The sequence below is a fragment of the Trachemys scripta genome, chromosome 2, assembly GCF_013100865.1.
Source record: "Trachemys scripta elegans isolate TJP31775 chromosome 2, CAS_Tse_1.0, whole genome shotgun sequence".
Classification (NCBI taxonomy): domain Eukaryota; kingdom Metazoa; phylum Chordata; order Testudines; family Emydidae; genus Trachemys; species Trachemys scripta.
In genome coordinates this window covers 228,703,998-228,764,348 of record NC_048299.1, presented here as the reverse complement: position 1 = coordinate 228,764,348, position 60,351 = coordinate 228,703,998, and the positions used below count along the sequence as shown (strand labels likewise).

The following is a 60,351-nucleotide window of genomic DNA, read 5'->3' as shown; positions in this document are numbered from 1 at the left end:
AGGTGATTTTTTTGTTCCGCCCCCCCCCCCCCCCCCCCCCCCCCCCCGCTAGTGTAGCCCAGGCCTCAGTGAAGGTGGTCAATAAACTGCTCTGCTTTTCCAAGGTGATCAATCGTGGCTGTTTTGGATTAAAAGTCTTCAGTGCAAGTGAAAGTCAGAGTGTAATGAGAACTCTGTTTAACGAGCACTAGATGCCATTTGATCCTCCTCCTCCAATGTGTAAAGACAGAGCTGATCAAACTCAATTGACCATCCTTGTCTCTTCTCAGTTACCACTGGAGATGAAATCACTGCTGAGCAGATCTAGGGGACTGAGCTTTAGACCTGGTGTGGGTATAGGGTTCCAGTGAAAGACAACACAGCGGAGGCAGCAGCAGCGAGGTTCCCCAGTATCTGGTGAAATCACTAAGAGCTGAAATCACTAAGGACTGTTCTAGGTGGTGAAACCTCAGAACACAGCATTGGGACTAAAGGCACCATGGTGAGAGATGCAGCCTCAGCATCAAATGCATCCTCCCATGCAGCACACCCTAGAGCTGTGATTCCTAATAGCTGGGCTAGGAGATGTGGTGCTGTTGGACCAGACTGGACCAAGGACACAGCAGAGGGGGCAGTAGCAGAAAGCGGCAGAGGAAGTGGCAGCATAGCATCAGCAGTGGTAATGGCATCACTTGCCCATCCCCCCCAAGGCCTGCAGGTGAACCTATCTGAATACACTGCTGGACTCTGGGACTTTGCTGACTTTGGACAACAAATCGTGAGTGGGATGTATCAGAGGGAAAGGGAAAGTGGTATGCTGAAGGGACATTAACCCACTGGGTTCTCACACTGCAAGATGGGAAACTGAGGTAAGGGACAACTGCCCAAGATGCTGTGCAGTGAATGTTTTACCTATTGTTTGTATATTTCTGAGGCACTGTTGATGTATTTTTCGAAATTAATGCTGTGTTCCCTCTCCCATTAATAAAAGTTTGTTTTATGCACACTCAGTGTTTGGGAGTGGGGATGTATTATCTATTAGAGGTGCCCAGAGATGATGTTTAGTTTTTCTGGACTTCTAGGTTGGGGCTCAAGACAATTTTGTTTTGTAATTTTAAGTGCAACCTCTAGATGTTGAACCCGGGCTTTGTTGCTGTGACGACCACCTGGCAGCACAGTTACACATGTGTAAGCTAACACATGTTCATAACATTTTTATCTAAGTGAAGATAAGGCCATAGAGAGGAAACCAGAAGCTGGCTCTATTTTTAAATTAATTGTCTTATTGTAGATGTTGAAAATGACAGTTTTGCAATAAAACAAATTCAGGGTAGTCCCAAATCCAAACAAAATGACTCATATACATTTCAAGTACAGATTATAAATGGGCATTTTTGCAGCCTAATATTTCCATGATTATTTTAAGCTAATAGGGTTTTTAATGTGGACTAAATAGTAAAGTACAGAGTTGCAGGTAGTTTTCTTATATTAATCATTTTCATGAACATAGACATCTATTTGGTCAGCATTAGGACAGTGGATTTGCAACAACCCACACCTATGTTAGAGCAAGTCAAAACTCAGACTTTCCATTCTGCAGGAAGTTCCCACATTTCAAAATTTGTTTTTCTTCCATATTGGAATGGAAAAGTTTCAAACCAAAATGAAATTAAAATATAAATCACTTTCAAGTAAATCAAAATATTTCAATAAAGTGGAAATATTTCATTCTGGTTTTGACTTTTACCAAATTATAATTTGTAATATATCATATAATATAAAACATTTCAAAATAAAAGTTGTTTTGAAACAAAAATAATCAGTGTTCCATTTTGATAAGGTAAAAATGGACCTCATCAAGAGGCTTTGTTTCAAGTTTTTTTTCTAAATGAAATATCATTGAAATCAACATGATGCTGTAGAAAGTTTCAAATGTGATGAAACAGCAGTTTCTGATGGAAAAAACAGTTTGACAGATTTTTTTTTTACCAGCAATATTTGTGACAACATCAGAAGAATATAAGGTTTAGCAATGACTGCTTTTGTTCTATGCATTGTATAGTCTTTAATGCTTATTGTGCTTGATAACAAGTCCATCTTGGCTTCATAGATAGTCTTACACAAATCGTTGTTATAAAGTTTTGGCAACAATACTTCAAGCTGAGTCTTATAGTTCTCCCTCTTGTGTCTCTTTACTCCTCCATCATTATGTAACCCCTGGGTTTTATTTTATGGAGAATAACATTCTACCCACAGCAGAGTCATCGTTGGTTCAGCACGATCTGTTCTTTTATATTATATTATATTATATTATATTATATTATATTATATTATATTTATTATAAAACAATTGGAAAAAGCACACATTAGTATAATATGATTGCACAACTAAAATGATATAACTTAAGCCATGCAAGAATTAAGGTTTCAGCAGCAGCAGCAGCTGAGCCACATTGTGCAATCTGAATGTTTCATGGTATCTTTCCAACATAAATATCACACAATTAAGCAAGAAGGCAAGAATAAAATAAATATACAACATGTGCTGACTGGCTTAGTTAACATTGCTGTGGAAATCTTGATTCTTATATTCTTTCTGTGCTTGTGACTGCATCCACAATAGTGCATTATTTCACTAGGAGGGTGGTGAAACACTGGAATGCGTTACCTAGGGAGGTGGTGGAGTCTCCTTCCTTAGAGGTTTTTAAGGCCCGGCTTGACAAAGCCCTGGCTGGGATGATTTAGCTGGGAATTGGTCCTGCTTTGAGCAGGGGGTTGGACTAGATGACCTCTTGAGGTCCCTTCCAACTCTGATATTCTATGATTCTATGATTCTATGCACAGCGATATCTATTTTTTTTTAAATGAAAGAAAAAGTGTGTGTGTGTGAGGTGGTGAACTGGTTATGCCCAGTAATGTTATATGGTTTCAGAAAATGAGGTTTTCATATTCACATTTGATTAAAATGTATGGGGTATAAGAAACATGATTATGTATGGAAAAAAGTTTTTAGGTAATTTTTAGTTATAGTTTTCTTTAAGGGGCCAGATTCTCAGCTTGTATAAACTGACATGCTCCTTCTATGCCCTTTGGCATCAGCTGAGGAATTGGGCCTAAGGCTTTTCCAGTAGGACTCAAATTACTGAGCGACCATCGGTTTACAGGAGGAGGATATACCAAATCAGTTCCAACAACATTTTTAAAACTTCACAACATTTCTAATATAACTTTTCTGTAAAATGTGTGGCATATAAAGAAGATATGATGCTATGTATACTACAAAGACTTCACTGGTGCTCGTTTTGAATGCATAACTAAGCACTTGTGAATAATGCTGCCAATAAAGCTTTTATACCACACCACCCTCTATTCTTTCTGATATGTATAACTTGGAATGCTGCCTACTGGCTGAATTTATACTAGTGTGGTCTATAGGAAGCAACCTTGAATTGAGCTTTTCTCTCTGACTAGAATAAGTTTCTCTCATTTCTCTCCCTCTCCTCTATAGAGACCATCCTAGTCTGAGTCCTGCCAATATTTGGAAATTCAATGACTGGAAAAAGTCTAGCCAGCAGCTGCCAGCCAAAGTAATTGGTAATTGAAAGCAAGAGTAGATAAATCTCCCCAAAGGAGAACCAAATATAAGATATGCAATAAATGATATACAAAAACAAAAATGGCAAGTATAACCGAATCTGATTCCTATTTTCTCAAGTTTGGTTACAAAGGGACTGCCACTGAAGTCCATGACAAAGCACCCAACTTTGAGAGAGGGCTGAGATCCTGATCCTTGTGGTCTGATTGATTTCATGAGCTGCTGAGTGATCTTGATTTCCATTCACTTCATATCTCAGGACTGAGCCCTTAATGTGCAGAATGCATCACAAATCCAGTAATAGGATAGCAGACACTATCCACTAATTGGCCTTGTAATTACACATTACAAGGATTAAAAGGGATTGTGATAAAAATAGGCTAAGTAAATAAATTAATCACTTTTGACTTGCCATCAGATAATTTCATTTTAAGGTCTCTAATAACATAATTCTAGTTAAATCTTATAGGACACATCTCTATCCTCATTATTCTTGTTCTGCCTTTGATGCAATTCACCTTTCTCTTTCCCCTCCAATTTCTCTTCTCTTGGCTTCCATGACAACCCAGAAAGTCTCTTCCAGTCCTATAGCTTTGTGATCTCCTTGTTCTCCTGCTGCTTTGTTGACTATATCCCTTCAGTGTCTCTCTCCTTTCATGCCGACTCACTCTTCCCTGGGCCCCATCTGTCGGTGTTCCACATGATTAACTTTTTGTGAGGGAAAGCAAACAGAAACTCTATTTCCTCCCATGTTTTCATCTGCCTTTTCTATGATGATGATTCTTAAACCTATTTCTCTGTTTCCAACTATTCTACCACTCCCCCCTTGTCTAGTCTTATTTCTCTTTTTGTTTCTCTTAGTTCATCTGTGCAGCAAACAAAACCCAAACAAAACATCTACAGCAGCTAGTCTCTGAGCTCAGACTCCAAGCAGGAATGTCTACACTGCTATTTTTAGCCCTGTAGCACAAACCTGAGTCAGCTGACCTGAGCTCAGAGACTCAGAGTGCTGTGGATTTTTTTGCCAGAGTAGATGCACCCTCTCACATCACCTTTTACACCTAAATGGAGTTTCTTATTGTGCCTTACTCAGTCTCTCCTACCTCCCTGCTTCATCACTACTGACAATTCAACTGTCCTTGTTTCCAGACTAGCCCATGCTCCATTCATCTCACTACTTTGGCAACTGTAGTATTCTACTTTCTTTTTCCCTGGTCTTCCTGCCTCTCACCTCTTTCCCTTCAATCTATACACTGTGCCACTGCTAAAGGCATTTTCCTCAACTCCCCTCCAACCACAAAGACCTCTTCCTCAGACATCCATTGATGTTCTGTGCCGTGTAACTGCAAATTCAAACTCCTTGTCCTTATTCCCAAGGCCCTACATAAACTTTCTTGACCTACATCTCTGCTCTCCTTTCCCCCTCATTTCCCCATTCCATTCTTTTGCTCTGGCCTGACATTTGCATCTTAAAGCTTCCTTTTGGTCATAACTTCTTTGGCCCTTATGTGATGTGCAGAAGTGGGGAGGGCACAAGAAACCTTTTCCTTCAGTTATACACATTATCAAAAGTTTCAGAGTAGCAGCCGTGTTAGTCTGTAGCCGCAAAAAAGAACAGAAGTACTTGTGGCACCTTAGAGACTAACAAATTTATTAGAGCATAAGCTTTCATGGACTACAGCCCACTTCTTTGGATGCATATGGAGTGAAACATATATTGAGGAGATATATATATACACATACAGAGAGCATGAACAGGTGGGAGTTGTCTTACCAACTCTGAGAGGCCAATTAAGTAAGAGAGAAACAAAAAACTTTTGAAGTGATAATCAAGAAAGCCCAGTACAGACAGTTTGATAAGAAGTGTGAGAATACTTACAAGGGGAGATAGATTCAATGTTTGTAATGGCTCAGCCATTCCCAGTCCTTATTCAATCCTGAGTTGATTGTATCTAGTTTACATATCAATTCCAGCTCTGCAGTCTCTCGTTGGAGTCTGTTTTTGAAGTTTTTCTGTTGTAAAATAGCCACCCGCAGGTCTGTCATTGAATGGCCAGACAGGTTAAAGTGTTCTCCCACTGGTTTTTGAGTATTATGATTCCTGATGTCAGATTTGTGTCCATTAATTCTTTTGCATAGAGACTGTCCGGTTTGGCCAATGTACATGGCAGAGGGGCATTGCTGGCACATGATGGCATATATCACATTGGTAGATGTGCAGGTGAATGAGCCCCTGATGGTATGGCTGATGTGATTAGGTCCTATGATGATGTCACTTGTGTCGGCTTTGTGAGCAAAGTGGGCTGGGAGCTGAAGAGTGGCTTCAATCCCCTGCACCAGCAGCAGCAGGAGAGGAGGGAACACTGTGTCTGCCTGCTCAGTGGCACCAGCCAGAGCAGCAGCTGTACCACACTGCCGAGCTCTGGCTTCCCGCCTCCGACTTGGGCAAGGGGCGGGGAGAGAAGGAGGTGGAGGGTGGGAGTGGAGTGCCCCGGGACTGCCCTGCGCTTGCCCTGTAGTTTCGGGGGGACAACACCTCCATGTCCTCCAACTCTGTCCATGAGCTCAGGGCTTCTGCCCTGTGGGGTGCACCGGGGCTTGGGACTCTGGAATTCAGCCCCACTGCTCCTGGCTTCAACCCAGCAGGGGGCATTGGGGATCAGGGCTTCAATCTGGCAGGGGGGATAGGGACTGGGGCTTCAACCCCATGGCTCGTGGGAGGTGCTGGGATATGCATGCCATCTATTGCCCCCCTGCAGTTAGGGAATCCCATTGCCACTAATCCATCCACTATTTCCCACACATTGCCCACAGTCACAGTCTGTAGCAGGAGGCGATTAATGGCCCTGCACACTTGTATCACTGCAACCCCCACGGTAGACTTCCCAACTCCAAACTGATTTGCGATTGATCAGTAATAGTCTGGAGTTGCCAGCGATCACAACTGAGTTCTCCACTGTGAGGGCAACTCTTATTTTGGTGTCTTTGCAGTGCAGGACAGGGACAAGTTCCACACACAGTTCCAGGAAGGTGGCTTTGTGCTTTTGAAAGTTCTGCTGTCACTGCTCGTCATCCCATACCTGCATCACGATGTGATCTCACCACTCAGTACTTGTTTCCTGAGCCCAGTAACTGTCCATCATGTGCAGCTGCTCTGTGAATGCCAATATCAATCTTGAATTGTTTCTTTATATGACACACAGCAGGATGTCCTTATCAGATTCGCAGCTCATGAAATAATGCCAGATCAGTTGCATTGTGTTCATAACACTTAGCACAAGACTGGAGAGGAGTACAGGATCCATGCTTTCAGAAAGAGATGGCGGGCTCACAGAAATTGTTGAAAAGCATCACAAAATATTGTTGGAAGCCCATGGAATTATGGGATGGAGAAAACTGCATCATGGGACGGTGAGCCCCAGAACTCCAAGCAGGAGAAGTTGGTGAGTTGCACAGTTGGATAGTTACCCGTGGTGCACTGCTCTCTCTGCCAATGTAAGAGCACCAACTGTGGATGCACTCTGCCCACACAAGGAACATTGTGTGGATATGCACAAGTGATTCAATTTGAGTGGTTTATGACCATTGATGGAACTTCAGCTGACTTAACTCTGTAGTGTAGACATAGCCTTAGACTGACCAGATGCTAGAAGTTACAGTATGTTTCCCCTCCATTTGGGGAACTATTTCTCTTGGATCAGGGGGTAGCCGTGTTAGTCTGTATCTACAAAAACAACAAGGAGTCTGGTGGCACCTTAAAGACTAACAGATTTATTTGGGCATAAGCTTTCGTGAGTAAAAACCTCACTTCTTCGGATGCATAGAGTGAAAGTTACAGATGCAGGCATTATATACTGACACATGGAGAGCAGGGAGTTACTTCACAAGTGGAGAACCAGTGTTGACAGGGCCAATTCAATCAGGGTGGATGTAGTCCACTCCCAATAATAGATGAGGAGGTGTCAATTCCAGGAGAGGAAAAGCTGCTTCTGTAGTGAGCCAGCCACTCCCAGTCCCTATTCAAGCCCAGATTAATGGTGTTGAATTTGCAAATGAATTTTAGTTCTGCTGTTTCTCTTTGAAGTCTGTTTCTGAAGTTTTTTTGTTCAATGATAGTGACTTTTAAATCTGTAATAGAATGACCAGGGAGACTGAAGTGTTCACTTACTGGCTTATGTATGTTACCATTCCTGATGTCCGATTTGTGTCCATTTATTCTTTTGCGGAGGGACTGTCCCGTTTGGCCAATGTACATGGCAGAGGGGCATTGCTGGCACATGATGGCATATATGACATTAGAGGATGTGCAGGTGAGCCCCTGATGGTGTGGCTGATGTGGTTGGGTCCTCTGATGCTGTTGCCAGAGTAGATATGAGAACAGAGTAGGCAACGAGGTTTGCTACAGGGATAGGTTCCTGGGTTGGTGTTTCTGTGGTGTGGTGTGTAATTGCTGGTGAGTATTTGCTTCAGGTTGGGGGGTTGTCTGTAAGCAAGGACTGGCCTGCCTCCCAAGGTCTGTGAGAGTGAGGGATCATTTTCCAGGATAGGTTGTAGATCGTGGATAATGCGCTGGAGAGGTTTTAGCTGGGGGCTGTATGTGATGGCCAGTGGTGTTCTGTTATTGTCCTTGTTGGGCCTGTCCTGCAGTAGGTGATTTCTGGGTACCCGTCTTGCTCTGTCAATCTGTTTCCTCACTTCCCCAGGTGGGTATTGTAGTTTTACGAATGCTTGATAAAGATCTTGTAGGTGTTTGTCTCTGTCTGAGGGATTGGAGCAAATTCGGTTGTATCTTAGGGCTTGGCTGTAGACAATGGATCGTGTGATGTGTCTTGGATGGAAGCTGGAGGCATGTAGGTACGTATAGCGGTCAGTAGGTTTCCGGTATGGGGTGGTGTTTATGTGACCATCAATTATTTGTACTGTAGTGTCCAGGAAGTGGATCTCTTGTGTGGACTGGTCCAGGCTGAGGTTGATGGTGGGGTGGAAATTGTTGAAGTCCAGGAGGACTTTTCATGGGACTATTGCCTTTGTGAATCTAGGTGCTAGGACTAGGAGTGTCTACCTTTAAAATGAGCGCTACATTACAGTTCCTTTATTGCATGAACTCTGAGTAAGTTGTATGAGCCAAAGAACCAATTTTCAAGAATCCAGTTAAAATATATATTTTCCACTGGCACTATACTCATAGTTTTGATTTTTTCCAATCACTTGTTTCTACTTCTTTTTTCTATTACCTGTTTATACACAGTATGGAGGATTGCATATGGTTTTCAAGTGTCTTTTTAAAAGGCGAAATCTTGGCTATGTTTAAGTCAATGACAAAACTGTCATTGACTCCAAAGGGGCCAGGATGTCACCCCACCTATTTATATATAATCAGGTATCAATATGGTAGGCCAGAGAGTATTTGATTTCCATTTCAGATATAGCCAGTCTAACTCTGATGAAGTCATTTAACTTTATGGAAATATATGGTCCTGTAAAGTTATACTGTGTAATTATTTTTGGTTGTGTCTGCCTGAGTAGTTAACTATTATTAATAATATAGAGCAAAAAAAAAGAGTATAAATTACATGGTCTAACAGTCAATAATAGGTATTTGACCAGTGAGGAGGGACATGATAAAGTAGTGGCTGAACAAGATCACCTTTTAAATGAGTTGATGTCCCTTCAGGACCAATTAAATATCTGTCACCGGGAGGGAGAAGCAATATTGAGCTTGACCTCCCATTGGCCCTTTCATCTGCTTATTTGGGAGGGACAACTGAACCTTTGAAAGTGTATCCCTACCTTGTTAAAACTGAAGAATGTGGTGCAGTAGCAACTGGGGAATGAATTCTAGTCACCATCACTTCCACTGTGCCTATTAAATTTGATGATATGCAAATGTTTATAAAGGAATTGAGTCCCCTTCCCATGCATAATTGGGATAAATTTACTAAATGGATGATTACAGGCTCAGATTTGGGGGAGGTTGCCCAATTAAGAAATGAAGATTGGGGTATTATGCTCCCTTATGCTACTGGACCTTTATAGTCAAGTATGATTGGATTTACTGGATCCACTAATGAGGCGGCTGGTAGATTAGCACATTTATTATATGAGAAAACATCTGTGAATTTAGAATGACTATGTTATGGCCTTTTAAAGAGGAATCTCCCAGTGATTTTTCTGAGTGGGTATATCAATGAGGAACTTTAAGAAATATTCAGACTAATATGTGGGAAAGCATTTCTGGTTATGGTCCTTGAAGCATCCCCAGAGGATTTTAAGGATTACATTCAGCAATATACCCCTACTCTCAATAAACTAACTGACAGGCTCAATAGGGCTCAGCACTGGTGAAAAGTGATACTATCATTGTTGTGGAGGCTAAATTATTCAAAGTGGAAACAGGAAAAACATGCAACTAATTGGAGGGGTAAGGGGTGTGGCTACAGGAGTAAGGGAACATATAAAGGGCAAGAAGAAAGGCATTTAAGAGGTCAAGGAAGTATGAATTGAAGGGAAAATTCTATTGTTTGGGGAAATTATGGGAATATACTCCGGGATTATAAAAAAAATGAAAAATTAGAGAACAAAAATTGCCTGATGGATTATCCTGGATAAATCCCTGAAAAGAGAAGTAGGAAAAAGAGTTTTTAGAATGCCTGGGTGATAGAATGAAAAAGGAGAGTTGTAAGATGGCTCAACTGTTACTCATTCCAAGAAGAAATATTATGCTCGGGGGGTGGGAAAGAGGGGATGGGGTGTCAAGGGCCCTAACCCAGCATGTCTGTACTGTGTAAATTAGGAACAGACCCTTGGGAATGACCCACTGTCTCAATGACAATAGTGGGGGCCTGTAAAGAAATGTTAGCAGACAGTGGGGTGCAATTACAATGACAGGATGTATTAAAGAAGGGAACAAAAGGGGAAATATTCAAGGGGTCACTGGACACCCAGTTTCTGTAATTGCATCTAATGTCACAATCTTTGGTCATACAATCAAAGAAGAAGGGGAGATGGTGGTAAACAGTCCAGAAGAAATTTGGGGACTTAACATGCTAAGGAGCATGGTCTCATTGTAGACTTAACTAATGGTCTCCTATGGCCAATTCAGGCAGGAGATGGGGGATATATTGCCATGGGAGCTGTGACAGGAACTGTTAAAAGTTTAGTTTAGCTAAAGTCCTCCCTTAGCCGATTTTATGGGTTAAAGAGATGGCCCTAATATTCCTGGCTGTGTAAGCTAGGGACAAATTGGACAGTGGAACCATCGATACTGACATTTTACTGGATGGTGTGTGTGTGTGTGGGGGGGATTCCTCCTCTACAACCACAGTATCTAGTACCCAGGGAGGCAATTGCACCTCTAACGGACACCCTGAACACTTTGGAAGCCGGTTAGAAACTTCAGAGGGGTAGCTGTGTTAGTCTGGATCTGTAAAAAGCGACAAAGAGTCCTGTGGCACCCTATAGACTAAGAGACGTATTTGAGCATAAGCTTTCTTGGGTGAATACCCACTTCATCAGACGCATGTCGCATGGTGCCACAGGACTCTTTGTTGCTTTTTACAGTTAGAAACTGTAATTCTCCAGCATGGCCTGTTACGAAACCAAATGGTCATTTTCAATTGACCATTGATTATTGTAAAGTAAATGATTTAGCTAAGCCTATGGCCCTAGAGGTAGCAGCTTATGCAAAGATGATTTCTAAAATCTCTCTAGAAATGAAATGGTTTTTCATACTAGATGTTAGCAACAAATTTTGGAGCTTGCTGCTTGCCAGGGAATGCCAATATAGAATTGCTTTCACATGGGTGGGCGTCCAGTGGGTATGGACAGTCCTGCCCCAATGATATAAGGACAGCTCTGCTGTTTTCCATACACATCTGAGAATGGTGTTAGAGAAATATAGAAAGCCCAATTCGTCCACATCTTTCCTGAAATGTGGCGCCCAGAACTGGACACAATACTCCAGTTGAGACCTAATCAGCATAGAGTAGAGCGGAAGAATTACATCTCGTGTCTTGCTTATAACACTCCTGCTAATACATCCCAGAATTATGTTTGCTTTTTTGTAATAGTGTTACACTTTCACTTATATTTTTCTTGTGATCCACTATTGACTCCCAGATCCCTTTCCGCAGTACTCCTTCCTAGCAGTCATTTCCATTTTGTATGTGTGCAACTGATTGCTCCTTCCTAAGTCGAGTACTTTGCATTTCTCCTTATTGAATTTCATCCTATTTACTTCAGTTTGTCCAGATAATTTTGAATTTTAATCCTATCCAGCAAAGCACTTGCAACCTATCGCAGCTTGGTATCATCTGCAAACTTTATAAGTGTACTCTCTATACCATTATCTAAATCATTGATGAAAATATTGAACAGAACTGGACCCAGAACTGATCCCTGCAGGATCCCAGTTTAATGGTGAACCACTGATAACTACTCTCTGGGAATGGTTTCAGAGTGGTAGCCGTGTTAGTCTGTATCAACAAAAACAATGAGGAGTCCTTGTGGCACCTTAGAGACTAACAAATTTATCTGGGCATAAGTTTTCATGGGCTAAAACGCACTTCATCAGATGCATGGAATGGAAAATACAGAGGCAGGTATAAATGCACAGCACATGAAAACATGGGAGTTGCCTTACCAAGTGGGAGGTCAGTGCTAATGAGACAATTCAATTAAGGTGGAAGTGGGCTATTCTCAACAGTTGACAAGAAGGGAGGAAAATCACTTTGTAGTGCTAATGAATTCAGTGTAATCAAGGCACCCTGTCATGATGTGCAGTCTATATGGTTTTGTAAAAACATGATAATAAGTGAATATAATGTAACTGGAATATGCTTCATGCAAAAGGTCTCTTGTAAGGTATCATTACTAAGTTTATAATCTACTGAGTGTGAACATCCTATTTGTATAAATGTACCACTCTTGTATCTAAAACTAGAAATATAAAATATAACTCTGAGGGCCTATTGTAATTATGCAAAGTGTGGGCCATTAATGGTGGTTTGGAATCTTGATAACTCCCATTAACCAGGACTTTTGTCTGCAGATGGCTGTGTTTTACCTGTGAGTCTTCCTGTATATGTGTTTGCTGGCAAGTGGGTAATGAAGTCTTGCAGTGACATGTGATCATGTCACCTGAACTGGATTCCATCTTTAACCTGGTGCTTTTCCAGTGGGGGGAGGGGTGTGTGTGTGTGTGTGGAAACCCAGAGGGACAAAGGGTTCCCGCCTTATGCAAAAGATATATAAAGGGGTGGAACAGAACAAAGGAGAGAGAGAAGAGCCATCATGAAGAATCCCCTAGCTACCACCTAAGCTGGAACAAGAGCTGTACCAGGGGAAAGAATTGTGCCCAGGCCTGGAAGGTGTCCAGTCTGAGGAAAAAACTTACTGAAACATCTTTGAGGGTGAGATTATCTGTATTCAGTTTGATTAGACATAGATTTGTGCATTTTATTTTATTTTGCTTGGTGATTTACTTTGTTCTGTCTGTTACTACTTGGAACCACTTAAATCCTACTTTCTGTATTTAATAAAATCACTTTTTTATTTAGTAATTAACTCAGAGTATGTATTAATACCTGGGGGAGCAAACAACTGTGCATATCTCTCTATTAGTGTTATGGAGGGCGAACAATTTACGAGTTTACTCTGCATAAGCTTTATACAGGGTAAAACAGATTCATTTGGGTTTAGACCCCATTGCGAGTTGGGCATCTGAGTGCTAAAGACAAGCACACTTCTGTGAGCTGTTTTCAGGTAAACCTGCAGCTTTGTGGCAAGTAATTCAGACCCTGGGTGTTTGTTGGAGCAGACGGCAGTGCCAGCCTCAGCAAGACAGGGTGCTGGAGTCCTGAGCTGGCAGGGAAAACAGGAGCAGGGGTGGTCTTTGCACATTGGGTGGCAGCTACCAAGGGGGTTTCTGTGATCCAACTCGTCACAGGCCCATTGCAAACAGTTGACAAGAAGGTGTGAATATCAGCAGAGAGAAATTAGTTTTTGTAGTGACCCATCCATTCTCAGTCTTTATTCAGGCCTAATTTGATGGTGTCCAGTTTGCAAATTAATTCCAGTTCTGCAGTTTCTCTGTTTTTGACGTTTTTTTGTTGAAGAATTCCCTGTTTTAAGTCTGTTATTGAGTGTCCAGGGAGATTGTCCTACTGGTTTTTGAATGTTATAATTATAGATGTCAGATTTGTGTCCATTTATTCTTTTGCAAAGAGACTGTCCGGTTTGGCCAGTGTACATGGCAGGGGACATTGCTGGCACATGATGGCATAGATCACATTAGTAGATGTGCAGGTGAACAAGCCCCTGATGGTGTGGCTGACTGTTACTTATCACCTTATTATCTTCTAGGTGTCTGGAAATTGATTGCTTAATTATTTGTTCCATTATCTTTCCAGTTACTGAAGTTAAGATGACTGGTCTGTAATTCCCCTGGTTGTCCTTATTTCACTTTTTATAGATTGGCACTGTATTTGGGGAATGGGACACTCACCAATCTACATGTATTAATCAGCCAGGGGATTGTGAATTGGTTTCAGCATTAGGTATCGAGAAACACTTCAGTTATTTGGGAGAAGGTAAAATATACTTCCATGTTAGAGAACCTCTAATTTTGGAACTGAAACTCAAAATATTACTGTTGTGGGCACTGTGGTGGCAGGTACTTGTTGCATCAACCAAAGTATCCAAGAAATTCAAGTAGGAGACCAAAAATAAATGGTATCCATCATTGTATTAAAGGATCAGGAAATTTCAGGAACATCTTGAAGGGGATTTTCTAACCAAATCCTATCTCAGTTGAAAAACCAGACATATATTACACAACTTAATGCAAAATTAGAACATCAAGTAGGGAATATTAAGGTAAAAATGAATATTTTTGATGGAAAAATTGCAAAACAAGTTGAAATTATCAAAAATGTTATCCAGCATAGTTGGTGAGACTTGGTTTTGCAATGTTCACCTACCACAAATAGAGTTTTGAATGTAATGCTACATCTTATAGTTGTATTATGTATTATACAAATTGTTTGTGTATTAATTATGTTATTAATGTGTTGTTGGACCAAAATAATGTATTTTAGACTGTGAAGTATTCAAGAGAAGATGAAAATCAAAATGAACTTGTTAAATTAGTTAAGCACATTGTAAACAGGACCTGAAATGAAGAATAACCCTAAGGAATATCCTCCCTTGAGGGCTGGCGAACCAAGGACAGGTAAGATCCCTAAAGGACAGGGGCAACATAAGACAGGCCCATTGGGAAAGGAAAGAAAAGGAGTGGAATGTAGGCTGCGCTAATAGTATAGTGCCAGTATAATGAGTGCAGCCTAAAGGCTGTCTATCAAGGTGCCTCTTGTGTAACCTTTGTGGATCTGCACATGTGCAGAATGGACTCCTGGCCTGAGGATTGCAGGTCTCAGAGTCTTGTTATGGTTATGATTCATGTGAAGGGCACTAGTCTTGCTCTGCTGAGCAATAGTCCTTACTCTGTCCAGCAACAGTTCCTGATTTGTTAATTTGTTTACCTATCAATAATTCCCTCATCGTCAGTATTTATTGGTCAATTGTTAATACATATACTGTTACCAGTTCTTTGGAGAAAGTTATCTGCTGGTCAGGTCACCCCACTACATCTCTGCTTAAAGCAACATTCTGACGTCCGTATTACTGACTTCTATCCAGACAGACCATGAGGGTAACAAGTAGAACCTGAGGGGATTACTACCACCCAGAGGAAGGATAGGATGGTAGCTAGATGGATAACCTCCCATCGATGCCACCTCAGATGGTCTTCCATTTCACCTCTCAGTCCCTAGTGCTGTTTCCCTGAGCTCCTTACTACCCCATATCTCTATCATCTGGTCTATCTCTAGATTTACAACGAGAGCTTCCTCTGATCCCTGTGGCTATTTCACCTCCTTTGGCCTCTTGCCAGACTCCCTACACCAGGGCAAATCTGGGGCTTATTCTCCCACTAGACTTCCTCCTTCTTCCTGACCAACTCCCTTTGCGTCTAGAGAGTGAGTGCAGGCCCCTTCCCTGTAAGCCTCCTTCTGGTATCACTTCCTGGGCTTCATCAGCAGTTAGGATTTATCAATCCCCGCCTTCCCTCCAGGTGCAGCATATAAGGTTAATTGGCCCTTTCTGGCCCACACTAACCCACTTAGGGCTTGTGTGGAGAGAACACCCCAACACACCCATTTTTCTGTTCCTTTACTTCCACACTATCTCTCAAAGCCCCAGAGCCCTTTCTGCTCCAGTAAGCCTCTGAGAGTTTTCCCTATTCTGATCCCAAGGATGTTCCTTCTCTCTGATTCTTACTGTTATCTCTGATCCTGTTTCTCTTTGTCTCCAAACAAACAGTTTCCAACATGTCTGATGACAGCACATTAGTTAGATTAGATATAATACTGAAGAATATAGGTTCTTATACAATAATGAGGGCCATATAAGTCTCTGTGTACTGTAGGTAGACTGAGGTGCTTTTGAGATGTGGCTTTCTCTGATACACTCTGGATGGCTGCTCTGTTCAAATCTCATGAGATTAGCTTGTCCTGGTGAGAAGCCACAATAATATAGCTCCTCACCGTTAATTCAAGCTGAGGCTTCAAATTCACGACACTTGAAGATAACAGCCTTCCTAGCAGAGATGGCCAGACCTGCTGAGACCCAAAGAGGGAGTTCAGAAAGGCCTGTTGGGGCTCAGGAAGGAAGAGGAAGTAAATATCTAAACATTTTCAAATTGCAGTTATGTCCACCCTTAGGTCCCCTAACACTTGCTTTCCAATTTGACTTCTTTATCCAAATAGATTACGTAGGGTTTTAGTTAGACAAATAAAATAAAACAGCAAAAGAAACAAACAAAAGTGCCTCAAAGGAACATCAGGTGTAAATACGGATCATTTTAATTATTTATTTAAATGCATAGACATTACACATTAGTTCAAAATAATCTATATTTCTTTATGTTTTCATAACATCAAGAATTGAAACAGGAATACTAATTGATATCTCAGTTGTAACATATATATATCATCATATAATATGGAAAAAATATGTTCAATAATTCACTGCAACACCTGTGTCAAATGAACTTTCTTCTATGACAAACATTTTGAAGAAAGAAAGAAAGAATCCTAAAAGTGTGTGAGAAACAAGAAATTTCATTGCATAAATACTTAAAACATTTTGGGGTTGATTTTCGATAGTAAGAACCAAATCTTCTGTTGTATGTATGAATGCCAAAACCGTCTATTCTGTTATGGTATGGTATGGAATGGTATGGTATGGAAGAAAATGAAGAGAAAAGCAAATATACAAGCATTTAGTAATTATAGACTATCTGAAATCAGTTTACTTATTAAATGAATCCCAGCACTCAAGCACCTCTTCAATGAAACAATAAGACCCTGCATGAAACAAAGAGATTTACTTCTTTAGAGCAATCCCATATTGCCACTAACTCCCTGTGAGGAGGGTATTACCTTCAACTTTGTACATAAATAGTTTCTGCCTTGTGTGATGATGTGCTGAAGCTCTAGTGAGTTTGTAGGAAGATTTTTATCAGGATGAACAGCATAGAAGGTTGCACTATATTGTTATGAGTTAAACATGGGGAAACCCGTTTTCCACCTTGATTTTGTCATTTTGCAGAAGACAAGAAAATAATTTTGAATTCAAAATGTTTTATTCCTGTTGTCTCTGTAGTGCTTCTCAAAAGAGAACTCTGCACAGTAATGCTGTTTAGCGCGTTGGAAGTGGGTGGCTCCTAAACCAGGAGTTTAAACCCATTCCATTAATCAGTCTGAATCAAGTATTGCAATCCATAACAATATAACTAGGAAGTACTTCCTGTTTGCCAGACAATAACCATATCCTGAGCCAAACTCAGTAACCAAAGATTGAGCAGAAAGAAGGCCTGGAAATTATGTTTAATAATAAACTAAAATGTCATAAATTAATCAGAAGTATTCTTTTTCCTCTAGAAGAAATGAGAAGTTGAGGGGATCATGTTCATTGTATGCATAATGATGGTGAATTCTGAGGGAAGCTCTGAAACCCAATGTATGGATTCACATACTTTCTGGTTATCAGAACCAGTGCATAGTTAAAAGCCAGGATGCAGGAATTTACATACTTCACAGTTACAGAAAACCACCAATAAAAATGGCAAGTCATTTGTGAGTTGCCCTCAGGTTGGCTGAATGAAATCAACAGTAACTGAGGGAAACTTTACTCACAAGACTCAAGGCTTTACAAAATGTCTTATTACTATGTGGATAAGGCCCCTGTCAGTAATGATTTCAAATAGCCTATGAACACATTTTAATGATCCCAAATCTCCTCCCAGGGGAATAACCTACTTCAGAAACTCTAAGGTTCACTTTGCTCAAATGGCCCTGTGAAGCCATACATCCCCCTTCCTAAGGATCAATTCATTCCCCACTTAATTCCAAGGGAAATGAATTAGGCCTCAACTGAAGTCAATGGGAATTTTGCCACTGATTTCAATAGGTCCAGAATCAGACACTTAGTTAGGTAAGAGAAGATAAGGAAGAAAACTAGATGTCAATGGAGTTGTAACTGAAAGTAGAATTAGACTTCCCATGTACATAACTCTCTTAGCAACACTGGGAGTTAAGCACAGGAATCTGGAAGAAAGTAAGCTCCACAGCTAAAGAAAAGACAGCAATTCCTGATTCTGGACCTATCGAAATCAGTGGCAAAATTAGGGTGACCAGATGAGAGATGTGAAATATCAGGACGCAGGGTGGGGGAGGGTGTCGATGGAGCAAAAAAAAAAAACAGCTGGCGGCAGAGGAAAAAACAAAAACAATCAAACAAACAAACAAAACAAACCAAGAGCTGCCAGAGCATAGGAAAAATTGGGGGGGCTGAGCTCCCACCGGCAGCTCCCCGCCCCCCCCTGCACCAGCTCGCCTTCGCTCCGCCTCCACCTCCCCTGAGCTGGGTGCCGCATTCTGCTCCTCCCTCCTCCCTCTAGCGCTTGCGCTGCCATACCGCTGATTAGCGCAAGCGTGGGAGGGAAGGGTGAGGAGGAGGAATGCCGCGTGCTTGGGGAAGAGGTGGGGCCAGGGCGGGTATGTGGGGAGGGATCCAATGGGGCAGTGAGGCGGCGGGACTGGGGGCGGGGCAAGGGCGGGTATGTGGGGAGGGATCCAATGGGGGAGGGAGGGGACGGAGTCGGGGCGGGGCTGGGGCAGAGTTAAGGTGGGGGGGGCACGAGCCCCCTCTGCCTGTGCGCCGGGGGGCAAAATATCGGGACAATTCGCGTCCCGAAGGAACATCGGTTGGGACGCGGGACAAACAAGTAAATATTGGGACAGTACCGATAAAATCGGGACATCTGGTCACCCTAGGCAAAATTCCCATTGACTTCAATTGAGGCCTAATCCCTTTCCCTGGGAATTCAGTGGAAAGTGAACTGATCCTTAGGAAGGGGGATGTATGGCTTCACAGGGCCATTTGAGCGAAGTGAACCTTAGAGTTTCTGAAGTAGGTTATTCCCCTGGGAGGAGATTTGGGATCATTGAAATGTGTTCATAGGCAATTTGAAATTATTACTGATGGGGCCTTATCCACCTCCCAATCTTCACAGAGGACACTTATTGACAATAATGAGAAAGTTCTTTAAGTGCAAAGTGTAATGAGGATAGGCTTTTTTGTTTTGTTTTTTAGAATAGTCTAAATTTTCCTCTTTGATGCATGTAAGGCTCTTATTTAAACCAACAGGAACCATGTACTTGCTTCCGAAAGCAGAATTTGGCCAATAACTCATTGGCCTACCCACAGATGCTGTGCTCCATTGAAAATGGCTCACAAGCACTAGAACATGTATTGTAACAACAGAAATAAAACTTGTCTTCTGCAAAAATGTCTCCAGCACCAGAATATATAGTTTAGCACCAAAAAGGCAGCCTTTACTAGCCATTTGCTCAGTAACGGTAACAGTGAGTCAAAAATATCACAGGCAGTTATTATAACATGAAGGGCTGCACTGGGTTCTTAATGGCATTGCTGCATCCTTTTAGCTTTTTACTCCTATAACTCTTATAAGTGTCTGTTATTTTAAATCACAGTTATTCTTCATCCCTATTTTATTCTTTGTACAGTTTTATAAATATCTGTTTTATATTTAAAGTTGAACAAAAAATATTGTATCCAAAAGGAATATTTTTCCAATGGCCAGTCTACCGTTATAAAAGCACACTGCTATTCTGCTCTGTAGGAAAAAGAGTGCAGGTTTGTAAACCTGTGAAATGGGTGGAATAGTCCCATGGTATTTGGTTTTTTTTTGGGTTTCTCTTTTCTCAGCATAGCCCTGTAATGGTGAGGGAATATTATATGACACCTTTGGTCTTCAGCACAGTACTTGTATTCCAACAGCATTTTGTGTCAGGTAATCAATCAAGCAGCACTGACACGGGCTATCAAGGTAGATATAGGCTGGCATTGTAATTATTCAACTCAAGGGAAAGCTGATGAGAGAAACTGCAGGGATTTGAATAGATAATGCACTTTTATAAAAAATTGAAGGGTAAACTGCATTTGGTTAGTCAAATGTCCAGTTAGCTGTAACCTTCTCTGTTAAATGAAATATGTTAAACTAAATGCTTGCTGCTGGTTTTCTCAGAAGCTGCTCTTATGAAATAGCTTATATCCAGATTATTTCCTGCTGCTGTAAATTACAGTGTGATTATGACAGATATAATTATCCGTAGCACCATTACTGTGTTTTGAAAAAAATCTGCACCCCTGTTTGATAGTAGCAAAGTTTCCTATTACTTATATCTACAGAAAACAGAATATTCCAAATGATCAGCTTATTATTACCAAGTTAAAAAAAGTTACAGATACAATAACATATATACCCGTTATAATACTTTCAGCTGAATTACACAATTATAAATTAATTTACAATTTCTAGTTCTGTTTGGAAAGTGTACCACACAATGTACAAGTTGCAAGTTACAAAGTGCATAGTTATTAAACATTAACCCTAATCCTTAGGCTCTGCAGTTTAGAACTTCAGTTAACATAGTCTCTGCCTGTTATTTTTTATAATTTTTTGCAAATGTAAGGAAATGTAAAATTTTATCTCTTACCCCTTCATCCTCCAAAAAACATCTGTCACGTGGAACAAAAATGCATTTTGCCTCTATATTCCTTAGTCAAAAACTCCCATTGGGTTACAGAACATGGCCTATATACCACTTAAAACGGAACCTTTCAAATAGAGCCTTAAGTGCTGCACAGAGCTTGTGTTTTCCCTCTGCAAAGGGGTGAATTTCACCCAGTTGGACTATTTGACCAAGTGAGGACTGCAGGACCTCAAGCCCATTGTTAACAGTAAGGAAAACCTGTAACATTTAAATTGTTACTAAAATAAAAGTTACAGAAACATCACATGTGGTTTTGTTTTTAAGTTCTCATGCCTAGTGGCATTATATACTTCTCTAATTATTGTCATGTTAGACAAAGGAATGTCAGCCAGAGAGATACTTGAAGAGCTACAGTACAATAAATGACTTTCTCTGAGTTAGTGTCAAATCATAGATATCTGAAGTGTGATAATTCCATTTGCCATGTACTACTACAGCACTCATTCAGTCCATATAATTGATCTCTTTGGCAATAGGGTTGACTACATGTAAATTATTCCCATATCTGTAATTTTAGTAAAGTTATCGTGTACTCTGGTGGCAGACTTTCTTAAACAGCCTTGGGAAGACGACATCTTTGCTTTAAAATAAAATGTGTATATATATATGATTCTGGTGAAGCACATGAACTTCCAAAGCTTATGAAATTCAAATCTCCCAACATATCTGTGCCAGGCAGAGTGGAAATGTGGGAAATTGTAAACAACTAATCACTTGTATTCCCTGTTCATCATGAGCAAAATTCTGCCTTGTGATATGAAGGAACAACTCTCAGTCACTTCAATGACACTTGCACACATGTATCTGAGGGCAGAATTTGGACCCTGGTCTGTTATGGATACCATTCAGGACAAGCTATCTATACATATATACAGTGTTCTAGTTTCAGCTGTAGTCCCTTTCTCCATAAATTTTCTACTTAGCTCCCACAAGAAGTTTGCTTTTTTGGGGGAGAATAAATATATTTTTCTTCGCTGGTTTATAAAGATACTTCAGGAAATAGCTTCACCATATTGTTTAAAGGACTCTGTCAACTGTTTTACAGATTCTGTTTTTTTGTTGCACACTGTTAAAAGCCCCCCCCCCTTTTTTTTAAATAAAAGTTCCCTTTTCACTTTCTACTTTTTATTTGGGATACCTTTTAGTCAAAATTGTGCAACACTTAGGCCTGATTGGAAGTTTTACCTGTAGCACTATTTCAGCTAGGGATGTGATTTTTTTTTTTTTTTTTTTACTAACATATTTAACAGGTAAAAGCCCTAGTATGGATCCAGTTATACTTGTATAAAGGTGTCTTATGCCAATATAGTTATTCCCCTTCCCATATGGAATAGTTATACTGGTAAAGAGTGCCTTTATACCAATATAACTGCATCCACATTAATGGGGTTCTACAATGTTAACTATACAGTATAGTTAAAGTGATAAAACTTTCTAGATTAGACAAAGCTTTAGTCTGGTTGGTGAACACTTGCAGTTCCATCATATTTCTTAGTGGTACAAAGGCCAGCATGGCTCCCTATTCTTTACTTCTCTATCTCCACACAGGCATCATTGATGATAGCAGCAGCCATGTGTGGAACTCTTGAAATACCTTAAGTTAATCACTGTTGTGCATGGGGGAGCTAACATAAGGCTGAATACTGGAGTTTCTCCTGCACATATGTTTACTCTTGCTCAGAGTCCCATTGACTATGCAGGAGTAAGCCTAAGTGCAAATGGGAGTAGCCATTTGCAAGATGAGGACAATGTAGGTGGGGAAGGGGGGGTATTTTTTTTGTACATTTGTACATTTTTCATTTTTAAAGCACTGATGTAGTTGCCAGTGGCTATTATCTATCTATATCTATAATTTCAAAGGGAAGGGTCACATTTTAGACTTAAGTTGACAGTGCCCTTTTAAATTTTCTTTTAATATCAAACAGAACATATTCTTTAGGAAGTTACACTTTCTTAAGATGATATAAGATTATCCTTCTCTACATGATCATGGCCTGAAATGGAGAATTATAGTTATAAATTCCAAAGAGTTAAAAATGAATCTATACTGTACTCTGAAAGATAAATATGCAAAAGGATATAAAAAGAAAACAAGGGTATTATTACTATATATATATATATATAATATGTGCAAAATTCAATATACAAGCTTTTGTTACTCAGCCATATTATTTAAAAATAATGTAAACTTCTGTTAACTTATTTAAACCAATATAAGTAGTTTGATGTTATTCCTGGAAAACAAAGATTGTCAGTACAAGCAGCTCCATAACTAGGAGGGCAAGCGGAACACGGGACTCCTACTTTATACGGTGCTTCTCCAATCCAGTTGCCCCTGAAAATATAAAGTAATACACCTTTTTAGTAACTTAAGAAAACATATCTCTTAATAAGTGCAAACTAAGTTTGGGTGATGTATTGCCTATCATGTATTTATAAAATATTTTCATATTGCATTGGTGACAGACACTATTTTTGGAATGACTTTTGCAACTTTGCTCTCTAGAAAGAGAAAGCAACCAGAGGGCTCTTGTTAATAAGACATTAGTGTCACAGTGTTGTTGCAAAGTTTTAAAACTTTCATTGATTGCATATTTGTAATGTTTATTTTCAAGATGGGAGTGGGTCTTTTGAGGCTCTTGTTACAGGGTTTAGCTGATCAGGGATCCATTTTGCTGGGTATTGAGTGTGAACTCATGTTGGTTTGCTCAAAGGAACTGGGAAAATGAAGGACTCGTCACAATGACACGTAGAAAGAGTACAGGAACTGTGAGATGGCTGGAAAGTTTCACTGAAAGATGAAGTCAGGGGTCTATTGGGATTTCATGAGGGCCCAGGGATTTGGCTGGAGGTTGTGTGTGCCCAGTTTCTGCTAGAGGACCGAGGGTACACGTAGGTAGCAGGCTGCAGAGGCAATCATGAGGGGTGAGGTAGCCTCAAATGAGGCATCTGAGTAAGCATCCAGACTTCCAGATGCTTATACAAAGCTCTAAACTTTTAGAGATTGACCCATTACTATTGACTCTGGGTTTACAGGATGGTCACTGGAGAAAGCTAAAATGAGATTTCTACTTAAATGTTGCATTTCACTAAGAAAAGAACCTTCTAATACATGTGTGATGTGCTACAGCAGTGAGTAATGCAGTTATTTGTGAAGCATTTTCTCATTCCCCCCCTTCCCAGCCAATAAAGATGGATCAAAAAGCCTAACTTTGGGTTGTGTCTTGGAAGAAAGTAGGAGTCTCTCAAATACTTTACTCATTCTTACTCCTATTCGAAATGGGCACAGCAGACTGCACAAACAGGGAAATTTGCTAGCTTGATAACAGATACTGTAATCTAGAGGGAGTGCCACAAGTTGAATGTTGGCTTCATTCACTGTATCATGAGTGATTAATAGAGCTGTAGATTAAGTATATCAGTTAATTAGGTCTAAACCATACACACATTTTTAAACAACCCTTCTTAACACTGTTTCTGAAATCAGAAACTCAAGTAGACAATGTGGACTATCTGGCATATTTTTCAACCAGTTTATAGTAGGGTATACATCAGCTAATAGGAGGTATAGCGCTGATATCCTGGGCAGATTCCAATTTGAATACTCTGCACCTCTAAAACCCCTCTAGTTTAAAATGGTTACAGTGTTCTTCACTTCCTGCCCTCAACTATTGTATAGTGCTGTGGTATGTTGTGTAGCTGAGAGGTGCAAACGTCTTAGTGATTAGTGAAGTGAGACCTATATGTAGATATACAGGTCCTGACCTTGAAGTCCTTGCCAAGTTTCATTCATTCTTTCCAGACAAATTTCCACTGACATCAAAACATGGACATAGGAATTGTCATGCTAGACCAGAATAGTGGTCCCTGTAAAACCAAATCCTTTATCTGATAGGGCCAAATACTAGGGATGAAAATACTGGTCCCACTGACTTCACTGGAGCCAGGAATTCACCCAAAATACTTCAGAGGAAGATGTAAGAAACCCTTTAGCTTATGGGATAACCTGCCTAGAGGGGAAGTTTCTTCCTAGCTCTAGTCAGTGAGTGGTTGGCTTATGTTCTGAAGGATGATAGCTCATGTCTCGTTTAAAACACTCTTTTATCTTATCTAGTGTAACTATTGATGTTCTCATTATCCACATAAAAGTTTAACCCTTTTTTAAAATTCTTCTAAGCCTTGGCATCCATATGTAGTGGCAATGAGCTAATAACTTTGATAGAGTAAAGGCCTAGTAAAAACTGAGTTGGGACCTCAGGATTTCTTCTACAGACTGCAAAGTAAATCAGAAGTTTCAGAACAAAAAAAACGAAATGTAACATATCATTATTACAGGGTTAATAATGCATCAAATAATTAATCAAATAATTCAGCAGTTCTCAACAATGCCTCTTATTCATTTGCCATAATTGAATGAAATTAATGATATACCCTAATAATTTTGTAATTACTTTGTGTTTTGTAATGTTTGATACATATATACATACATTATAATGCCTGGGTTGCTATTAAAGAGAGGCTCAAGTTATGATATTTGGGATATAACCTGATTGGGATATCAGTCCAAACATCCCCAAAGTGTGGAGATTGGAGTCAGATCTGGGTTTACTGTCTGATCCCCCTCTAGTTCCTTTGCTACTACTTTTTATATTAATTGTAATAGTAAATATAAAGGACCTGCCTTCCTGTCTCCCAAAATAGAAGTGGGTTCTTCTTTGGAGGTTTTTTCACCAAAATTTACCTGTTTGGGGGTTGCAACTCTTTAAAGAGACAGTTAAAAATTCTCTTCTTATGTATATGGCAGCTGAAATTACTCACACTCATTCACTGCCCTATTCTTTACCACTTATGGATCTGTGACATTTAAAGTTTATCAAACTTGTACAACTCATTATTATTTGTTTGGGTTGTTTTATACAGCACCATGGGCATGCAAGGCCCTTTATAGAAATTTAAGGCCCCAGTCTACAGTGGGCCAGCTCATGTCAGTAAGTGCAAATCAACATAAGAATGGATTGCAGAACTGCATTCCCTAACAAGGCAAGGGAGTGAGGAGAAAAAGGTGGGGGAAAAGAGTAATGCAAAGGATGAGCATTACAATAACAAAAGATAAAGAGATGTGCTTTTGTTAAATACACATCTTGTTATTCCCCTGTGGTTTGTTTATATACAAAAGTAGTACATTTTTATATTTCCAATTATTATGTTTGTTTGAGGAAGCGGGCCCAGCACAAAAGCATGACAGGAATGCCAGCTGGAAAAAGGGAGTAAACAGTCCTATCAAATAACCCATACATGCATGAAGTATAAAAGTAAACAGAATGAAAAGAAAGCAACTCACTTTGGGGCATAGTTGCATACCAAGTAAACAGCTCGTCGCCAAACAGATCCCCAGACATTCATATTGTGGCATGTGTGGACTGCGCAGCCTATACGATTGGAAGTGGCCCAAACCATCTGAATAAATAATCATTATTCTTTTGGTGAAGTCAACATTGAAAAGAAATATTATTTGCACACACACACACAAACACACACACACACACACACACATCACATCACAGAAAAGTCCACTTTTGAACTATAGATTGGTAAAAGAAGAATGGAACTCAGATAACCTGTGTATAATGTGTGCACATGGGTCCATAGCATCTCAGAGGGCATCTAGGGTTGCAGTCCTGAGGATATGGAAAAGCATAGTCTTTCACTTCATCATACCATGGCTTTACCAGCTGAAGAATGGATCGATACCTAGATTAATTTAAAGACATAGGTTGTAGGGGAGGGAAAGTTCATTTGCAAAACTTGTTATCAGGGCCGGCTCTAGGCACCAGCAAAACAAGCTGGTGCTTGGGGCGGCACATTTTTGGGGCGTCATGGCCGGCGCCAGAATGCCGCTCCTGCTGCCCCTAAAAATGTGCTCCAGCCGCCCTAGCTCACCTCTGCTGCTGCCGCCGCTTGCGCACCGCTGCTCCTCCTCCCTCCCAGGCTCTCAAACCTGGAAGGGAGGGGGAGATCCCGAGTGGCCGCGGCACGCGAAACAGCTGATTTGTGCGCCGCTGCTCACCCTCCCTCCCAGGCTTGAGAGCCTGGGGGGAGGAGGCAGGGCTGGGGATTTGGGGAAGGGGCAGAGTTGAGGTGGGCTCAGGGGGTGGGGTAAGAAAAAAACGGGGCGGGGGGGCAGCCAATATTGATTTTGCTTGGGGCGGCAAAAATCCTGAGCCGGCCCTGCTTGTTATGTTAGAACATTTGGCTTGGCATCCATAGTACAGTCCATTCACAAACTGCCATTATGTGGAGACCTGAAATCCTTGGTTACAGTAATATTTACCAATGATTAATTCTCATATTCCTGAATGGAATGAAAATCTTTATAAGCTGTAAACAAATTGAGTTCTTGCCATCGCACAGCTAAAAGGTTCAGATTGGTGTAGACACCTGCTGTCGGATTGGAAATTGACACCGGCTGAGGATATGGCCCTCAATTTTTTTATAAAACAAAAGGTTTTACAAAATGACAGCTACCTACCTTCCAGTTCTTACAGACAGGTTTTGGCCCAAGAATCTCAGTAAGTAGGAAGGTCCATGGTCCCAAATGCATGTTGCAGCCCAAGCCTCTGCAGACTTGGCAAGAGTTTCATCCCAAACCTGACAAAGTAAAAAGTCCTTAGCAATGGTACTGAAAAATGTAGACAAATGCAAGATGCAGATATGATATGAAATGATCAGGTCAATATAACATATCAGATCAATAGCTCAACACTTGAAGAAAATTTGTATAATACTTGATGTTAAATCTGTGGTTCCCATGAAAAAATATGTTGTGTGTCTTACAAAAAATAAAATACAGTCAGAGATCTCCAGCATCCACAAGAACATGGCTACAGCATGTATGGGGACTTGTCAGATCTATCAGAGGGCCAGGATACACCACCAAAGTCCAGCACCCCGAGTATGCAGCTGTGCCCCATCCTGTATGGAAGGGTCCTCCTATGACACTATTCTCCCCATCCACTTTCCAGGAGTCTTTGGGGGCTCTCTGTATTGGATAGAGTCCAGAGTGGGCAGTGGGGATCCTGTGAATTGTTGGGAAGCAGGGCTAAGAAGACACACATTGTCCTGTGGAACATTCTAGAAAGGATAATGCAACCTCAGATGATATAACATATTCCATGAAACCCCCTACACATAGTAGGTGGAATAACCAGTCTGGCTTCTTTGAAGCCACGTTTCAGGAAAGCGAAGGGCCAGAGTGGAGGTAGAGGGTGTCCTAGGGACCCCTCCTCCAGGATCCACACTGAGCATGTGCTTCCATAGCTCATCCCACAGGGGATCAAATGCTGTTTCCCAGTGAAATAATCAGCAAACAATTCTGTGGGATGTTTTAGTGATTTCCTCCCCCTAAGTTTTCTTCCATGAGTTTTACTGTGAGAACAAATGATCCAGCACACAGTTCTTTATTACTAGGGATATTTGCATTAAAGGGGGATTTTTTCCCTTCAGAAGTTAAATAGTGTCTCCTGCTTGTATCTCATTTGTTCACCTAGATCCTTGGTTTGTGGCTAGACTCAACCCTGCAAACAGTTATAAACAGAGGAATGTGTCAGTCAAATAATATAAATAGCAGCAATCAATAATCTCTTACAGAATGAACACATATTCAGGGTAATGCCTCTAGTAATGAGCATTTTACTGATATCATAGAATATGTGCAAATCCCAATATATTTAAAAAATAAAGTTATGCTCAAGTAACAAAGTCTAGCTCCAGACTTGGATGCATGTTCATAATGTCTCAAAGTTCAGGGTATTCCAGTTCAGGCTTTTGGTCCAGGCCAGCTTTAACAAACAGCAAATAGAAACGCAAAAAATCCCCAAACAATCCAGATAAATATTTTATCCAGGCCAAAAATATATATTTAAAAACAAAAGCAAACCAAAAACATCCAGTGAGGCTGGAGAACGGAATATATACTTTGTCACATATGATGTAAGATGGACAATTGGGGATAAACATCATAGAGGACAATTTGGCACATAATGCCCATATCTTGACAATGAGCTAATGAGCTGTGATTGATTCTGGGAATTACAGACCAGTGAGAATTATCTCAGTACTAGAAAAATAGTTGAGAAAAACCATTGAAGTTAGGATTATGGAGTGACTCAAAGGTGCCCTCTTTCAGTGTAATCAAATATGAGATGCAGGAGAAGGCATTGATAGTTTAAGTTCATTTAGAATTTCAAAGTGCATTTGAGGAAAGAGCCTTTTGAGGAACTCTAGTAGCCACCAGAAGAAGTAAAGTCCCATCATGGATTAAAACTGGTTGTGTCCTCCCCTCCTCCACCACCCCACCCGGTGCTTCCCTCCTCCACCACCCCTCCCGCGCTACCTTGGCAGTTATCCCCTATTTCTGTGACTAATTAATAAAGAATGCATGAATTTGAAACAACACTGACTTTATTGCCTCTGCAAGTGGTCATCGAAGGGGGAAGGGGAGGGCGGTTGGCTTACGGGGAAGTAGAGTGAACCAAGGGGGTGGGTTTTCATCAAAGAGAAACAAACAGAAAAAACAGATTGACAGAGCCAGACGAGTACCTAGAAGTCACCTCCTACAAGACAGGCCCAACAAAGAAAATAACAGAACACCACTAGCTGTCACCTTCAGCCCCCAACTAAAACCTCTCCAGCGCATCATCAGAGATCTACAACTTATCCTCAGAGATGATCCTTTACTCTCACAGATCTTGGGAGACAGACCTGTCCTCGCTTACAGACAACCCCCCAACCTAAAGCAAATACTCACCAGCAACCACACATCACTGAACAAAAACACTGACCCAGGAACCTATCCTTGTAACAAAGCCCGATGCCAACTCTGTCCACATATCTATTCAAGTGACATCATCATAGGACCTAATCACATCAGCCATACCATCAGGGGCTCATTCACCTGCACATCTACCAATGTGATATATGCCATCATGTGCCAGCAATGCCCCTCTGCCATGTACATTGGCCAAACCGGACAGTCTCTCCGCAAAAGAATTAATGGACACAAATCTGACATCAGGAATCATAATACTCAAAAACCAGTGGGAGAACACTTTAACCTGTCTGGCCATTCAATGACAGACCTGCGGGTGGCTATTTTACAACAGAAAAACTTCAAAAACAGATTCCAACGAGAGACTGCTGAGCTGGAATTGATATGCAAACTAGATACAATCAACTCAGGATTGAATAAGGACTGGGAATGGCTGAGCCATTACAAACATTGAATCTATCTCCCTTTGTAAGTATTCTCACACTTCTTATCAAACTGTCTGTACTGGGCTAGCTTGATTATCACTTCAAAAGTTTTTTTCCTCTTACTTAATTGGCCTCTCAGAGTTGGTAAGACAACTCCCACCTGTTCATGCTCTCTGTATGTGTGTATATATATCTCCTCAATATATGTTTCACTCTATATGAGTCCGAAGAAGTGGGCTGTAGTCCACGAAAGCTTATGCTCTAATAAATTTGTTAGTCTCTAAAGTGCCACAAGTACTCCTGTATCAGGGGGTAGCCGTGTTAGTCTCTATCTACAAAAACAACAAAGAGTCTGGTGGCACCTTAAAGACTAACAGATTTATTTGGGCATAAGCTTTCGTGAGTAAAAACCTCACTTCCGAAGAAGTTAGTCTTTAAGGTGCCACCAGACAAGTACTCCTGTTCTTTTTGCGGATACAGACTAACACGGCTGCTACTCTGAAACAGAACTTTCACGCTGTAGCTTGGCCAGTCATGAAACTGGTTTTCAAAGCTTCTCTGATGCGCAGCACGCCCTGCTGTGCTCTTCTAACCACCCTGGTGTCGGGCTGCATGTAAGTAGCAGCCAGGCAATTAGCCTCAACCTTCCACCCCACCATAAACGTTTCCCCCTTACTCTCACAGATATTGTGGAGCACACAGCAAGCAGTAATAACAATGGGAATATTGGTTGGGCTGAGGTCTATCTGAGTCAGTAAACTGTGCCAGCGTGCTTTTAAACATCCAAATGCACATTCTACCACCATTCTGCACTTGCTCAGCCTATAGTTGAACAGCTCCTGCCTACTGTCCAGGGTGCCTGTGTATGGCTTCATGAGCCATGACATTAGGGGTAGGCTGGGTCCCCAAGGATAACTATAGGCATTTCAACATCCCCAGTGGTTATTTTCTGGTCTGGAAAGTAAGTCCCTTGCTGCAGCCATTCAGACAGACCAGAATTCCCGAAGATGCAAGCTTCATGTACCTTTCCCGGCCAGCCCACGTTGATGTTGGTGAAATGTCCCTTGTGATCCACCAGTGCTTGCAGCACCAAAGAAAAGTACCCCTTTCGGTTTATGTACTGGCTGCCTTGATGCTCCAGTCCCAAGATAGGGATATGCATTCTGTCTATTGCCCCACCATAGTTAGGGAATTCCATTGCAGCAAAGCCATCCACTATGACCTGCACATTTCCCAGAGTCATGACCCTTGATAGCAGCAGCTCAGTGATTGCCCTGGCAACTTGGATCACAGCAGCCCCCACAGTAGATTTGCCTACTCCAAATTGATTCCCAATTGACCGGTAGCTGTCTGGCATTGCAAGCTTCAGGGCTATCGCCACTCGCTTGTGAACTGTGAGGGCTGCTCTCATCTTGGTATTCTTGCACTTCAGGGCATGGGAAAGCAAGTCACAAAGTTCCATGAAAATGCCCTTATGCATGCAAAAGTTTTGCAGCCACAGGGAATCGTCCCAGACCTGCAACACTATGCAGTCCCACCAGTCTGTGTTTGTTTCCTGGGCCCAGAATCAGCGTTCCACGGCATGAACCTGCCCCATTATCACCATAATGTCCAAATTGCCAGGGCCCGTGCTTTGAGAGAAGTCTGTGTCCATGTCCTCATCACTCTCGTCACCACGCTGCTGTCGCCTCCTCACCTGCTTTTGCAGGTTCTAGTGCTGCATATACTGCAGGATAATGCGCGAGGTGTTTACAGTGCTCAGAACTGCCACGGTGATCTGAGCGAGCTCCATGCTTGCTGTGGTATGGCGTCTGCAGGAGAGCAGAGTGGCAGCGGAAGCGTGATGATGGTTTGCAGCCCTATTGTACCATCTGCTGCCAGCAGCACCCAGAACACAACAGCAGCGGCTGAGCTGAGCGGGCCGCACGCTTGCTGTGGTATGGGGTCTGCGCAGAAAAAAGGCACGAAACGATTGTCTGCCGTTGCTCTCACAGAGGGAGGGGTGACTGACGATATGTACACAAAACCACCCGTGACAATGTTTTTGCCCCATCAGGCAATGGGAGCGTAACCCAGAATTCCAATGGGTGGCGGAGACTGCGGGAACTGTAGGATAGCTACCCACAGTGCAATGCTCCGAAAGTCGAAACTAGCCTAGGTACTGTGGACGCACTCTGATGACTTAATGCTACTTAATATGCTTAGTGGGGACACACACAATAGACTGTATAAAACTGCTTCCTAAAAATCAACTTCTATAAATTCAACCCAATTTCGTAGTGTAGACATACCCTAAGAGTAGTAAGAAAGTAAATAGACAATTTTAGGTAGATGCTCCAGGGAGCCACAAGAATGTAACATTTTTTGATGACATTTGGATTAGACTAGAGAAGGATCTGAGCAATTTCAAAAAGACCTAACCAAAATTAAATTATATTTGGGTAACTAGCAAATTAAATTCCAAGTGGACAAATAAAAGCCAATGAACTATGTAAGTGTAGGCACACCTGTCTGAGAAGCCTCTGAATCCTTTCACAGATATCCTGATTAGACAAACCTCTAGATACTGTATGCTGACTTTGAAGGATTGCAAGTCCCATGATGCACTCCCTGGATGCTCTCTGGGACTAGACAAAGCTTCCTCGGTCAGAGACTATTTCAGGGGGTCAGCAGCCTCCATTTTGTGAGTAAGGAACTGTCACAGACAGCTGCTTCTTCCCTTTGGACACATGACCAGGGCTAAGGCCTGGTCTACACTACGACTTTAATTCGGATTTAGCAGCGTTAAATCGAATTAACCCTGCACCCATCCACACAACGAAGCCATTTAATTCGAAATAAAGGGCTCTTTAAATTGATTTCTGTACTCCACCCCGACGAGTGGAGTAGCGCCAAAATCGATTTTATCATTTAACCAATTAGGGTTAGTGTGGCCGCAATTCGATGGTATTGGCCTCCGGGAGCTATCCCACAGTGCACCATTGTGACCGCTCTGGACAGTAATCTGAACTCGGATGCACTGGCCAGGTAGACAGGAAAAGCCCCGCAAACATGTGAATTTCATTTCCTGTTTGCCCAGCGTGGAGCGCACAGGTGACCACAGATAGCTCATCAGCACAGGTAACCATGCAGGCCGATAATCGAAAAAGAGCACCAGCATGGACCGTACGGGAGGTACTGGATCTGATCGCTATATGGGGAGAGGATTCAGTGCTAGCAAAACTTCGTTCAAAAAGACGAAATGCAAAAACTTTTGAAAAAACCTGCCCCATTAACAACATGATCTCCAAAGCACCGGGGCCCGCAGTTTGACAGAATTCTGTGTCCATGTCCATGTCCATGTCCTCATCACGCTTGTCGCTGCGCTGCCGCCACCGCTGCCTCCTCGCCTCGTTTTTCTGGTCCTGGCTCAGCATAAACTCCATGAGAACGCGTGAGGTGTTTACAATGTTCATGACTGCTGTCTTGAGCTGAGCAGGCTCCATGCTTGCCGTGGTATGTTCACCCAGGAAAACAGGCGCAAAATGGTTGTCTGCCGTCCGTTGCTTTCATGCAGGGAGGGAGGGAGGGGTGAGGCTGTACCCAGAACCACCTGCGACAATGTTTTTTGTCCCATCAGGCACTGGGATCTCAACCCAGAATTCCAATGGACGGGGGAGACTGCGGGAACTATGGGATAGCTATGGGATAGCTACCCACAGTGCAACGCTCCAGAAATCGACGCTAGCCCCAGAACATGGACGCACACCGCCGAATTAATGTGCTTAGTGTGGCCGCATACATTCGACTTTATACAATCTGTTTCCCAAATTTGAATTATATAAATTCGGATTAATCCCATAGTGTAGACATACTCTAAGACTACACTACAGCTGACAACTTGTTAATGCTGAGCCCTTGCTCATGGACTCTGTCTCTACAGCTAGGCATTGAGGGCAGAAGCTGAAGACTGTTGGTTGTGCAGAAGATCTGAATCTGGTTTACAGATCATTGAGTAAAGAACATGTTACCCCTGGGGTATTGCTCTCTAAAATAACAACTGTTACGCCACCTACCACTGTGCAACCAAAGCTGGTCACAATACAAAAGTGCCTCACTCCTTGTTTCACCTGGACTGCCTTTGCTGGACTTACAAAGTGCCAGCTTGAACGCCTGTTCAGCCACTGCACCAACACAAGAGAGGGCTCAGGTCTGTAAACTTAAGGAAGAGTGCGTAGTCAGGGATGGGGTGGATCTGTGTATAATGCCAAGAGTGGCAGTGAGGTTTATGTTGCAACTTGCTGTTGAAAGCTGCTGCCTTTAGCTGAGCTACACACCACTACTGTTTTAGTATAGATATCACACAAGTCTATATGAATCTGTTGCATTTTGTATTGTATGTTGCTAGGATAACTTTAAAGTAAAATTGTTTTGGTTTTATTCTGGGTGTTTATTATCTGCATAAGAGCCATTATTTATATTTGTGTACCTGGAGGCAACCAAGGTATACCCATAGGTGTATACTGTGCCTGTCCAGGGCGAGGCACTGCCAGCTATCAGTATTCATGGGAATTAGAGGAATAATGCAGAGGGGTGGGTGAGGTTCTGTATCAAGCGATGTGCAGGGCATCAGACTATAGGATCATGATGGTCCCTTCTGGCCTTAAAGTCTATGAGTCTGTGGGTGACTAGAGGATTCCCACCTAATTCCCCATCTCATCTGGGACCCCCAGGGTTTCCATTATCCTTAATGATGTAAGGTGACCAGGAAACTGGCAGAGGCGATGTGGGGGGAGTCACATGGGGTCACATGCCCGCCCCTCCAGATTTCTCAGGCCGCCTCTCACTGGGATCCCAGCAGCAAGGAGGCAGTGATTCCTCCTGGCAGCGGCACTCACCATGTGTCTGTACAACGCAGGGAGGGAGGAAGCAGCAGGGTGACTGGCTGAGCTCCCCTGCCCCCTGCTACATGGGACTGCTTCTCCTTCCCTGCTGCTTCCCACTGCCTGCTTTACAGACCGTCCGCTGTGGTCAGTCAGGGGGGTGGATGCAGAGGTAATATGTGGGGCAGTCATGTGTCCCCTCCCAGAATCTTTCAGTTGTGCCCCCTTCCATCCACAGTTATGTGTCACCTCTGGCAACAGGTGAGGGTTGCCTGCTCCTGGGTAACCTGGGAAGGAATGTGGGGGTGGGTAGAGGAAGGGGGGAAAGGAGGGTTACATAAGGAACAATTTAAAGGCCAAGCTTTTGAAGCTTAGTAGTGGACAAAATTACAACAAAGATACCTCCAAAAAGGCACCCTCCAAGGTGAACCTTCAAAACTTGCTGAGTTCACAGTCCTATGTCCCCTGAGCTGCAGTAATGGGGTTGTCCTGGAATAAAATGGTACTATAGTTCTAGCTCAGATCTGTGACTGCATGTGAAGATTTCAGAATCTTGGCAATGTAAAATTTATGAATGCTAATTGATTTTATGAAATTGCTGTATCAATAAATGTCTCAGTGTATATTGAATCAATCTTTTGCTATCAGGGTTTGTGTCACATCCCTCTGAGACAAGGGATAGGGTGGTTTGACAAGAACAATTAAGAGTCATTAACTTGAATGGCCTTTCATTCAAATGGAAGCACCCTAGAACAATGAGGTATCTTTAGCCTAAGGGAAACTGGTGTTCCTCAGGTTGTCTGCAGAAGGTGGAGTTAGAGCAATGGAAAATCCCCATCAGAAAAAAAAAAGAGCAAAGACAAAAGGTTTTATGAACTGCTTTTTTAAAAAAGGACATGCTCAATGAATGAGAGGAACTTTTGACTGATGTGCTGGATCTGTGCCAGCTTGTTACAGAAGTTAGCGAGTCCATAGCCAGGATGTGAAGATTTTAGATGTAATAATCAGAGGACTGCGGTCTAAAAGAAAGATTTGGGGGGACTCCAAAGCAGTGACCAAAACCCAAGAAACTTAAGAGTGGTGAGGACTCACAGGGAGAGAATTGTGTACAGGTGTTAATTATTTTGCCTAGATCAGTGCATCTCTTGTACTTTGTCCTTGAGTAAAGTGTGATTGCTTTAGAAATTCTGCAAAGTCTGTGTGCTACTTGGTTCAACCCTCACATGTCCCTGAAGGGCTAAACTATAAACTGAAGTACTCATGAGGGTGGAGCTCTGGGGAGAGTGTTCTTGAACAACTTGGGCATCTTGGGAGGGAGGTCAGCATTTGTCCTAGGAGCCCAGGGCAGTTGGACTGAAGAGTCCTGTTCCCTAAAAGTGGTAGCAGATGGAGAGTCTGTGGCCAGGAAGTATGCCAAGAGGCCATAGTCAGAGACTGTGGCTAGATCCTGCCCAGACGTAGGGGAGCTCAGAAGTACATGGCTCCGGCACATGGGTCTAAACACAGCTTCCTGGTGAGCAACCACAGAGGGGAGTTCAGTCATGTATGTGAAACTCCATAAACACCCTTCATTGCTAGTGATAATCATGCTTTTGCCATGAGCTGTCTTTGCCAGAAGCACTGTACGGTGTGTGTGTGTGTGGTGGGGATGGGGGGGGGGGGGTGCCCATTCCCATGTGATCCTGGCTATGGGCCCACAATCATAGAATCATAGAATATCAGGGTTGGAAGGGACCTTGTGAGGTCATTTAGTTCAACCCCCTGCTCAAAGCAGGACCAATTCCCAACTACATCATCCCAGCCAGGGCTTTGTCAAGCCTGACCTTAAAAACCTCTAAGGAAGGAGATTCCACCACCTCCCTAGGTAACCCATTCCAGTGCTTCACTACCCTCCTAGTGAAAACGTTTTTCCTAATATCCAACCTAAACCTCCCCCTCTGCAACTTGAGACCATTGCTCCTTGTTCTGTCATCTGCTACCACTGAGAACAGTCTAGATCCATCCTCTTTGGAACCCCCTTTCAGGTAGCTGAAAGCAGCTATCAAATCGCCCCTCATTCTTCTCTTCTGCAGACTAAACAATACCAGTTCCCTCAGCCTCTCCTCATAACTGTGTCTGTGCAGAAATAGCACTTAGCTTCTGATTTTGACACCGTATAATTTTAAAAATTAAATTATTTTACCTAATAGCATCTTAGATTATTAAATCTAAAAACTGTACAAATCTCAATTTTCCCCCCACCATTAATTCTATGTTTACCTTTTCCACTCCACAGACAAAACAGAGCTAATCCATTCACTTCATTCTATTCAGTTTTGCTTTCTGGGCCTCATACATCAGCATAATGCTGCAGCATTTGGGAATGTTTGAATCCAAATAAAAAAAAATCTCAGGATTTGTAGGAGCTACTGTAATACAGAATAATCATACATTCCATGTTTCCTTTCTCTGCATGATCAATGCATTATGAGGGCTCTCTGGGGATATGAGGCATGATGGCATGAAGGAATAAGAGGACAAGATAGTAATATGAGCAGGGATTAAAATAAAAATAAGCACAGCTCCCCATGCTCCTCCCTAATTGGGAGAGTGCTACTCATACAGATCTCCCCCTCATCTAAGCCTGTGAGGTAAGGACTCATCAGGGAAGTCGGAACTGGGAGCATCAGGAGAAACTGGATCCTGGTTGAGGCATTTCTGAGGCTCCCAGACTTTACCACCAATAGATGTAGAAACAGCACCAAGGGGAGAAGAAGAGATGTCCTACCAGCAAATTCCCTATCCAACTTTCCTTACAGAAGCACTGTCCCCTTGCTGGCCCCCACTCCCTCAAAGACCTTGCCACCAGATCCTGATACCCTCTAGAGGCAAAGGCAGACAATTTATCCAAAAAATATGTCTACTGCAGTATGTATTATCTCATAATGACATACAATCTTCTATAATATAGAAAATTATATCATTACTTCAAACTTTTCTGAGGAAGAATAACCTGAAGCCTGCACGTCTCTTTATTTTTGTCTCAATATATATTTTCCATGCTGGTCAAGTCTAAGTGAGCGGCATTTATGGGAATGGGGGGAGAAGCACAAGGAATGTGTCTCTACACAGATTCACACATGTGCATACACACACACATACACACGTTTGTTTGTGAGCATGATATTGTTTTATACACACATTTGCTCTTGTTCCCATTCTCTTCTTGCTATATCCTATCATCGTAAGACGATGCAATAAACTAAGAGCTGATAATAGCCAATCCCATGGGCCCCAGGATCTACTTTAATCATCTGATAAGGGGTTAGAAAAAAATATTATAATGACAAAAGTTGACTCTGCCCTTGAAAACTGCATTCCTTTAGGGTCAGCCATCCCAAACAAGACAAAGAAATAGAAAAAAAAAAAATCTGATGGCCATTATAATGACTAATAGCATGGAGAAGCAATTTCCTTATAAGAGATTTAAAAGAATAGGATTAGTTAGTAAGAGAAAAAGAAGAGTAAGGGCACATGCCCTTACCACATGAGGAGGTTTGGCAGCATGTGACCTCCAGAAGAAGAAAGAGGAGCGTCCATGCACCAGCAATGGAGATACAGGTGAGGAATCGTTTCCATGTTCTCTCTACAGGTACTAATGCGGAGAGAGGACTAGATGACCCATTTGAGGGAAGGGAGCAGAAGGAGACTCCACCGATTGGAAGGCAAAAGATGCACTGTCCTAGGGATGGGGGTTCCATGACCACCACTCCCAAGAGGAGGAGGAAGGTGGTGGTGGTCGGGGACTCCCTCCTCAGGGGGACTGAGTCATCTATCTGCTGCCCCGACCGGGAAAACCGAGAGGTCTGCTGCTTGCCAGGAGCTAGGATACACGATGTGACGGAGAGACTGCCGAGACTCATCAAGCCCTCGGATCGCTACTCCTTCCTGCTTCTCCACGTGGGCACCAATGATACTGCCAAGAATGACCTTGAGTGGATCACTGCAGACTACAAAAACAACAAAGAGTCTGGTGGCACCTTAAAGACTAACAGATTTATTTGGGCATAAGCTTTCGTGAGTAAAAACCTCACTTCTTCGGATGCATAGACTGCAGACTACGTGGCTCTGGGAAGAAGGATAAAGGAGTTTGAGGCGCAAGTGGTGTTCTCGTCCATCCTCCCTGTGCAAGGAAAAGGCCGGGGTAGAGACCGTCGAATCGTGGAAGTCAACGAATGGCTACGCAGGTGGTGTCGGAGAGAAGGCTTTGGATTCTTCGACCATGGGATGGTGTTCCAAGAAAAAGGAGTGCTAGGCAGAGACGGGCTCCACCTAACGAAGAGAGGGAAGAGCATCTTTGCCAGCAGGCTGGCTAACCTAGTGAGGAGGGCTTTAAACTAGGTTCACCGGGGGAAGGAGACCAAAGCCCTGAGGTAAGTGGGGAAATGGGAACCTGGGAGGAAGCACAAGCAGGAGAGCGCAAGAGGGGAGGACTCCTGTCTCATGCTGAGAAAGAGGGACGATCATTGAGTTATCTTAAGTGCCTATACACAAATGCAAGAAGCCTGAGAAACAAGCAGGGAGAACTGGAAGTCCTGGCACAGTCAGGGAACTATGATGTGATTGGAATAACAGAGACTTGGTGGGACAACTCACATGACTGGAGTACTGTCATGGATGGATATAAACTGTTCAGGAAGGACAGGCATGGCAGAAAAGGTGGGGGAGTTGCGTTGTATGTAAGAGAGGAGTATGACTGCTCAGAGCTCCGGTATGATACTGCAGAAAAACCTGAGAGTCTCTGGATAAAGTTGAGAAGTGGGAGCAACAAGGGTGATGTTGTGGTTGGAGTCTGCTATAGACCACCAGACCAGGGGGATGAGGTGGACGAGGCTTTCTTCTGGCAACTAGCAGAAATTGCTAGATCGCAGGCCCTGGTTCTCATGGGAGACTTTAATCACCCTGATATCTGCTGGGAGAGCAATACAGCGGTGCACAGGCAATCCAGGAAATTTTTGGAAAGTGTAGGGGACAATTTCCTGGTGCAAGTGCTGGAGGAACCAACTAGGGGCAAAGCTTTTCTTGACCTGCTGCTCACAAACAGGGAAGAACTAGTAGGGGAAGCAAAAGTGGATGGGAACCTGGGAGGCAGTGACCATGAGATGGTCGAGTTCAGGATCCTGACACAAGGAAGAAAGGAGAGCAGCAGAATACGGACCCTGGACTTCAGAAAAGCAGACTTTGACTCCCTCAGGGAACAGATGGGCAGGATCCCCTGGGAGAATAACATGAAGGGCAAAGGGGTCCAGGAGAGCTGGCTGTATTTTAAAGAATCCTTATTGAGGTTGCAGGAACAAACCATCCCAATGTGTAGAAAGAATAGTAAATATGGCAGGCGACCAGCTTGGCTAAACAGTGAAATCCTTGCTGATCTTAAATGCAAAAAAGAGGCTTATAAGAAGTGGAAGATTGGACAAATGACCAGGGAGGAGTATAAAAATATTGCTCAGGCGTGCAGGAGTGAAATCAGGAAGGCCAAATCACACTTGGAGTTGCAGTTAGCAAGAGATGTTAAGAGTAACAAGAAGGGTTTCTTCAGGTATGTTAGCAACAAGAAGAAAATCAAGGAAAGTGTGGGCCCCTTACTGAATGAGGGAGGCAACCTAGTGACAGAGGATGTGGAAAAAGCGAATGTACTCAATGATTTTTTTGCCTCTGTCTTCACACACAAGGTCAGCTCCCAGATTGCTGCACTGGGCAGTACAGCATGGGGAGAAGGTGACCAACCCTCTGTGGAGAAAGAAGTGGTTCGGGACTATTTAGAAAAACTGGACGTGCACAAGTCCATGGGGCCGGATGCGCTGCATCCGAGGGTGCTAAAAGAGTTGGCGGGTGAGATTGCAGAGCCATTAGCCATTATTTTTGAAAACTCATGGCGATCGGGGGAGGTCCCAGATGACTGGAAAAAGGCTAATGTAGTGCCCATCTTTAAAAAAGGGAAGAAGGAGGATCCGGGGAACTACAGGCCAGTCAGCCTCACCTCAGTCCCTGGAAAAATCATGGAGCAGGTCCTCAAGGAATCAATTATGAAACATTTAGAGGAGAGGAAAGTGATCAGGAACAGTCAGCATGGATTCACGAAGGGGAAGTCGTGCCTGACTAACCTAATTGCCTTCTATGATGAGATAACTGGCTCTGTGGATGAGGGGAAAGCAGTGGATGTGTTATTTCTTGACTTTAGCAAAGCTTTTGATACGGTCTCCCACAGTATTCTTGCCACCAAGTTAAAGAAGTATGGGCTGGATGAATGGACTGTAAGGTGGATAGAAAGCTGGCTAGATCGTCGGGCTCAACGGGTAGTGATCAATGGCTCCATGTCTAGTTGGCAGCCGGTTTCAAGTGGAGTGCCCCAAGGGTCGGTCCTGGGGCCGGTTTTGTTTAATATCTTTATTAATGATCTGGAGGATGGTGTGGACTGCACTCTCAGCAAGTTTGCAGATGACACTAAACTAGGAGGCGTGGTAGATACACTAGAGGGTAGGGATCGGATACAGAGGGACCTAGACAAATTAGAGGATTGGGCAGAAAAAAACCTGATGAGGTTCAACAAGGACAAGTGCAGAGTCCTGCACTTAGGACGGAAGAATCCCATGCACTGCTACAGACTAGGGACCGAATGGCTAGGTAGCAGTTCTGCTGAAAAGGACCTAGGGGTCACAGTGGACGAGAAGCTGGATATGAGTCAACAGTGTGCTCTTGTTGCCAAGAAGGCTAACGGCATTTTGGGCTGTATAAGTAGGGGCATTGCCAGCAGATCGAGGAACGTGATCGTTCCCCTTTATTCGACATTGGTGAGGCCTCATCTGGAATACTGTGTCCAGTTTTGGGCCCCACACTACAAGAAGGATGTGGAAAAATTGGAAAGAGTCCAGCGGAGGGCAACAAAAATGATTAGGGGTCTGGAGCACATGACTTATGAGGAGAGGCTGAGAGAACTGGGATTGTTTAGTCTCCAGAAGAGAAGAATGAGGGGGGATTTGATAGCAGCCTTCAACTACCTGAAGGGGGGTTCCAAAGAGGATGGAGCTCGGCTGTTCTCAGTGGTGGCAGATGACAGAACAAGGAGCAATGGTCTCAAGTTGCAGTGGGGGAGGTCCAGGTTGGATATCAGGAAAAACTATTTCACTAGGAGGGTGGTGAAACACTGGAATGCGTTACCTAGGGAGGTGGTGGAGTCTCCTTCCTTGGAGGTTTTTAAGGCCCGGCTTGACAAAGCCCGGCTGGGATGATTTAGCTGGGAATTGGTCCTGCTTTGAGCAGGGGGTTGGACTAGATGACCTCTTGAGGTCCCTTCCAACTCTGATATTCTATGATTCTATGCAATAGAAGTATAAAAAATAATGAACATTATAATGATGGTCAATCAGGAATTAGTACTGATCATGCAAAGGGAACTCAGCATCGAAAGAAAAAGGGAAGAGTGGAAAAGATTTGTATACACAATGGATCAAATTTTGAGGGGCTTACTCATTCATTAATCATGCAAACTCCCACCAAAGCAAACTGCCTTCTCTCTCCATCTCTAGATGCCTAATTCTCTAGAAATGTTATGGGTGTGGAGGTATTCACCTTCCTTCCATCAGAAATAGGCACCTGCCAGAACTCACTGGATCATTGTATTGAAATCCTCCCCACTCCTCAAATGATCCTAACTGAACTGCAAAGGAGTTACAGCTCTTGTCGAAGTAGCATTAGTAACCTGAAGTGTATATTCTTAAGCCATATTTTGCAGTTTCCCGAGATAAAAGGTCTTTTCCTAAAAATTGTTCTCAACATGTGTGATGCTGTATGATTGAAAATGACCATTTGTATCATTGCTGCCACCACTGTTATACAATTGCAACAACTCTTATGCAAGGTATATCATGTAAGGTGTCAATGGAAAAGTTACAGTCTATCAGGTATAATTATCCTGGTTAAATCCATGTAGCATCTTTGTATTTAAAGTTATGAATATTAACTATGTATTTGTATCCCAAATGTGTTTGTTACGGGGTGACACTTCTCAAATAGATTTACATCAAGGCTAGACAGCTATATGTGGATGGCCTATTAAGGACACTTCACTCTAACAATGGGCCACAGAAAAAATTTCATTTTGCCCATATAGCTCTCCCTGAGGATGCCTCAGGCACCGAGGGGCCAATGGCCAACCCTGTGAGTCAGCAAGTCATGTAAGGACATGTGATATGCTCATGTGACCCTGGACTCCATCTTGGGACAGTAAGTTTCCACAAACAGGGTCTGTGGGCTTTGGGATAGTAAATTTCCATGCACATGGCAGAGGATATAAAAAGGCAACTGAGACATCTCCATTTTGTCTTCATTTCATGCTTCATTTCTCTGGACTGGATTTCTAACAAGGAAGCTCTAAACAAGGACTGATGACCCCCAATTTGTTTGAGTGATTCCAGAGTCTAGCAGTTTATTCCATTACTGCTACAAACTTGGTACAAGGACTTTACAATTATTTGTATATATATAATCTATTAACCATTTATAACTCTCTCCTTTTATTATTAAACCTTTAGATTTTAGTTACTGAAGGGCTGGCATCAACATGATTATTAGGTAAGATCTGAGTTATGTATTGACCTGGCTAAGTGGCTGATCCCTTGGGATTTGAAGGACCCCAATTCTGATTAAACTGGTTTTCAGTAACCACTCATCATAAAGTCCAAGTGTCTAGATGGTGAGCCAAAGGCTTGAATGCATACGGGGGCTATGTTTTTGGCTTCTTGTTAACTAGTGTGGTGATACAGAAGCTCATTTATGTTACCGATTTGGTAAACTCTAATGATAGAATAACCACCAGTTTGGGGTGTGTCTGCCCTATTTCTTACCAGGCTGTCCTGAATTTGGTATTCTCAGTCGTGACCCACTGAGGCATGGTGACAACATGGTCTCTATAGTTTTCTATCTAATACTAGACTTTAAATAGGGATTATATATGAGCACTATCAAATGGATTGTAAACTGGCAAAGGATAATGATAAATTACAATGCTTTTTCCATTTGGAGATGGACAAATGTGTCCAGTGATGTACTGCAGTGATTAGTGCTTAGGCTAGTTTTATTCAGCATGTGACTTGGCATAGAGAACAAAGAGTGTAGCTGCAGCTGACACTAAATGGGGAGATGTTGCAAACATGAAGCAGGACAAAAAAATAAATAAATCAAGGGATTTGGAAAGGTTGAAAATATAGACAAGAAATCCCAAGATTATATTCTCCTCAGACGAATGCATCTGATAAAATGTAATCCAAAACATATTTATTCAAAGAACCAAGATACTTAAGAAAGAAAGAAAGAAAGAAAGAAGCAAAGTCTGATTGTATTCAGCAAACAAAAGGCCTGTCTCTGGAAGCCATCCATATATGTAACTCCTGCAGACTTCAATGAGCGTTCCATATAAACAGGATCACAGCCTAACTTTCGGTCTGGATGGCAAAAGAGAAATGTGTATACAATTTCAGGCTGTGTATGCAGAAGTATCTTATCAGAGCAGGGAAGCAGTAAGGCCCTCTTTTTATGGTATTGATGAGACCACCCCTAAAATACTGTGTTTCTTTTGATTAGTTTTCAGTCAACAGTGCAAGTTGCTAGCAGTTGTGAAACATAAAATAAGGCATAATTCTTGCACTGAAGAGCTTGCAATCTAAGACAAAGACAAAAGGTAGGGAAAATAGCACCAGCATTTAGTAAAGGGGTCCAGGTGATGAATGGTCATGTCATGATAGTACACTTTTAAACAAATATTATCAGTCAGATCCTCAGATGATATAAATGAGCATAGCTGCAATGCAGTCTTGCCCGATATTTTTGCCATTTGCCAATAATAGTTAGACAGTTTCTTGTAGGAGGTACAGTGGAAGTGATTTCTCCAAAGGGATTTGACTGTTGAGAGGTAATGGCCTCATGAACCAAACCAGGGAGGTTTCTACATGTTAGTTGAAATTCATGGATGAAATCCTAACCTTGCTGAAATCAATGGGACTTTTACTCCTGGCTTTAGTGAGGCCAGAATTTCATCCCTGTTTTTTTTAACTCTCTTCAAGCAAGAAGTACAGTAAATCTTATCATTCCCATCAAGTACAGCAAACAGCAGAGGAAAGTGTAAAACATACTGCTAATAATGAATGAACTGTGAGAAGTGAAACTAGGACTCTTTCATAAGGATTTTTCAATATAGTTTGCTAACAAACAACCTCCATTCCTGAGGTGTTTGTAACTCTGAGGTTCCACTATAGCTTCCATAGTGCCCAATTTGTAGCTGTTAACAGCATCCTGTCACACTGTGAAACAAATATCTTTGAGACAAGGAAAAACAATGTATTTTCTAACTTTGCTGGGGCTGTCAGCAGTCAAAAGTCCTCCATCACCATTGCTTTCACAAAATCTAATGCAAGCTTGCTAAAGGGCTGCTGAATTATACTATACATATGTTTCAATTTCTAGCTATATTGTATTTATTTCTTGGTAATTTCTCAAGAGCAAACTGCACCTTTTAAAATGGTCTCTAAACAAAATTACTTCTGTTTTATTAGTGAACTAAAATATTGAATGTGCTTATTCTTAAATACACTATTGCACTTGGCAGCAGCTGTTCAGGACAGTTTGAACATGCAAGCTTTCCTAAGGGCATTTGTGGATGATGAATGTGCAATGTCAAGATTAAATTAGACTGACTAAAACAAAACAAATTTAAAAATCAACATTCTCCATTTTTCTGAGCATGCTATTGGGATATATCAAACTTTAATGACTCAGATTTTATTAGCATGATGAGACCACATACAATTTTCACTCTGTAGATACACTACAGCAGTTTTCTTTTGCATTCATTGAGTGCCTGCTGTCTGAATACTCAATTTCAATAGAATTAATGTCACCTCTTTTTTTAGGTTTGCTTTTTTGGAGGAGTACTTACTGGTTTCGGTGTAGAGCAGGCTAAGGTCCCACTGTAACCTATCTTGAAATGACACATTATGCATTTATCACTGGATTAAAAGTTAAGCATTCATCTAGGGCTTGTCTACGTGAATATTTATTTTTTGGCAAGCTGGGGAGTGAATCTACCCGGTGCTAACCTCACATGCACTAATTATCCATGTGGATCCTGCTGATGCACACTAACAGTTTGGGAGTGCACTTAATCTACTCCCATTTCAAAGGAGGGTCTAATTCAGCACCCATTGATATCAATGGCAACTTCAGTGGGGGCAAAATGAAGTCCATGATTGTATTCCCTCATTATATTCAGTCATCATGGAAAAGTGGGGTCAGGTAGAGTTAACAAGGACAGCTAAATATTTCAGCTTAAATGCTCTCAGCAATACAATATGCAAACCATACTGATGTTTAAACTGCCACTGTCAGATGTCAGAGTTAGCATCCCATTAAACTATATGGAGCAATTCCTTTCAGAACTGTTGTTTCAATTTGTCTGTTTTTGGAATTCCTGGTGGCTCATGAACCACACAGCATCAAGACATCCTGAAGACTTTTGTAACTAGAAGGGCTAGAAATACACACACACTCTATGTATAGTTAATGGAAGCTTAAAATCTGTGCAGATTGAAGGGTCTGTAATAGAAGTGCCCATGTGTGAGCATTGGTTTAGTCCCAGTCACAGCTCCAGAGGAGCTGGAGTTGATATATAGACCTCAGTCCCTGGATAGCACTGGAAGAAGCATAGGGCTCTTCACATCACTCCCCATCAACTTCTCTAGGCAGCTTAGAATGGTACTGACCAGTTCTGGAGGCAGCTGCATTCAGCCTAACAGTCTGATAGCCTAACACAAGTCAAAAGGGAAAAATGGTAGAGAACTTTGAACCTCAGACTGATGCATGGAAGACACCACTCTCAACTTGAAGAAAATAAACAGGCAATCCCACACCTCTGTGTGTATGTGCAAATATTGCTTTTAAATGTTATACTAGAGTATATTTATTTGACTCTATTTCTACTGACACAAGTGATTGTTTCCTCCCTGTCATGAAAAATTATCAAAATTCCATCACTGGATAATCTTGTTCCAGAGGAAAAATCCATAGCCACTCCATAAATCAATCACTCACTAATGAAGTAATTTTCTACCACATCTCTTTAATGCATTGTCAGATAAACAAAGAAAAGAAGATGCATAATTTTAACCACCCATATTGCCCCATACCCACTGAGATTTATGATCTGACTTTTAAATTCTACAAGACGTGTTGTGATTTTTTTTCCCCCCGGGGAAAGAAATTGCTACTTTATTCCAAGTACACCAGCAAAGTCTGTCAACAGTTTACTATATTTCTTATGCTTAGGAGTGTTGTTACAATCTTCTTTTTAGTGGCTTACTCTGAAAGTGGACTACAGTAGGTGCTGTTAGAAAAACTTCTTTTAGCTTTTTACAGGACAGTAAAATAGCATTGATTCTGGCAGTATTCCCTATTTTTGAGACAATGAATAGTTCCTTAAACCAATAATACCTATTTATAGTTGAAATGGTGTTTTTAAGCCAGCTCTTTAACTATGTCTATTGTGTAGAAGTGATATTTTAGAAAGAATTACTGATTTTGGTGATTGAATGCAACCAAGTATTCCAGCAAATATATAAATGGGCCTCAGAATTCTGAGTTTGTGAGAAGTCAGACTCAAGATCCATAAATAAAATAATTTTGGTTTTGGTTTTCTGAGAAAAAAAAAATTTTTTTTCAAGGAAATCAGTCACTTTCAGTGAAATAATTTCCTTTAGTTGAAAACCCATTTGTCTGTTGGAAAAAAAGTTTTGATGGAAAATTTTTGAGCAGGCCCAATGTTTATATCTCAATGCTCCCTTACTATGATGTGTGAAAAGGGAAGAGAGGAGGTACAGAATTCTTCTCTCCTACAAAGGGGAGAAGGTTGTCAGGGGCAGCAGGAGGTGCTGGAAAGGTAAGAGGGTATCATGTGGAAAGGAACAAATCAGGCAAGGTATTCCGTGATAGTATCGGCACTTCTCTCATGTGCCCATATATTTCTGCATAATTTGTGCTTTCATTTAAAACATTTAAGTTTCTAGCCCTTATAATCACAAATAAAATGTTATCAACATGAGTAAGTGTAGTGCTGTCTTCCTGAATCTGCTAATCGACAGGTACCTTAACTGGCCAATTCATATTAATAGGATGTTAACTCTGAAAGATAATGATAATGATTTAAATGACATTAATATTAAGCTGATGATCATTTTAGGAGACACATTCAGCTACTCTGGAATACTGGGAAGATCTTAGGTTTATGGGAAAAGTACAGAGTTTAGCCACACTTCCCCCTGTTTTGATGCTGGTCCCATGTTGGTATGAGCTCTTAATCGTTCCTTGTACAGATAATAAACTTGCCTAAATAGAGATATTTTAATTTGACAATTTAAATATTTCACTTCAATGTAAACTTTGGAGTAGAGAGTCTTTCATGTGTAGTTGTATACATACCTGAAACCTTACTTGCACATGCATACTTACAGCATCAGATCGCAAATAAAATGTGGAGATAAGTAATTGTGAGGCCATTTGTACCCTAAGAAATTAGGCTGACCCAGCTACGTTGCTCAGGGTTGTGAAAAACCCGCACCCCTGAGCAATGTTGTAAAGTTGACCTAACCCCCAGCATAGACAGTGCTAGGTCAACGGAAAAATTCTTCCAAGAGCTTACCAACTCTTGGGGAAATGGACTAACTACAGCAACAGAAGAACCCTTCCTGTTGCTGTAGTGAATGTCTATGGTGCTATAGTAATTTAAGTGTTGACATAGCCATATTGTCATGCAAATATAAGCAACATCCTCTTGGTTATTAACATGCACATTCCTTTTATATTTGTGTCCTCATTTAGATTATATTCATGGCTGCTGATGGATTTTTCTTTTCAGTTAACAAACAAAAACCAAACCACCACGATGGCCCAAAGAGAAAATGGCAGGTAAGACCCTACTTTTACTGATGGTCCATCAAAACCATTAAATTTTTACATCGAACTTCCCATTTTATTTCTCACAATACATACATTTTTTCTTATTTATTCAACTGGCTGTGCAGATCAGAAATACTTCTTCATAAAAAGTTAAAGCCTAGAGAAGGAGAAAATCCTTTGCAAAAAGACCTCTCTGTGACAAAAAAAAAAAAAAAAAATGGGGAATGGGAGGGGGAAATGGGATGACTGAGGAATGAAATCCTGGCCTCAATTGGCCAGGCTGTCTGTTTTGTTCTTATATAGGTTCTCATACCATGCTCATCACTGTAGCATCTGAGTGCCTTCCTGTGGTGCATTAAGCAATGCGACTGCAAATCTGTCACGTGTTGTCTGTACAGCTAGAGTACAGCTACACATGTAATCATGGGGAGGAATAGCAAAAGTGGCCTGCTGCTGTCCCATTATGAAGGGCTTTGTCCAAGGTGATTCACTCAGTGTACAGATCCCAACTGGCCATGCTGGTACCCTCTATGGAGACCTACCACATTATGCAGAGAGATGCAGAATTTCCCTGCACAGCTTCTCTGCTGGCCCCTCTGTACAGTGGACCTGTAGCTTTTTAAATGTTTTCAGGTATTTTGTGGACATGTAGGACCCCCCCAGTATTTGGCCCTAAGCTTAATAAAACAACCACCATTCCTTCTGCTTGCATGCCTTTTTAGCAGGGTGATTGAAAATGCCTCCTCTCTTCTCCCTTATTCTTTCAGTACATACTGTGTGATGAAAACATATGAGCTCATTGGAATTTATATAGACAGATTTGGCAAGCTTTATATATTTATTTGGGCTGTGAGATCATTTAGATTCAAGGCTGACTCTCTCTAAGAATAAGAATAGTTTCTTTGCTCTCAGCTACCACCTGTTAGAAATGTTACTATGCATACTGTAACTAATTAGTGCCTAGTGTGTGTCTAAATCCTGCCTTAATATGTGCAGCACAAATTTGAAAATGTAGATAGAAATTCAAAAAGTCCACTTTGCAAAGAAAAAATCCTGATTTATCACACAAGGCCACCTGTAAGATGTAGTTCTCTTTTGGATATTATTGCAAATAAATATGAACAAACAGGTTCACATAAAATAACCCAAAGGGAAATTGTTCTGAGTTTCAAAGACGGTTAGCATTTTAAAATATATAACACAGCTCTGAACTTCTGGTAAGCAGAAATGCTGAAATACTACAAGGAGGAAGGGTTGCCAGCCCTCCAGGATTGTCCTGGAGTCTCCAGGAATTAAAGATTAATCTTTAATTAAAGATTATGTCATGTGATGAAACTTCCAGAAATATGTCCAACCAAAACTGACAACCCTACAAGAGGGTCACTTCTATGGTATTCATTCCCAGCATGACCAGAATCAGATGTCTTAGAAATCTCACAAAAAGCCTGCTGTCATGAGACTTCAAGCCAGTTTGCAGATTCAAGAGGTATAGATAAGTTTTATATAAATATCTACATTTTTGGGTACCTATTCAGTCCAAACCTATACTCCTAACTGTTTCAGGTTTGCCCATCACTAATGGCCAAATAGTTTTCTTTCAGTTCTCTGCTTTTCTTCTTATCTTTAGAACCAGCCCTTAAAACAGTAAAAAGCAAAGAAAGAAAAGCAGTAGGCTGACAAATTTAATAGTAATAAGTTCCTTTCATATGTTATTATTTGTGTATCTTTTGGGAAAGTCAAGTGAAAGAGTTACAAACCTTAAAATATTCAGTGTTTTCCTAACCTACTCCAAGACTCATTTTACTTGGCATGATCTTACTCAGGAAGAGGTACCAAGGGGATCTAACTTTATCCAACTGATGATCATACTGATAATTTGCCAAGAGCCTGAAGGAAGAGTCAGTTGAAATCTTTCATCTGAAATATTTTCAGAGAGAAATGTATTTTATTCAAGAACAAAAATGTTAAAGGAAATTTTGTTTCTTTCAAAATTATCCTTTTATATGACCAACCTGAAACTTTTCGAATTTTGATATACCAAAAACTGATGGTTCTTGGTTTTTCATTAAAAAAAAAAAAAAAAAAAAAAAAATCAGAGAATAAAATTTCTTCCATTTACTTTGAAAATTTTCATGGAAAATACTTACCATTTATATAATGAGTAATCTCAACTTCTAAAGGAAATATTTAGGTTAGACATTTGGAAAAAATTTCTAATGCTAATGTAGCCCCTATTTCTTTTTCTGATTTCATGGTGTTTGGCCAAAAACATTTCACAGGTTATACCAAGGTAAATTATTTGCTAAGAGATGTTACTGAGACATCATCACTATGTTCAAGCCATATGTGTTCAATGCAGAAGACAGTTCTGCAAGGGGTTGGAGCAGACTGTATGGACTAAGAGATCCTGTCCAACCCATTATATATGACTCTTAAAGGAGTTTATCCTACAGTTCTTACCAGAATAGTTGATTTCAATGCACATGAGCAAAGGCAAACAGCTCAAGAAACAAAACATCGAAAAGAAACTAGTACCTTGACACCTGCAGCAGCACTAGTTGCATAATGTTAATGTGGCAAAGTATATAAACAGCAAGGCATTTTTATCAGCAGTGCCAGAGTGCTGGAGGACAAACCAAGTAAACTCACTTTGTTGTTTTATGATGAAAGGCTTTCAGGTGTCAAATAAGCCTCTTTAATGTGCTTGGAATGGTAAGCAAAATTGCTTCAATCTATTTGACCTATCCACCACCCAGTGTGTACTTCAAGAGTAACTGGATGGCTAGGAATGTTTATACAGAGACTTTCACCTTTAGCTCTCTAGTTTTAATCCAACTAATAGTATTTGGAAGTTATGACCATCTAATGGATGCTTATGGCCTCTCTGAAATGAATTTGTGAGCTTATTACTGCTCTTGGTGAACTTGAAGATGCTTTCTAAATACACACAGGGTGAGGTATCAGTTGAAAACTAGTAACTTGCTGGTCATTAATATCATGGTGAAATGCATGTAGCAACATTTTAGGCAAAGTTATTAATTCCCCCTGTATGATATTGTTACAAATGCACACAGCCCTGAGTAGGAAAAAGTTGTTAAACAGGTCTTTCCTAAGCAAAGGAATGTATGTTTACCTATAGAATCAAAACTAGGGCCAAATAGATTAATTGATTTTAATCATCTGTTTGCGGTGTTGCTATAGCCATGTTGGTCCCAGAATATGAGAGAGACAAGGTAGGTGAGGAAATATATTTTATTGGACCAACTTCTGTTGATGAAAGAGACAAACTATTGAGCTATATAGACCTGAAAATCAGCTCTGTGGAGCTTGAAAGCTTGTCTCTGTCACCAACAGAAGTTGGTCCAATAAAAAATATTACATCACACACCTTAGCTCTCTCTTTAACACTCTGCATCAGGTATCGCTTAATACAATAGGTCTAATTCTTTTCTTGCTTTCCCTGGTGTAAAACAAGAGTAACTCCTTTGAAATCAATGGAGTTACACTTGTTTAAAACCCATATAAGCAGAGGAAAATCAGGTCTCAAATAATAATGTCAAATAACTCAAACCTTTAGTGCGAGGAACTCCAGTTTGCCAATGCAAAATCCAAATAAAAACGTTAAGACCAGAATGTGTTTCACATTTATAATATGTCTGAGACTGATGTGTGGCAACAATAAAAAATATATCCCCTTGTTCTTATCAATTTGGCTATCAAATTAAATGTGTCATGGAATCTCAAGAGGTCTGGCAATAAGCAATTTGTCTACCATATACAAATCTTGTGCATTCTTGGCCTTTCCTTATATCAGTAGTATAGCCAAAAGAAGCCCTGTAAACGTAAGAATTTAAGACAACAGGTGTCTCAGCACAGGAGATGGCATAATGCCCAATGGGCTCAAAATATTACTAAATGTAGAGACTGCATGGGAGGCTGAACAGACTTGGGGTCAGAAGCAGATGTTAAAGGAGACAAGCATGCATGGGGGGAGGGGCAAAGAATTGGAGTATGGGGTCCAGGTTCCTGTGCTAAATCCTAAACTCTATCAATAGAAGGGAGTGGAAAGGAGTAAGAGTATAAGGCATTTCTGAGGGGAAAAAAAGGATGCAATCAGGGGGAAAGAGCAAAACGTGATTTGCATGGACAGTGGGGGGAAAAAAACAAGGCGAGACAACATATTTCTTTTTTTTTTTCCAAACCAGTTTTCCCATCCCTATTTTAATGTACTATATGACAAGATCCTCTTTCAGCTTGCCTAACAAGATGTCTACTCAATGCACTGAAACAGCATCCTCAGCTACTTCAAAGTTCTCCTGCACCTGACATGCTTTTTCCTCATTGTAAGGTGACTAAGACAATGATTTAGGAAGACTAGTTTCACAACTAGCTGTGCCCTTTTGCAGACGCCTCAGGGTAGGATGACATCATTCTGTGAATGTTCAGCATGATACATTTGGTCTGTTGGCAATGACAATATGTCCCAAATATTATATGGGGGAATGGATATTGAGTGTCATAACCTCATAAATGTAACAGAGACCTGATGTTCCCAGCAGCACATTACTGATGAAATTATACATACTGAAATTTCATGAAGAAATTACATGGAGGACTCACGATGGAATCCAAGCTTTCGATGCGACTCCAATACAATGCTTTTGGGTGAGGGACAGCTAGGTGAATTATTGGTAGTGCCTTGAGCTACAACTTGCAGATCTAACTGAATTGTAATCTCTAGTCCTTTTGCCCAAGTTCTCTGAACTCTGAAGGAGGAAACAATGGAACACATCACTGCCATTGTGACCCTTGCTGACTAATTAAAACAGGAAGCAGTGCTTCAGAGGAGGCCTAGTTCTTGTCTTGGTTGCTACTGAACTGGCTGATGCTCAAAGCAGCACAGATACACCTGCTGGATGGCTGATTGCAAGATATTCTACAGTGAGGAGGGCAAGAAAGGGAGTAAAACGTAGCTTGTCATGAATTTCAGCCCTACTGCCAATGGCAGGATCTTGGTTCTTTGTCAAACCTGTCAGGTCTAAAGGTTACCACAGAAGCCCAGCAGAAAGCCCAATAATATGTAATGAAGCCCTAGCAGTTTCTGGGAGGTGTTAATTCATGCAAATAAATTAAATGAATGGAGTCATCTTCCTCTTTCCTGCTCTTCACAATTTCTTTACTTTCGTCTTGTGAATTATTCTTTTACAAAACTCTTGAGGATATGAATTTTTTTCCTGACATTGCTTTTGAAGCAAATTTCAGCTGGTCCCATTGCAGTCAATTGCACCATACATTTCCAAAAGACACAAGGCAAAGGGAGGGGGAGGCTAGACGGCCCTTCTCCCAGACATCACAGTGAAGTTTATTTATACAGAATCAATAGAAACCATCAGTCACAGAATTCAGTAATTAAAAGGCTGATTGAGCTTGACTTTTGACCTTCTTATTTTTTTCTGCCTTTGACCTTTCCACTTAACCAAACTTCAAACTCAATCTCCATCACAGACACAAGCCCTGATGCTGCAAGGTTCGGTGCACACTCAGCTCTCTGAGGTGCCCTTGGGAGATACTCAGCATGTTGCATGATCAAACCCAGATTTAGGTAACATCTGTGACAGAGAGAAGTCCAAATTGTTAGTCATTAGCTACTAAAGGGGAGGAGTTTGTCAACCCCTTTTTCTGCATGTCATGTTAGTGGTGTCATGTTTCTTAAATCTGTTAACCAGCTGTTGTCATCTGAGATGTTCCTGTGTGAATATTTAAGTGAATATTATACTCCATATACAAAATTTGATTGCCCTTTAAAAACGATGTGAATTCCTTGCTTGGTAAGTAAAAGGACTTCTGCTTAACTGGCCTATTTTTAATTTTAGAGTACTAAAGTATGCATGCATTGAAAGTTGAAACACATATTACAAATACGCTGGCTGAGCAGTTATTTCAATGACAAAGCATTAAATCATAATGAGGAAATAACTAATGTGTTCAGTTAGCATACTGTAGGAACAGATATTTCCCAGAAAGAACTTCAGCCAATAAAGGGAAAAATACGTAGAGATATCATGCGCACTGATTTCTGAGTAAATCCAACATGTTTAGAGAAACATTTTAAACAAGTACTGTATCTGACACAGAAATAAAACCATTATATGAATACAAAATATGCATGCAAAATAAAAACCATGATCACCTGACAAATCAATCTCTGCAAATAATATATGTGGAAGAGACTAGCAATGTTCATGGGATGCATTTTTTTTAAATACACCAGTGTTATAACTTAGTGTTCTCCCTAGTAATTCAGAAATGGAACTATTAATAATTAGGATCTTAACCACTTGGTTTAGATGCTAATTATTTAAAAGCAGATTGTATACCCCTTACTTACCCTCTGAGCAGTGACTCACATGAGTAACCCTACTGACTCAAATCCCATTGACTTTATTGGAACTACTTGTGAGAGTAAATGTTCACCAGGGTGAGTAAAGGGTTCACAATCTGGCTCTTAGCTCTTATTAATTATTCATTATAATACTTCAGTTAAAAAAAAACTTTATAGTAAAGCCATGCAATGGTTACAAATCATTTGTCTACTGAGCTAAAAAATGTTGGCTTGGCTCTGGAAAATGAAATCACTGATTTATAGTCTCTTACATTTTCCAGCAGATCTAATGAAACGTTATTCCCCTCAGAAGTAAACGAAAATCCACTTACCATATACTCCATGTTTGAAGCAGGTGGAAAGACTTTGCCTCTGACTTGATTATGATAATCAAGGATGGCAATCATGTCATTCTGTGAAATGTACCGCTTCCGCCTGACTTTGGGGATTTTTGCAGAGTCCAAGTGAGCTGCCAAAGCTGCTTCAATGTCAGTGAAATTTTTGTTTGAGAGGAATAGGTCAGTGGAATTGGGTAATGCTATTGCACTTGTTTCACAGAGAATGAAAAATAAGAAGGCACAACTGATTGCAGAGATTACTGTCATTTTAGGGCCAAGGGAGGAAGATAGGCCACAGGGTTGCTCAGCTTTAAGACAGGAGAGCAGAGGGCAGATCTGTGGAAGAAAAGGTGTCAAAAGATGTGATTCTATACACAAATTTATGGCTTGATAGAAAAAAGGAACCTTTTTCCCCCCTAAGATCAAAAGGTTTTTTTTCTTTCACAACTTGTTAAATCTCTGATACAAAGCAATCTAGAGCTATTCCTTCATAACACAGTGTATGAAAGTGAACCTTAATATGAACTTTTAAAAACTAAGGTCAAATAAAGTGCCATCATATCTGGACTGCCATAATCACAGATACACTTTTTGCACAATGACTGTACTAATACACACCATCAATTTGTACTACACACCATACTCCTTGTTCTAACTGGGCAGACTGCAAGGAATCTCACAGAATTTTATTTACTGGGGATGAAAAATACATTCCAGGGCATGTCTTTTACTGCTTGCACTCATGGCTCTGATAATGCCTCACATACAAACAAACAGGCAAAGAACATAAAAAAAGCATGAAAATAGGACATCTTAGTAATAATATTCAAATCTTACTCCAGCAAAATGTGATGAACAGTAATAAAAATGCATGCAAAGCAAACTTATTGAGTTGAATGGCTTACCTCTGTGTAATACCAAAAATCAGTACAGTATACTGTGATCCCAATTTATACAGCTCTTTCTTATGCTGTAGTGTGAACCATTGTAATGAGGATTGTGTCTTATTACAAACCCTCAAAGAACAAAAGTCTGCTAGTTTTGAAGCTGCTGGCTACAGGAGCTACTAACAGCTTTTATATATTACAGTCTGTATGATCCAGAAAGGGCAGTCTCTAAGTCTCTTCCTAGCCAAAATGGGAGGGGAGGAGTTTTGCACAGAACACACAATGATTGGGTGGCATCTTTTTAATGTAGGTGGTTAAGATATTGTGTCATACCCACAGCTGCTATACAACAAAGAAGCAAAAGACAAACCTCTTTTTTTATCAGTACTGCCTACCTTTTCTCTTACAGTTTCCCCCCCCCCCCATTTGATTAAATTCATCTTGATTTCCTAATACTATTTTATGGTGATAATGGGAGGTATATATGTTTTGTTTTAAAACAACAGTATTCAAGTAACAAGCAATACAATTTATATAGGCAATGACTGGGTATAAGGTAGTGACCTGGTAACTCAGACAACATACAAAGTGAGTGCTCAGAATAGTCCATGGGAATATCTTTAAAGAGTAGTTTCTCACTGAGCTATGCTAGTGGGCTTACAGAGCATGCAAGCAGCAGCATAAAAGAAGTGTTTAGTTCATTCATTGTGGAGTGCACCAGACACTCAAAGCCCTGCTCCTTCTCGCTCACTCTTTTGCTCTGGCTTTCTCTCTCCCTCTCTCTTACACTTACAAGTTCCAAAGCAAGGATCAATAAAGCTTATAACTAACAAATAGGTCAGTTACCTGAATGTCTGCCTCTGAGAAACTACAGAAACAGCATGACTAAGAGTGAGAGAGGGCCAGGGAACCATCTGTTTCAGATTTAATAGCATATACATTGGAATTATTTAGGCACAGAATGGTTCAGCCACTCATACAGCAAAGCTGAGGGCACAATACTGAGGCCATGAAGAATGTAACAGCAGCAGCAGCCAGTGGCTAGCAGCCAGCAGTCAGATATTAGGGGGCTAGGGATTGGAGCACATTCAATTTCAGGCTGAACGAGTTGCTTGGAGTAGGAAATTTGGGGCACTCTGTAAGACAAGGCCCCTCAAAGTATTTTGTGATGTCATAAACAAGATGTGGAATATTCACAGGACATGGGGAACGGAAACACTTTCAAAAGAGGACTCAACATTAGTTTATACACCATACATTATCACTTACTGAGTTTGCTAGTGCACTAGTTTGCAGTATTTCACTACATGAATTTGTAGCCAGGAAGTGTGATCCAATGGTCAGTTCATGGGACTGGAAGCCAAGACTTTTAGGCTCTATCTGGAAGCTGTGTGTGTGGTCTACATAAAGTCATTTAATTTCTCTGTGCCGTATGTACAATAGTCCTTCACAGACATGTTGTAAGACTCACATATCTGGCTTTTGTTGATGCACTTTGCAATTAAAGGTGTTATGTAAGGATAAGGTGTATTATTATTATTATTCTAATAGTGTTATTATGTATGCCCAAATTGTCCAACACTGGTGCCTAAATTGTACCCACAAAATATTCATATGGATGACGAAACAAGAAATTTTGAACACCGGCATATTCTGCATGTATGATATTGGATAATTTGTTCCATTTAATTTTCTCCCCTATGTAAATAAAGTGCATATTTATGTATATTACTGATAAGTAACTCATCTCCTTGTTTGAATATAACAGGACAGATACTCAGTGTAAATTGTCAATGATTTACACAAGTTGAGAATCTGGCCCAACCTATCAAGAAGTTCAAAGGATTAATTTTGTAAAGCAATCACATTTTAGATTGGTATCATTATTACTTAACATTTATATTGTGGCTAAAGGCTACAATGAAGTAGAGCCCCACTGTGCTAGATGCTGTACAAACATGATGTATTAGCAAACATTATAAAATATCAACACCTCTGACATTTGTAAAATTGGGCTGCAAATCTCTTAAGAACAGATTTGCTTGTGAGATTTCCTTTATTTCCATGCATGTCTAATGGGCATTCACAGTAAATGCTCATGTAAAAGTAGACACACAAAAAGTAGACCCTGAGGTAAGTGGGGAAATGGGATCCTGGGAGGAAGCACAAGCAGGAGAGCGCAAGAGGGGAGGACTCCTGTCTCATGCTGAGAAAGAGGGACAATCGATGAGTTATCTTAAGTGCCTATACACAAATGCAAGAAGCCTGGGAAACAAGCAGGGAGAACTGGAAGTCCTGGCACAGTCAGGGAACTATGATGTGATTGGAATAACAGAGACATGGTGGGATAACTCACATGACTGGAGTACTGTCATGGATGGATATAAACTGTTCAGGAAGGACAGGCAGGGCAGAAAAGGTGGGGGAGTTGCTTTGTATGTAAGAGAGGAGTATGACTGCTCAGAGCTCCGGTATGAAACTGCAAAAAAACCTGAGAGTCTCTGGATAAAGTTGAGAAGTGTGAGCAACAAGGGTGATGTCGTGGTTGGTGTCTTCTATAGACCACCAGACCAGGGGGATGAGGTGGACGAGGCTTTCTTCTGGCAACTAGCAGAAGTTGCTAGATCGCAGGCCCTGGTTCTCATGGGAGACTCTAATCAACCTGATATCTGCTGGGAGAGCAATACAGCGGTGCACAGACAATCCAGGAAGTTTTTGGAAAGTGTAGGGGACAATTTCCTGGTGCAAGTGCTGGAGGAACCAACTAGGGGCAGAGCTTTTCTTGACCTGCTGCTCACAAACAGGGAAGAATTAGTAGGGGAAGCAAAAGTGGATGGGAACCTGGGAGGCAGTGACCATGAGATGGTCGAGTTCAGGATCCTTACACAAGGAAGAAAGGAGAGCAGCAGAATACGGACCCTGGACTTCAGAAAAGCAGACTTTGACTCCCTCGGGGAACAGATGGGCAGGATCCCCTGGGAGAATAACATGAAGGGCAAAGGGGTCCAGGAGAGTTGGCTGTATTTTAAAGAATCCTTATTGCGGTTGCAGGAACAAACCATCACAATGTGTAGAAAGAATAGTAAATATGGCAGGCGACCAGCCTGGCTAAACAGTGAAATCCTTGCTGATCTTAAACGCAAAAAAGAAGCTTACAAGAACTGGAAGATTGGACAAATGACCAGAGAGGAGTATAAAAATATTGCTCAGGCATACAGGAGTGAAATCAGGAAGGCCAAATCACACTTGGAGTTGCAGTTAGCAAGAGATGTTAAGAGTAACAAGAAGGGTTTCTTCAGGTATGTTAGCAACAAGAAGAAAATCAAGGAAAGTGTGAGCCCCTTACTGAATGAGGGAGGCAACCTAGTGACCGAGGATGTGGAAAAAGCTAATGTACTCAACGATTTTTTTGCCTCTGTCTTCACGAACAAGGTCAGCTCCCAGATTGCTGCACTGGGCAGTACAGTATGGGGAGAAGGTGACCAGCCCTCTGTGGAGAAAGAAGTGGTTTGGGACTATTTAGAAAAACTGGACGTGCACAAGTCCATGGGGCTGGATGCGCTGCATCCGAGGGTGCTAAAAGAGTTGGCGGGTGAGATTGCAGAGCCATTAGCCATTATTTTTTAAAACTCATGGCGATCGGGGGAGATCCCAGATGACTGGAAAAAGGCTAATGTAGTGCCCATCTTTAAAAAAGGGAAGAAGGAGGATCCGGGGAACTACAGGCCAGTCAGCCTCACCTCAGTCCCTGGAAAAATCATGGAGCAGGTCCTCAAGGAATCAATTATGAAACACTTACAGGAGAGGAAAGTGATCAGGAACAGTCAGCATGGATTCACGAAGGGGAAGTCGTGCCTGACTAACCTAATTGCCTTCTA

General features: G+C 41.3%; 1 protein-coding gene across 1 annotated transcript; it reads right to left on the bottom strand.

Annotated features, from left to right (window-relative positions):
* Positions 1–21,992: 21,992 nt before the first annotated feature.
* On the bottom strand, positions 21,993–56,630 carry PI15 (peptidase inhibitor 15). The gene is made up of 6 exons (XM_034763152.1): positions 56,492–56,630; positions 55,581–55,922; positions 27,302–27,420; positions 26,391–26,523; positions 26,114–26,229; positions 21,993–23,107 (listed from the first exon to the last, which is right to left on the bottom strand). Exons 2-6 carry the CDS (start codon positions 55,851–55,853, stop codon positions 22,972–22,974), a joined length of 777 nt encoding a protein of 258 aa, XP_034619043.1. The 5' UTR covers positions 55,854–55,922; positions 56,492–56,630; the 3' UTR covers positions 21,993–22,971.
* Between the last annotated feature and the right edge of the window lie 3,721 nt (positions 56,631–60,351).

What these genes read in the sequence shown, in the direction of transcription:
- PI15 (XM_034763152.1), bottom strand. Translation starts at nt 55,853, where the DNA reads ATGACAGTAATCTCTGCAATCAGTTGTGCCTTCTTATTTTTCATTCTC. An exon ending in CTTCAAACATGGAGTATATG is followed by an intron (nt 27,421 to 55,580) that starts GTAAGTGGATTT and finishes TTACTTTGTCAG; the next exon opens with GTTTGGGATGAAACTCTTGC. An exon ending in CTGTCTGTAAGAACTGGAAG is followed by an intron (nt 26,524 to 27,301) that starts GTAGGTAGCTGT and finishes AAATTAATCTAG; the next exon opens with GTATCGATCCATTCTTCAGC.